The sequence below is a fragment of the Pinus tabuliformis genome, chromosome 5_2, assembly GCF_031772625.1.
Source record: "Pinus tabuliformis cultivar Carrire ecotype Pingquan chromosome 5_2, CPIR1, whole genome shotgun sequence".
Classification (NCBI taxonomy): Eukaryota; Viridiplantae; Streptophyta; class Pinopsida; order Pinales; family Pinaceae; genus Pinus; species Pinus tabuliformis.
In genome coordinates this window covers 649,322,916-649,383,863 of record NC_142306.1, presented here as the reverse complement: position 1 = coordinate 649,383,863, position 60,948 = coordinate 649,322,916, and the positions used below count along the sequence as shown (strand labels likewise).

The window sequence follows — 60,948 nt, the reverse complement described above, 5'->3', positions numbered from 1 at the left end:
GCTGTGTCTAACTTCAACTTCCTCTGCGGGACTCGTGCCTCGACTGGTATTCCCGGGGCGGCTGTCTGCACGAACCTCTGCCCATCATCGGCGGTGTTCCGGAGTTTTTCTTAGTGTATTAAGCAGCGCGGCGGCGGAGTCTTTTCTCTGGTTCATCGGCGGCTTTCTGCACCTCCAGACCCTCGGTCTTGCCGGCTTCAACTAGGTTTTTGGCCCTACACTGTGCTGTCCTGCTGAACGGGGACTGGGGTTTCGGACCTCCTGTTTTTTTCATGGGGGCGAGGTGGCTGGCCTAGCCGCCTCTGCCCCCGGAACCGGCCCGCCTCGGCTCTGATCGGGAGACTCCCTTGCTGATGCGTGGGTTTTTTTTGGTTTTTTGCACGCTACCAAAGCAGCCAAGGCGAGTGTTGAGGGATCTGAATCGATTCGTGCCGCTTTTCTATGGTTGCTGCTGGACAGCTTCTCTTCTGACTTCTATGGATTTTGGGTGGTTTACTTCCACTGGGTTCTGAGGATGTAGGTGGAGAGTCGAGGGGATGGAGGAGTTGTGGCTTCCTCGGCTGCTCTCAACCATTTCGTGCCTCTCTCCTCTGTTTTTGGCTGTCGTTTCGAACTATTTCTGCTCATTTCATAGGAGCTTCGTATATTTACTGTTTATACTTTCTGTTATTTAGCTTGTATGGGTAGGGTTTCACCCCTGTTGGGGTTTACATACCCTCTTTCTGACCCTGTTTTTGGAGGCCCTGTCTGAGGGCTGTATCAGCATACTTCCCAGAAGTATTGGTTATTGTAAGTGGTTTTTTACCACAGTACTGCATATGCTTTGGCATCTACAACATGTAATCTCTATTTTCTTTTTAATAGAAATTACGAACTCTATTTTCCCCGGAAAAAGGGTATAGCTTGGCATTTAAATCCCTTTCTAAAAGGTGTTTGAACCTTATAACTCCTTATGTATTTCAAAAAGACAATTTAAATATTGTTTCAGTTGACTTTATATATATATATATATATTATAATCCTTATTCCTCCAAAGCTGAGAAATGAATCTTTACTAATTGTTTTTCTTTAAATGGGCATGGGATACTTTTATTTGACTTTCTACACTTAGCCCTTTAATATTTCTATAATTCCAAAAACTATTTTTTATTTTATTTTATTTTGAGAATATGTTCACCATATAGCTCAATGACTTATTAATAAATTTGGATTTTGACCAATCGATATGTTGTATAGGGGCGACCATTCAGATTGGAGTTTTTTGTTTTTGTTTTTGTTTTTATTTTTGCTTCTTTTTTTTTTAAATAATATTTGCAGTGTATAGGTTGTACGAAGAAACTCATGCTGGCAACTAACGCAGAGGTTGTACAAATTGTTAGCTTATTGACGTGTTTTGTCAATTTGTTCACCCGACTTCAGAGTTGTGTCTGCGCTTGGCTGTGTATTGTTTGTGGATATTGTTGATTCTGTGCAGCAAATGTAGTAACTGGGAGGCAACGATGATAGTTAATGTATGTCGGCTCTCGACCAGGGATGGTCGGCAACATCTATATGCCGTCGAGTTGCTGCAACTATGTTGTGGCGGCATTCACTCTGGTGATGGCGGTCTGCAACAATGACAAGGGCAGGGTTTCACAAGTCAGCGACAACGTCAACCTATCGACAACATTGTGGGACTTGCAGTTGCGTGGGACTGTTTGATAGCTACAACGTTTTACGGTGGACAGAAGTGGACGATGACCGTAGAATAATGTTTAATGTTTATTTTTATTTGATATATGATTTGTTTTTCTATTTTTCTCATTATATTATTTTTTTATATAATTTATGTGTTTTTTTTGTATATATATATATATATATATATATATATATATAAAATTTATTTATTTATTTTTAACTTTAATTTATTTTTTTTTCAATTTATTTTTTTTAATGGCCAAGGGTCAATTGGCAAAAATGGAGAAACTCCAAAACTTGTAGCGACACGCTTCAACGACAACGAAGTTGACGAATTTCGATGGCCAAAGACCTGAATCGGAGAATGAGGCTCTTGTGCAGCGGTTGAGTGACCAGAGGATCGAATGACTTTGATACCAAATGGAATGAACAAAGTTCATACCTTAAGTCAAATACTTCAGAAAACTTGGAATATAAAGATCTCCAGTGAAGGACACAAGAATATATATTTAAATGTATGAATAAGAATGATGATGATACAATTGAGAGTGAGGGTCCTATATATAGAGCCAGGTAAGCACCCTTTCACAAGCGATCATGTCTCCTTAAACACGCCTCTTTGTTTAACTAATTATAATTAACTAATCATTATTATAATTATTTATATTTATATTAATTATATATATTTTATTCGTAACATTGAGTCAATGATCACTATTAAAGCATACTTGAAGGAAGACATCTTTTATTATCAACATCATCAAGAAAGGCATCAAGGAGTATCTTCACTTGACAAGTATGTATCTTTATACGTATGTCTGGATCCAGCAAAATGACTTCATTTTGCAAGGAGAGGAACAAATTGGTTGGGTCATCAAACTTTCTTGCATGGAAGAAGAGGACAAATTTGATCCTCATAGAAAATGAAGTCGTTGGACATGTTAAGGGTTCAATCACTTAACCTCCAAAGGAAGAAGCTCAAGCTTTAGCAGAGTATATGAAAGGGGAAGTAAAGGCTCAAAGGATCCTTATAGAATCCATCAAGGATCCCCTCATACCTTATGTATCAAAGTTGGAGACATCAAAAGAAATCTATGAGAAGTTAGTAGAATTTTTCTCCATAAGCATCGCTGGAGAAGTCATGTCTTTGAGAACCTAACTATATAAGATGAAGATATCCAAAGAAGAAGGGATAGCCTCATATCTTATGAGGGTGTCAGAAATAAGAGACCAGCTACAAGAATTGGGAGAAAAAATATTCGATAAAAAAATGACCATCGTGGTGCTCATTGCACTACCTGATGAATGGGGCAACTTTGTATCAAACATCTATCGAAAGAAGGAAGCCACCCCATTCAGTGAACTTTGGTCATTATGTAAGATTGAAAAAACCAGGTTAAAGGAAAAAAGTGAGGTAGAACCAAGCGAACAAGTTCAAGCGTTTGCTGCCATGGCTAAAAGAAAAGGAAAGTATGAGAAAAAGAAGAAGATCGATATGTCAAAGGTCCAATGTTATGGTTGTCAAGAATATGGGCACTACAAGAGAAATTGTCCTAAATTCAAGAAGGACAACAATAAAAGGAAAAAAAGAATTGAAGCCCATATCACCAAAGAAATAGAAGAACCTAATGAGAAGAAATCCAAGAAAGAAGGGATAGATTTTCACTATTAAGGTTTCTGTAACAAGAAGAAGGAGGTGAAAAGACCTCTACCACGGTCAAAGATTGCTATCAGGATAAGAAGCATTGCAAGTATGACAGGATGCATCATATTAGGAGATGGCATCATACGATTGAAGCAAGAGCTCATGACATCATTACGGAAGCTTGAAAGGATAATTGAATTAGAAGTCTACGCGAACAATAGAAAGGAAGTAGCTCTTGGTAACCTCACTGAAAGCATAAGTAGTAGTTATGGGTAGAAGAAAGTCATCTAGCATAGATTTCATCATACATCATCATCATTAGGAGCATTTGCAGGATGAGGATAATCAAGATCTTGCGTTGGAATCTTCATTAGAAGGGTCACCTCTCTTGGAAGAAGCAAGTGTTTCGCTAATCATTTCACCTTTTGTGGAATCCATTGTTTAGAAGGATGATGGTATGATCACAAAGGAGTGCAACATGTCAAGATGGTTGAAGCACTTTCAATTAAGGAAATGAAGTTGCCGAAGGAATTCTAGATGAACAAAAGAAGAAAAGAGGTATGTATATGTATATAGATTTAAGTCATGTCATCATATAGTTGCAGATAACAAGGGTGAATGTTCTACCTCTTGAGCATGATCAAAGAAAAAGGATCTCTTCCTTTGGAAAGATGCATGAAGGATGGTTTACATATTGGCAAGGTGAAATCAACATAATATGTCCTCATATGGAATATGATGTGTGATTCGTAAACTGTCGTGGATATTCCACTACACAGTTCGTCACAATAGATATGACAATATTATATTAAAAATATGAAGTTCTACAATTATTACATATTCATTAAACTTTAATATCTATAAGCTTAATTGAAATTAGTGCATGCATGCGAATAGAAATTATGCAGAAAAGTAGAGAACGACAAAATAAGCTCACACACACACATAAGACACACGATATGCTCTCTAGGAAACCCTTTCAGGAGAAAAACTCAGCTAGAAAGTGAGGTTGATTCGCTCTCTTTCTTTGTCTGTAAATATGGTTGTATGTACAAAGAAGTAATGCTTGTGGCCTGTGGGATGCTACAATGCACAAATCCTTTGTGTGTGTGTTCTACCCCCTATCTCTCCTGGCTATCTTTGCTCAACTATGGAACAAAATGCTCTCGAAAGAATGGAATGCCTCTTCCTTCTAGTGCCCCGCTTATAACACAACCCGATAACCTACTAGTGGTTAATTTTGACTACATCAACTCTAACTAGAGTTACAATATAAACTCTTCTAGAGTCTTTTACATCATAATCATGTGGCTAGCCCCTTTCAATGAATAAAGGGGACTGACGCGGCATCCTCCCAAACTATAGGTGTGAAAACATGAAGGTCAACTTTTGAGTGGCATAACTTTCGCATACAAACTCTGATTGACGCGCTTCTCGTGTCGTTGGAAAGATCTTTGTGTGTAGAATAACATGAAATGGTGTTGTGATAAAATAGAAAAATTTTACCCCCAAAAAACTTCGTTTGATGCCTTAAAACGCTCCCAGAAAGCTTTAGACCCTGTTTTGCCAAACTGGGTCCCGCCAGTAAAAACAGTCCCGTGAGCTTATTCCATCATTTTTTCTACTCCAAATGCACCGAGATGGATGAAAAACAATATAATGATCAAATCCAGATCAAGGTGGTTGACAAAGAGCAATATGTGACAAAAAGAAGAAGAGATCGTGAAAGATGCAACTATAAGAAAAGGAAATCAATATCTGATTACTTGGATAATTGGCTATGACATCTCCATAAGAGAAGGTATAAAGGTCCTAATAAGGTCTGTAAAGAAAGGAGACCCTTGACATTGAAAATCTTGGAGATGTGTTTATGAATGTGCAGGTTGTTGATGTTACAAGAGGCAGATATCATGATGAAAGACTATCACAAAAGGTTACTTTGATTTGATGTTCATTTTTTATTTTTGAACAACATTTGGATGGGTTGATACAGGGCTACTGAAAACGAGTTGTAGATTTCACCTGATGAAGAATGTAACTAGGTTTGGTCTTCATAATTGTAAAATGTAATTTATTTATCAAAAGAAATTTTATTATGACTTATTAAAGCATGGGTTTCATACTTGGGTCATCATGTTTATAGGTCAAAGCCTCCGTTGTAGGCTTCTAAGTTTTATATTGAGTCAATAAAGTCATTATCAATTTTATTAGACCCTTCTTGGGATTTTGTATCATGTAAAAAGTTTTTTTTTAGTCAAATAGGTCATTTGGCACCTCCACACCAAGTCAGCTCTATGATGATGAAATCAACTTACATTAGGAAAATTCGACCAACAAAAGAGGTTATATATAGATAGACAACTCGATCAATTTGCTCATTCACTCAACAAGTTCGATACACAAGAAAGAGAGGCAGTAGAAAGTGCGAAATTCCAAGAGAAGGAAGAAGATTGTAGAGGAAGAAAAAGTCGAAGTTTTTGGGATATCTTTCTCTCACACGTGCGAAGTTACTGGGCTATTGTTGGGGTCAAAGTTCTGTTGTTGGGGAGGCCGAAATTCTACTGCTACCAGATCAAAATTTTAGGTCAAAATTGTTTCTGGGAGAACTTCACTTGGAGAAGAAGGAAGGGTTGTCTTGGTGATTGGGAGAAGTTTGTATCTAGGTTAAAAGAGTCTTGGACTATCTCATCTTGTCTTTGAATCCACTAAAGGAAGAGTTCTGACTGGGTTTTCCCCTCATAGGGGTTTTTTTCCTAGTTGTCCACCTACATCTTGTGTCTCTTGTTCTTGTCATCTTCATATACACATATATTGGTAATTTCTTGATGAAACATAATATAATAAAGTAAAAGAAGCCAGCATAACTCACAAGTAATTATCAAAGAAGAGGAATCAAACCCTAATTACTACTAGCATTGATTTCTCAACATCACCTACAACTAGCACACATATGGTTGGATGGAAGATCCTGAAGGAAGCATGACTTGGAAGAGGTAGTTGTATGAAGAAAAGTCAGATGTGGATTAGAAGATCACTTTCCGATGAAAAGAAGGATGACATGACTATTGGTTCAATCCTATGGTTTGTTGAAGGAAAGTGATGGATGGTCGATGCCCTACGAAGAAGAAATAGAAGATGAAGGCTCCATAATAATGAAAATGAAATTCATGACATCAAAAGGAGGAGCTCTACAAGCAACTAAAGGTACCATGATCTCCACCAAAAAGCAGAGAGTTGCTGGAAACAAGTCCCTAGTTAAGAGGGAGCTTGGACAAGTCCTTGGATAAAAGGGAGCTTTGGTAAATTCCTTTATAGGAATGAGCATATCTTCCCTAGTTGAGAGGAAGAGATAGACACATCTTTCTTGTCTTCACTCCGTGAAGAAAGAATGGATGATTAGGTAAGTATCTGGAATCTGATACTCTTTAAGGATAAGGTAGGGCATCCAAGATAAGAGTAGTCTAAGAGGAAATTCCTTGAGGATGTATCATTCCAAGATAGGAATTGTCCTAAAAGGACATACCCCGTGAACACTCGGGTGGGGTATGTGCCTTGAGAAACAATGATGATGGTGTCTATCAGTCATTGGTCTCACCAGCATTGTGCTATGATCTTGTGGAGAGATATAGTTGTTAGTCAAGGCCTTGCTATGTGACAATGTTGGTTGGTATGATGCAAAGAGGTGGCTTACCAATTAGAGTCTTCTTACGAGCATTTTTCAGATTGAGAATATCCACGTACCTGATATGGATTATAAATACCTCCCTAGTTAAGAGGGAGTGTTGAAATATGTAACTAGGTTCGATCTTCATAATGACATGTAATCATGATTTTATGCATTTATTGTAAAGAGAAATAAACTTATTATTACCATTCTTGAGGCATTGATTTCATGCTCAAGGGAAATTTGTTTTTGGTCAAACACCCATTGTTGAAAAATGGCAACAAGAAATTCTAGTTTAATTCGTCCTCGAGTTAAACTGTGAATTAAAATCGAATTCTATTCTCATTGCAACTTGTAAATAGTTAATTAAGTTTATTAAACTTAATTAGCTTCGAAATTTCGAGTTGGAAGTCTTTTTGAAGTCATGTATATGTTATCCCTATATTATAGGGGTTCAGGATGAGTTAAGTATAAGTTGTAATTAGTTAACTCAGTTTACTGAGTTATCTCCAGTTAAATTAGTTCCAAATTGTTTGAGGAAGTTAACAGTGAATTGATGGATTAGTGCACTCAACTAGTACTACTCCAGTTCACTGTAGATTCCCTCATCAAAAACTCACGCATGTCAATTCTAAGAAAGACCCAGTTGAGACTAGAGTGCAAGGACAATGTACTATTTGTTTTAGATTTTTCTGAGTTGCACTGATAGTGCATGCAATCAGGAATTGATCCTTGAAGGGATTGTGCAGTTTTGAGTGCACTGATTTCCCTTTAAGATGGGTTAATCAGCCATAGGAATTGTGCAAGGAAATAGGGACTTGGAGAGCTGGTGAATTGGCTAAGTGTTGGCCTAGTGCTTGCTTGTGAGTTGGAGATTGATTTTACTGAGTGTTGGGATTGTTCTTGTGAGAACAAGCATTGTAATCTCATCTTGATTTTCCGATATATGCAATACAAATAGTGGGGTTTTGAGTTGTGGCTTTCCCTGGATATTTATTGTGTTATGTGTATTTGATTCTCTTCCTCTTGTCGATTATTACTTTTCTCGATCTTTATGTTCTTCCATTGTAAAGAGTAGAGGTAGATTCTTGTCTCTTGCTTTAGCACATTCCATGAGCTTGTGAATCTACAGGAAAATCTACACCCATTGAGTGCTTCTAGGTTTTGTCTTTGAGTCAATAAGTCACAAGATTTCTTGTCATGTATGAAAGACCCTTTCGGGCATGTTACATATTGTAAAGAAAAAATTATTTGAGTCAAATTAGAGTCAAAGATCCTCCAAGACCTTGTCATGGAGCCTCAAGCAAGTCGGCCTCAAGGAAACAATTTGTACCCCTAAAAAGCCTATAAATAAGAAGGAACTCGACCTCATTTGGACACAAACAAGCAAATTCGATCTCCTCAAGGAAGAAGCTAGAAAAGGATGAAAAAGAAGAAGAAAAGCAAGATCGAAGTTTTTGGGCTTCTCTCTCTCTTGTGTTAGGGTTTCTAAAGTTGTTGGGCAAGTCGAAATGTTGGAAAGTTGTTGGGCAAATCGAAGTGTTGGAAAGTTGTTGAGAAAGTCGAAGAGCTAGAAAGTTGTTGGGCAAGTCAAAGTGATGGAAAGTTGTTGGGCAAGTCAAAGTGCTAAATAGTTGTTGGGATCGAAGTTGCAAAAGAAACTGTTGGGTGGAAGTTGCAAAAACTGCTGGGTTGAAGTTGCAAAAGAAACAGTTGGGGTCGAAGTTGCTAGGATCGAAATTGCTGGAAAGAAAGTTCATCGAGAAGAAAGGTTGACTTGGTCTTGGAAGGGTCTTAGGTCTTGGAATTCGTCATTTGAAGATTCTATAAGAAGAGAAGAATTCTTGTGGGTTTTCCTCTCAAGTGGAGATGTTTTGGCCCTGATTGATCGCCTATATCTTGTGTCCTCTTGTTTCATTGTTTTGGTAGTTATTTGATGATAAGAACACTAAATATAATCAAGAGAAAGAAGAGGCTAGCTAAGTTAAATAAAAATACATCACAAGCATTTATCAAAGTAAGAGAAATCATCTAATCTAGTTGCCTCTAGATTTCTCAACAAAGGCTACAAGTTTTGCCAAATTATAATGATTAAATAATGGTTGATTCACTTTTAATTTTAAGGTAAGTCTTTAATCAAATCAAGAATACAAGTTTTGTCCAATCACTTTACTAAAATCATGTTAAAGAACTTATTCACATGAAATGATTGAATACTAAATTGATTTCATTTTATTCTAAACGTATTAAGAGAACTATTTTGAAAAAAATGGGCGGGAAAAAATCACATGGATGTCTTATAGAATGCAAATCTTCGCAAGAATCATCCATCTTAAATTCTAAAAGCATTAAAAGAACCATTAAAAAGAATTATATTGATATCTTATTAGTATGCAAGTCTGAGAAGAATTTTTGTTTTATTTTCCAAAAAAAAACATAATTTTTTATATTTTAGAGGAAATAAAAAAGTACCATATTTTTGGCTGCACAGCAGCACACTAGATAACTTAAAAATTGGGCTGAGAACAAAATTTCAGATATATCTTAGACCTTAAATATATATTGAAGTTTACCTAATTCCTATTTAAACTTTAAACCTGATCAGATAGATTAAAAACAAAAGAGACAACACATCATCAATAAACATAACATCTGTGAGATGGAAACTAACCCTTTAAACATGATCAAATAGTTTAAAAACAAAATAGACAACACATCATCAATAAACATATGTAAGATAGAAACTAACCCAACATCTAATAGCAAAACTTCCTTAGATAACATATCCGCACATCTATCCTTAGCAAAACTTCCTTAAATAACATATCCGCACAATTATCCTTAGAAAAATTATCCACACAATAATCATTCATTTTCATTTCTGGTTAATGTTGAAATCCATACCAACGTTCCCAATACTCAAGGACTTGAAAAAACAAGTCAATGATCATAAATAAATTATCTGTAAAAATACAGCGGCCCTATTAAGACTGTCCACAAGCAACACTAAAAATTGAAACCTTAAAACTTCATTGTTTACCCCTCCTTGAATTGTATTGCATTTCTTTGTGAATTTTCCTCCACTCCCAAGGTTCCTGAGGATTGGATGAAGCCCATAATCCAACACGGGCAGCACGGGCCTCTTTCTCCCACTGAGTCATCCAAAAATTCATGCATAACATTATTCAATTAGAAATGGGATGCTAATTAATGCTAACCAATCCTGATTCCCTACTATTGATATAGGCCAGGATCAAGATCACAGATTCTTACCATGGCAAACTCTGGACGCTGGTCATACTTTTTGTAGTGCCATGCACATCCTTTCTTTAAAAGAACTTCCTGACAAGATCGAATGCAAATGGTTCTGCATATATTAAATTTTAAGCCTTTTCCCGAAATCCAATTATTGGCCCATAGTAATGCCGAAATTCACCTGAATAAAAACGTCTTTGCTGTAAATATCTCCCACCAACCGATCATGTTGGTCGTTGCCATAGACAACGACTCGCAATTGTTCCCCCTGTACCAGGCTGCGCAATGCCTGTTTTGCCTCCTCCCCGTAAGGCATTTGGAGCTCTGGTGCATCAACTCCTCTGCAATTTTAAACAGTTTCTGTAGGACTTCAAAATTTCACCACCATATCTATTAATCTTTGAAAGCATTGCATCAGCAAAGTTATAAACAAAAAACCCAGAAATTCTACTTATATTTTCAACCTTAGCCGAATTCGATACATGTGCGCAAGTATATCTCCATCATCGAATATCCTGTAAATAAACAAAAACACAGATTTGAGCTCACTGTGGCATTGTTTTTTGTCGCTAAAAATCAATGTAATTCTCAGCTTGGACTTCTGTTCTTGGCGTTTTCAGAGAATTTTAAAAGATTTTAACAGTGATGTTCGTTGACACGTTTTAATCATGGTGTCCACATTTGCCATTAAGATTGCACCAAGATAAGCAAGGTTCTTTTTACTCTGGTTACAAGTACAGAAAGAAGTGACTTACATTCTACAGCCTGGATGGAGGTGAAGGTGATTTATAACTCTTCGAGTGTGCCCAGTGCATTGAGTGTATCGAATGTGGACAGACCTATCTAGATTAAATGTAAAATGCAGATTTAGATAACCAAGTTTGCAAATTATTTTACTCTGAATTTAAATAAGTTTAAATTATAATATAGATCCATCATATAATAATTACATTTTAATAAGAAAGATAAGTCCTGGAATAGTCTTTCTAGATTTATGCCTTGATAATGAAATGCTCGATAATAAAATGCTATGTTCCTTGAGTTTCTAAGTTCAAACCTCCTTATGAGTCAGCCAACAGAAAAAATAAACACTGAGAAGTATCAAAGAGAATTTGATTGAAAAGCTTTAAAGTTCGAAATGGATATACCTGGTGTGTGTTAGGCACCTGGCTTCTCTAAATGTAATTGGAGTTCCTAAAAATATACATTAATATCCGGAACAAAACAGGAAGTGGAATAATGGAAGCAACTCAAACTTCAAGTGTAAAATATGTGAGTTTCTAACAGAGGAAAAACAAACCAATATCCTTCATTGAAAATGGATTTCTTTAATGCGTCAGCTATCTCATAATCCCGTCTTGCACGAGCTTCGCGCCTTTGAATAGTTGCCTCGTGCACCGAGATAGGGACATCCGCTGACTCTCTAGGATTCCGTGTATCCACATATACAGTAAGGCCATCACCATCTCCAACATGTTTGACATTTACCTGTACAGATTCACTATAAGTGTACAAGGAAATAATAGGAAAGGGAAGAGCAACATTAATAAATTGACAATGACTGTATTAACATCTCACTGGAAGAGTATACAGCTCAAACTTCGGCACATCGTCTGGCCGTTTCTGTGCAACCCTTTCTGGCACCGCAGTAGGGTATGGAAGCCCATAAAATGATAACAGGCCCTACAAAATGTTAGGATCTGTGCTTAATTTACACTGGAGAAAGAGAACATAAAGAAAATGAGGACTAATGGCTTGAAACTGTAGGATATATACCTCTACATCGACCTTAGGATGTCCTTGCAATGTTATTGCAATAAGTATTGCTGCTTCTTCAGCATTACTAGGGGTTGGTTTGGCTTCTTTCCATGCTGCTAAGATTTCCTCATACCTCCAGAAATAAATAAGAAATAGTATAAGTCAAAATCCCATGAAGCAACTTATATTTTGGCAAACTTTAAAGTGCAAAAACCTCAAAAGGACATGATTCAGATTCCGCATGGTGGGTATAGTAATTTGGTTAGATACCATGAGCAATATTGTTTCTGGTGGCTTCAATGTTGGGAGCATGCTAGGCAATTAAATATAATCAGTGTTTACCTTTCATAAACACAATCAACGTTATTAATGGAGATATTTATTTATGGCTTGACACCAGTGGGTAGCTTCCTACATCTAGTAGCTAGAATAGCTTAGCAGATCTAGGCACTAGTTGATAACAGTTCATGGACTTCTAATATATATTGAGTGCTTCCAACTGCTTCGCCATTAGATCACATGATGTTGCCCTGTATAGTAATTTTCGTCATTCAAAATTTTATTTGAGCTCTACATGACACCCTTAATTTTCCCAGTCTAGGTTTTATCCTGCCAAACTTAATCTGTAAGGAGAAAACAAGTATTCTAATGCCAATAACAGGAATCTGACCCGGCAATCTAGCCATAGCTTAAATTTTTCCATGACAGATGTGTCTACTGAAGTATACTTGGTTGTGGTATTCTGAAATGGATTTCTACTTATAGATAAATATTAGAGAATTTAGACAACTTGGAGCACTGATAAGAGCATGCATGATGTTTCCTTATGAGATTAACGAACTGAAGTTTTAAAATACCGCTTTAACTAGTAAACTCTTGGATGGTGAATCTTACTATTGGCATGTGAGACCAAGGATATGGAACTGCTTGCTGGAAGTTTCTGCAGTTAGATTTCTTTTGGCTATTCAAATTTCAGTCACAAATGTCAGTTTTACGAAAGATATACATACTCTTCACATTGGAGCCACACTGAACATGATAGGCATCTTTGTTTATGTAGGAAGGGGTGTTGGCTTAGTGGGGCCTGACCCAAGTTCAGAAGTGATTTAGCCAAGCAAATCCTGGTACTACTGGCCCTTTCGGCAACAATCCGTGGAGCGCGGACTGAGGTCTCACCCGAAGTAGTATGGGAGGGTGCTAGAACCAGGTTTCCACACCCTGGGGATGTCTGATATGAGGTGATTGGTACGTGGTCCAGCCTTCGCGCTTCCTGTGCTATGCGCACCGGCGGGCACCCCGCGCCTTGCGATACTGTCTTCGCGCAGTTCTAGCCGCAGCACAAACCATGTTATTTACCCAAGTCCTCCTTAATTAGGCTATGTTAGCTGATTACTTAGATTATTTTCATATAAAAGCATTCATACAAGTATTTATCTAGTGCACGCGGTAATTAAACAGAGTAAAAGTAATGCATGACATCAAAATACAGATTCAAGAACAGATGCACAGAGTAAACTTCTCTTTATTAACTTTCAATCCCAAGTACAGACCCGACTCCGCCCTACGCACTCAGCTGCAGGGGTCCGCGCACTCAGCTGCGGACTCTACTAGGCCTCTGCGCACTCAGCTGCAGAGCCTCTTCCTACTACTATGACCCAGTACACTTCAGATCTCACTCTTAACCTTGAACCATGCCTTCACTATTCTATCTATCTTCGACTCCCTTTACACTTAGAGCCTTGCTCTATTTATACAATCCCATGGTCCGTGGACCATGGGTAGGCCGACACAACTTTACCTTAATTTACAATATTTTAGGCGGACAACCCTATGACTCATCCTAGACCTCGCGTTCCGCGCCCGCAATTCACGGAGTCATACAATTGACCAAAACTTGGGCTTTGAGCCCCTAAACATGCTGTGGGGGATCCCATGCCCAACAGGCCCCCAACACAATGATCGTGACTCGTCCCGAGTCACTGTGTTGGTGCAGCGATCTTGGCACGGAGCCTCTCCAACTGTGCCTGTGCTGTGCGAAGGTTCGCAGCGCACTGTTCTGCTGTCCGTTGGATCTGCTCTGTTCTTTCTTCTGAATCCTTCACATCTGACTCGTATCTCTTCATTGGTGCCGGCTTCTAGTGCTTGTGTTTATAGTCCTGCGCCCTTGTCCGGCTCCATGGGTCGCGAAGACTGTACTTTGGCCGATTAGTCAGAGTGTTGCAGGAATCGCCCCCCCCCCCCGGAGGATCCAAACCCGGAACCGCGGTTCGGAGCGAACCGTCCCGGAATCCATTTGGGAATCGCGATTCTGAGGAGGAGGGGGCGCGGTTCCGTCTTTTATACGCGGTTCCTGCCATATAGGTTGCGGCCACCCCGGAACCGCGGATCCGAGGGCGGTTCGGGCACGGGGTGGCGCCAAGCTTCCGGCCCGGAACCGCACGCCACCCGCACGGTTCCCAGGCGATTCCGGAAGCAACCCGCGGCATCATTTTTTTAACTTGATTTTTTTTTAATTTGTTTTAACTTGAGTCTTAACTAGCATGAGGGGGTGGGTTAGGTTGGTTTAGGGTGAGTCTAGGGTGACTTTAGAAAAGAATAAAGCCCCCATTCTCTTCTCATTTTCTCACTTTGAGTTTATGAGAGTTGGAGAAGAGAAGAGAGGAGAGGAGAAGAGAAGAGAGGAAAGGAGAGGAGAAGAGAGGAGAGCTTGGAGGAGTGAAGAAGGAGGAGCTAGGAGAAGGAGGAGGAGCTTGGAGCAAGAGCTTGGAGGACTTCATCTACAAGAGCTAAAGAGGTAAGTTCAAACCCCAAACTCCCTTGTTTTTTTGAAAAAAAAATTGTATTTTTCTCCTCCCTCTCCTACTCTTTCCCATTGTTTCTACTTGCTCCTTTATTTACAGGTTGTCCACCACCTATATCCATATTCCAAGATGGTGTTCTTTTGGCTTCTATGTATCATTCCACTCTTGGTTTTAATGATGGCAAGGGTGAGGAATAGAGGGGAAGAGGAAGGGGATGAACTTGGTCCTAATAGTAGTGACCCAATGTATGATGAGGAGGAAGGGTTTGAAGAGGAAGGGGATGAACTTGAAGAGGACACTGAAGCACAAGATGGGAAAGGTACATCAAATCCCTTGTGGACCTTTGTGACCAAACTTGAAGGGGGAAAGGGTGGTGGATCTTACAAATGGATGTGCCCTCATGGTTGTCATGGAGGAAAACCATATACGGGTTCATATACCCGTCTGAGGAGGCATCTTTGTGGGGTGCTAGACAGTGATGAAAGAAAGGGTTCCGTGGGGGTAACCATTTGCCCAAACATTTCAAGTGAACAAAGACAAAAATACATCAAATTAGAGATGGCTGCACAAGGAAAAAACAAGAAACAAAAAACTCATTCTGAATCAAGTGCAACCTCTAAATTTGGTAGTTGCCCATCTCCTCATGGTACTTTTGCAACCTCTGGAGGTAGAAAAACAATAGGGGATTTCCTTAATGTTACTGGGAGGGATGATGTGGATGGAAAGATAGTCCGTTTTCTTTGTGCTTGCGGTGTACCATTCAATGTGCTTCGCTCTCCCTATTGGCATGACATGGTAAAGGCCATCAATGAAGCCCCAAAAGGATACAAGGCCCCCAACTATGAGAAAGCTAGAACAGTGTTATTAGAAAGAGAAAAAGCTAAGGTTCAAAGAGCTTTGACACGTTTTACACATGAGTGGGTGGATTATGGGGTATCCATTGTATCAGATGGGTGGACAAATATTAGAAACCAACATTTGATAAATGTTCTTGGTGTTTCTTCTAGTGGTGCAGTATTTATTGCATCTCATGACTCCTCCTCCATCAGTGCAACTGCACAAAACATTGCAGATCTCCTATTGAAATCAATCAAAGATGTTGGTCCGAATAATGTGATTCAAGTGATCACAGATAATGCAGCAAATTGTAAGTTAGCAGGAAAAATTATTGAGCGTACTCATCCACACATCTTTTGGTCTGGGTGCCTGGTTCACACATTGAACCTTTTGATGCATGATATTGTGAAACACAAAGATTGTGGGTGGATTGCTGAGGTTTACAGGAAAGGGAAGCAGCTCATTAAATTCATCACAGGGCATACAAGGGTAAACTACTTCTATGGCACTTACTCCAAGTTGCAATTGCTTAAAATTGCAAAGACAAGATTTGCTAGTTATTACCTCACCTTTAGGCGGCTAGTGAGGGTGAGACAAGCTTTAACTAATCTGGTGTGTGCTGAAACATGGGATGAAATTAACAATGACACAGATGGTGCTAATGAAGTCAAGGACATTGTTCTTGACAGTTACTTTTGGTCACAGGTTAAATATGTTTTGCAATTCACCAAACCAATTTATTACATGATCAAGTTTGCAGATTCAGATCGACCAGTAATTGGGGAGGTGTATGAGCAAATGGATAGCATGTTGGGGCAGATTAAAGACATTGTTGAGCCTAGAGATACCACCTTGTACAATTATATTCGTGAAGAGGTGGTAAAACGATGGGATAGCCTAAATGTTCCATTGCATGCATTAGCATATGTTTTGACACCTAAATACTATCATCCATCATGGCTTTCAAAACCAGCACCTGGGGGGGGAGTCAGGAGAAGACCACACCAAGATAAAGAGGTTCACGAAAAATATATGGCTGCATTGAGTAGATTAATCCCTGATGAGGAGGAGGCTGCATTGGTACGGAGACACGTGAGCAACTATACGAGCAGCACTGGTCCATTTTCGAGCATGCATGCAATTCAAGATCGAGAGAATTTTTCTGCTCTTGAGTGGTGGAACATGCATGGAGGGCCTACTCCACTTCTACAGAGTTTGGCATTGCGGGTGCTATCACAGGTGGTAAACACTTCTTCTGCAGAGAGGTGTTGGAGCTCTTATTCTTTCATCCACAGTGTTAAAAGGAACAGGTTGAATTTAGACCGGGCAGAGAGCTTGGTTTATGTTCATTACAACTTGCGATTGTTGTCCCATTACTGTGAAGATGCAAAGTCTAATAAAGACTTGTTGACTTGGGACAAGAATCCAGAGGAGCCCAATTTGGAGGATGGAGTGTTGCGACTAGAGCAATTAGAGGATTCTCTTATCCAGGTATGTCCATTGTGGTATGAATTTTCCAATTTTCCCTTATAAAGAATTCATGTTTTTAATTTTTTTGTTAACTAGTGTTTTTTTTTTGCATGAATTTTTTGAGCGATTCTAGGATGATGACACGGGTGTTGATATGCCACCACCCCCACCCCCATCTGGTCCCTTGGTTTCTACTAGAGGAGGTTCTTCTTCATCAGTTCCAGTGCCACGACTTACACAGGGACCATCTTCTTCATTGCCACCACGTGGAGGCCCGCCATCACGTTCTATTCGTGGTGGAAGGAGGAGAGATTAGTAGATATATTCACAATCTACTTCTTTTTGTCATAGATTACTCATTAGACTTGTAGACTTGTGAATTTGAATTTTGAACCTTTTTGGCTTGGCGGTGACCAAGTGACATATTTTGTAAACATTATTATTTGAATTTTGGACATGACAAATGTTGACAGTTGCTCACTTGCTAGATAAATCATAATATGCTCTATGTTTTATGTTTTATAATATGCTTAAATGTTTTATGTTTTATAATATGCTTCAAAATTTGATGTATGTTTGTAATAGCTAGAATATAGATGATTGTTGTACATACTAGTAACTACAATGGAATCATGGATGCCATATCTATCTTGATTTATGCAAAAATATGCATGTTTTCATGTCTTCTACAATTAATTTGGTATTTGGGATGTTTGTTTTGAGTATAAATGCAAAAAAATATAAAAATATATATATATATAGCAGACGCTTCCGCGGACGCTTCGCTCCCTAGATTTTTGGAAAATGACGCTTCCGCGCTCCGCGCTTCCGCTTCGCGCTTCCGCTTCGCTCCCGCTTCGTGCAACATTGAGTTGGCCCATCCATGTAGGGTTTCAAGCGGCTGTCGTTGACCTTGCCGAGGAAGGGTTCGCCATTAAGTTTGACTAGCTAGACTGCACCTCCATCGGTGACCTCTTTTACCACATATGGTCCCAGCCAGTGCATTCTGAATTTTCCTGCTATTTTTGTCCCTGCTGATGAAATCCTACCAGAAATCGTTCTTCCTCTAGTTCTTCTAATTGCGCAAGACTTTCTTCCAGAGCTTCGCGGTCCGTCATGCCTGTGAGTGCTGCTATTCGCAGACTGGGGACGATGTATTCCATCGGTATGACTGCTTCTATACCATAGACCAATCGGAATGGTGTCTGTCCTGTCAATTTCTTGCATGTTGTCCTGTATGCCCATAACACAGCAAGTACACGCAGGTCCCAGTCATCCCGCTGCGTGTTACATACTTTGGTCAGTGCAGTCTCTAGTATTTTATTGAATGCTTCTACTGTTCCATTGGCCTGTGGGTGGTATGGTGTACTTTTCTGGTGATAGACTTGGAACTCTTCTGTGAGCGCGCTGATGGTTTCATTCAAGAAATGTGTCCCACGGTCGCTCATTAAGATTTTTGGACAGCCAAATCGTGTCAACACATTTTCGAACAAAAACTTTGCAGTCATAGTGGCCGTGCAGTCTTTGACCGGTTGTGCTTCCACCCATCGTGTCAGGTACTCCGTCGCAGTGATGATGTAGCGTGCACCCATTTTTCCCTGAGGTTTGATTGGGCCCACAAAATCGATTGCCCACTTCTCGAAGGGCTGCAGTGTCATTTGGGGATTTAGTGGCATCTCGTCCCTTCATGATGATTTTCACGTCCGCTAACATATGTTACAGGCTTTACAGTGTGCTTTCGAATCCTGGTGCAGGGTCGGCCACCATAGCCCTGCGCGAAGAATCTTTTGTGCTGTCGCGCGTCTTGCATAGTGTCCTCCTGCAGGCCCCCATGTGCTTCTGCAAGGATCTGGCCTCGCTCAAATTCAGGTACGTATCTTCGCAATATGTCATCATTGCCCATCTTGTAGAGGTGCCCGCAATGACAAAAAAATCCACCGCGTGCACCACCAATTCCTTCTTCTATTAGATTGAGTACTCCTTCGGCGCAGTTCTTGTTGTTAGAAAATGGATTATATCTTCGAAGTGTCCATCCGCGACGCGTACTGCAAAGCGCTGTGCATCAAGTAGTCCCTCCTCCAGATTTGTCGGTTCCTCGCCCGTCTCAATTAGTGACAAGTGGTCTGGTCCTGCATTCAAGCGTCCCGGCTTGAATATGACCTCAAAATCATATTCCTGAAATAGACAAAGCCATCTGCATATGCGGCCCCCCAACACAGGCTTGTTCACCAAGTATTTCAACACGGAATGGTCAGTGTACATCTTGAAATGTCTGCCAAGCAAATAGTGTCAGTATTTCTGAAGCGCGTACACCATTGCCAACCCTTCGCGCTCAATAGTCAAGTAATTCTTTTCTACTTTGGACAATCTTCGACTCGTAAACGCGATCGGGTGATCCACACCCTTCGCGCCTTCCTGTGTGACTACAACTCCCAACGCGATACACAACGCATCAACATGCACATGAAATTCCACGTCCCATTTCAGGAAGACCAAGATTGGCGCGGAGGCCAGTTTCCCCTTTAGGACATCCAAACTCTTCATGCAATCGTCATTCCAGCAGTATGTAACATCTTTTTTCAATAGATTTTCCATCAGCGCTATTATTTGGGCATAACTTTTGATGAAGTTCCTATAGTATCCAGTGTGTCCCAAGGTAGCGCGCAATTGTTTAACACTTCGCGGTGCTTCCAAATTGAGGATAACAACAATCTTCGCAGGGTCCACCATCAGCCCTTGTTTGCAGACCACATGTCCCAGCAGGTTTCCAAAGGGAACGAGGAATGCACTTCTTCAAGTTCGACGCAATTTGGTGTCGCCGGCAAGTATCCAACATCAAACGTAAGCTTGCTACATGGTGCTTAACTAATCCAAAGATAGTCCAATCATCCAGATAGACCTCCAAGAACTTGTGGATGTATTCTTTGAACGCCGCCACCACTATGTGCGAAAATATTGCTGGCGTGTTCTTCAATCCAAAGGGCATAACGGTGTACTGAAAGCAGCCCCATTCTGTTGCGAAGGTTGTCTTGGTCCGATCTTCTGGCACGATCTTGATCTGATGGTATCCCGAGAACCCATCTGTGAACGAGTATGCTTCCTGGCCACCAACATTCTCGAGTACTTCATATGTGAATGGTGTTGGGAATGGATCGTGTACACAGGCATCGTTCAACTTCCTTAGGTCTATGAATATTCTTATTTCACCCTTCTATTTTTTCTCCTGCACTACCATAGGACTCACCCAATCGGATTCTTCCACTGGTTCAATAATTCTGGCTACGAGCATTTTGTCTAATTCGTCGTGGACCTTTTCTTTATATTTTGGGTTCAAGCGGTAAGGCCGCTGCTTGACTGGCTTCGCATCTGGTTTCAGAGTGATCTTCATCATCCCTAGGTCGCCAATGATCCCTTTTAAGTCCGTGATTTTGGTCGGGAACAAGTCTTGGTATTCGTAGAGTAACTCAGCGACCTTATCTACTATAGCATCGTCCCAATAGTCCCCAAGCGTTGCATACTTTGGCTCCACTTCTGTGCCAATGTTTACCTGCTTTGTTTTTAGCGGCGCAGTGATGTCGGGGTCTTCAAGTGGTGGTCCACGAACTTCGCGCGAGCCTTCTGTTTCTGAAATGTTAATGTTCTGTGGGTCCTCATCATCTTCCTCAACATTCACGTTATAACACTCCAGTGCGCTACTTAACTGCATCGCCCATTCTGGCTGAAGCACTTCCATTGGCTCCTGTGGTATTTTAAAGATAACGGCTTTCACCGCTTGTAGCGCATCATCCACAGTATTTGACCAACGATCTTCAAATGTGAATGTTAACAAGAAACCCTCGCGCAACACATCCCATTCGCTCATACCATGGCGGAGCTCTGTCTCCGTATACCAATTCATGGGTATGACGTCCAGGGTATGGTAGAATAGGTGCACCCACTCAGGCTGTGGTTCTTCCCCGTAGACCTTGGTCCATTTCGCGAGGTGCGTGCGTGGGTCATCTCGTCCATCGTATTTGTCTTCTAATCTTAGTTGTGGTTTCCCAAATCGTAGGCGCATCATCCTTCTGCATCCGCGCTAGTCCTCAAAATTTCCTTGATGTGTACCCCACCATCGTGTGGGTGTTGCGCGTAGTGCCCACTTCAATGCATCGAACCGCTGCTGTTCCGGTACTGCGCTTTCAAACTTGTTTAGGAATTCATCCACCGCTGTCAATCCATCATATGTCGGCAATTCTCTTGCCTCTGTTGTTACGCAACGCAGTGATCTAACCATCATGTTGCAATTCAGCGTCGTTACTTCATGCAACCGATTCTGCCATCGCTCTACTTCTTCGTCTGAGTCCGAGGTGCAGGAGCTTTCGCACACCCACGAGATCCTCCCATCTGCAATCGGATTTACCCAATCCTGATCTTGTGCAGTTATCTTGTAAATCCAATCAAGATCATCTTTGCGCACTGGTTCAGTGTAGCGCGCTCCTTCGGCTGGGTCCAGTGGGACTACTACGCGTAGTGCCTTTTTCTCAAAGATCATTTTGCGCTTCTTCAGGTTGATGACTCCGTTCATATCGGTGGCCTAGTCTATTCCTAACAGCGCAGGATAGGGATTGTTGTCATCGACAATCTCTATTACTTCAAAATCCGCCTGCGCGCTCGCACCTTCAATATCGACTGTTACCCCTTGCAACCTTCCCATGGGCAAAATCTTTTGTTGGTTTGCCATTCGTAATTGAATAGGAGACCATTGTAACACGGGCTTGCCCATGCGTTCCCATGTCTGCTTTGGTAATACATTTGCGTCCAAACCCAGATCTAGAATTACCTGATCCATTTCATACTCACCAATCTGTGCAGTCAACCTCATTTCCCTTCTAGTGTGCAATGCATGCTTCCCCAATTTTCAGACTACACGCGGTTCTCCTGACCCCGTGCACCTGGTGATCAGTTCCTGTAGTCCTTTAACTGCCTTGTTGTCGCGCAACAGTTTCATGCATGTCTCTAGAAAGGTAGTGAGCATTGAAGGATCCATTCCTGGCTCTGGTTGATCCTTACTACCTGAAGTGGAGGCCTCCACGAAGCTCTTCTTAGCTTCCATAAATGTCTCCTTTGCGCGTTCTAAGTCAAACTCGGGTTCCTTTGCAGGAGCCTTGCGAACCCACGTACTTTCCTCTGGCTACTTCCCCGTATCCTCTCCCGTGGCCGTACCACTTCTGAGCATCATGTTTACATTCGGGTCTTCTTCGCGCGGTTCAGACCTCATCATTTGTATATTCTAAGTTAGGGGAGGTTGGAATACGCCCTTTTCGCGCATCCGCATGATCAACGTAGGACAATCTATTGTTTCATGATCAAACTGAGCACAATATGTACAGGATATCCTTGTCAGGTTGGTACAATCGCGGGCATAGTGCCCTGGTCCTCCGCAATTGTAACAAATTAATTGTCCGCAGCCCCTTCTTGGTCCCATTCCACCACGTCCTCGACCTCGCCCTTAAATCCAGCGTGCACCATCCCCGTATCTGGGTCGAGGGCTCGTGTTTCGGTCTGCATCCTATAGGTAGGGGTCTGATCCATCATTAGCTCGTAACTGCGGCAAGTGCACTCATCGTGGCCTATCGACCTGCAGAAATTACAAAACAATTGTTGGGGTGTCTGTGTATACTTCTGCAACAAATGACAATTATTCGTTGTGTGTTTCCCTCCTATCTGACAGATCGCGCACCATAAAGCGAGTGTCGCACTCGGCCCTGCTTGTGCCTCCGGTCTCAATGGCATTGGCCCTCCTCCTGCCAAGTAGTTCGCAAATACTGGACAATGATCCTTGTCATGGCCCTGGCCCTTGCATTTTATGCACCATACTTCCTCGCGCACCTCTAGTCGCAGGGCCCTATCCTGCTTCAAACTTTGCATTTCCAAACATAGATTCTGTAGTTGCACGTGGATTTGTTGAACTCCCAACCCAGGGTCTTGTATCGAGGTCTCATGTAATCTCATTGCCATTTCCAACACTTTGGCATGGGTAGAAAGTTTCTGCTGTGACAGCGCCGTCCTCAAGTGCGGTGTCAGAGATGCTACAAACCATGCGCGATGTTGTCCATCTGTCAACGTCATATTGGCTTCGCGGATCATACTCTTCAACCGTTGATCCAAATCCCAGGGGGTCTCGCCGAGAGCATCGCGATCTCTTTAAACCCGATGATCAATTGTGTTTCTGACTTTGGCCTGCTAAATTCCCTGTTCAGCGCATTTTGGATCTCTGCTATCCCTGTGTTTGGGTGGTCGTTGGAGTGCTTGATATACCATGTTAATGTGCGATCCTACAACGCGCTCACCAATGTAGCCTTCTTAATATTGTCATCCGTAACACCTTGGGCTTCCCATACTGCTCTTACCACGAACCAGAATTGGTTCGGATCTTCATTCCCTACCCCTCTAAATACTGGTAGTTTGATCGCGCTCACCATACTGAACTGTGGAGGTGGCAGAGGTGGAGTGGGTGGAGATGGAGGTGAGGGCAGTGAAGCGGGTGGCGGTGTGGGTGGAAGTGGTAACTGCGGAATGTGCTACCTTATCAAACTGACTGCGCTTCTCGGAGAGACCTTCGCGAGCTCTTCCTCGCTCTCTCGCGAGGGTGAAATTAAGGGACTGTTTTCTAATTCTTTGCTACTTTTGTAGATTTTTCCACTCCGCGTAGTCCCAAACATTAATGTATTCGCATGACCCTTTTTTCACACAATAGCATCTTAATCCAAGTATTCAAAGATTTAATATACTTACCTCGCGGTCCTTTGAGAAAGCGTCGTTCTGCCTCGTTGTAGCTCACTGTTGTATCTACCGCAAATTCAGTAATAAATCCCCCTATTATCTAGTCAAGCCAATGGTCCACAGCTCACGTGATCCTATCTTCTGATGCTTCTAGTCTGCACATTAATTTTGGCATTCACACTATCAGTTTGTCAAGCCTACACCTTCCCTCGCTGTCGGCTAACTTCACGATCCACTCATACATCTCAGAAGGAAAGGATGCAAAAAAAATCTCGTGGATTTCCGTATACACATAGCGCTCAAACCACTTTTCCTTGGATACTTGCGGAGTTCTGTTTTCTTGTGTCGCGAACTCGTTAATCTTCCTATCCAACCACTCTTCAATTTCCTTCTTTGTTAGGTTCCAGTGGCACGACATCAGACATCCCTTATGCAGATTCCGGTCCCGGCAATGGAACCATTTGTTGGCTTAGTGGGGCTTGACCCAGATTCAAAAGTGATTTAACCAAGCAAATCCCAGTCCTACTGGCCCTTTCGGCAACAGTCCGCGAAGTGCAGACTGAGGTCTCACCGGAAGTAGTATGGGAGGGTGCTAGAACCAGGTTTCCGCACCCTGAGGATGTCTGATATGAAGTGATTGGTACACGGTCCAGCCTTCGTGCTTCATGTGCTATGCGCACCGACAGGCACCCCGCGCCTCGCGATATGTCTTCGCGCAGTTTTAGCCGCAGTGCAAACCATGTTATTTACCCAAGTCCTCCTTAATTAGGCTCTGTTAGCTAATTACTTGGATTATTTTCATATAAAAGCATTCATACAGGTATTTATCTAGTGCACGCGGTAATTAAACAAAGTAAAAGTAATGCATGACATCAAAATACAGATTCAAGAACAGATGCACAGGGTAAACTTCTCTTTATTTACTTTCAATCCCAAGTACAAACCCGACTCCGCCTTGCGCACTCAGCTGCAGGGGTCCGCACACTCAGCTGTGGAATCTACTAGGCCTCTGCACACTCAGCTGCAGAGCCTCTTCCTACTACTATGACCCAATACGCTTCAGATCTCACTCTTCACCTTGAACCATGTCTTCGCTATTCTGTCTATCTTCGACTCCCTTTACAATTAGAGCCTCGCTCTATTTATACAATCCCATGGTCCACGGACCATGGGTAGGCCGACACAACTTTACCTTAATTTACAATATTTTAGGGCGGACAACCCTATGACTCATCCTAGACCTCACGCTCCGCGCTCGCAATTCGCGGAGTCTTACAATACAATTGACCAAAACTTGGGCTTTGGGCCTCAAAACATGCTGCAGGGGATCCCATGCCCAACAAGGGGTTTTTTTGTGACCGCTTCTCTCATCCCCGGATGTGTGCTGACTCCAGATTGATGATGCATGTGTTGAAAAGGTAACTAGTGTCGGTCTTCATAATGCAATGCATATCATATTCATTATTATTATTTTTGGTCAACGCATGTTCTTCATGTTTATAGAGCTAAAAGAGTCAAAAAAAAATTATTATGAGTGAAAAAAAAGTATTTGAGTCAAGTCCGATTTGGACTTTTGAAAGAAAAGAAAGATAGTTTTTATTTTGAGTCAAAGAGTCAAACAAAGACCAAGTTGGCCCTCCTTGGACAAGTCGGCCTATGTGGCAGGGATTCGACCCTCCTGGACAGCTATATATAAGAGTCAACTCGACCTCTTGGATTCATTCACTCACACATCACATCAATCATCGATTTCTGTGCCTAATCAAGAAGAAAGAGAGCCAAAGTAAGAGGAAAAAGAATGAAGTCAAAGGAGAGAGAAAATCAAGTTTTCTACCTTGTTTCTGCTCACACATGCGAAGATTGTGGCATTTCTGAGGCAATTACAGGGCTGAAATTCAGCCTACACTGCAGGTCTGAAAATTCTGCGATTTTGACCAGATTTCAGAGAATTTGACTAGTGTTGACTTTCATTGACTTTGACTTGTTGGAGGAGACTTGGAGGGTTGACTTGGAATCTTTGTGGCTGTTTTGGTCTTGGTCTTGGGTCTTGGATATCTCATTTTGATCTGATTCTATAAGAGAAGGATTGTTGGGTTTTCCCACTTGTGGGGTTTTGCCTTGGCTTGGAGCCTAATTTCTAGTGTTCTTTGTCTCTTTGTGATTTTTATGATTTTAACATTCATATAATTGCTTGATGAAGAGAACATAAAAGTAATAAGAAGATAGCTAATATTCACAAGTAATTATCAAGAAAGAGGAATCAAGCATTAAACTATCTCGCACTTGGTTTCTCAACAACATGCACCTTTGGCCAAGGCCCCTGTATGTCGATTGCAAGACTGTATTTTGGTTCACTCATATATTAGAATTAAATGTTACAATTTAATTATAAAGTGCATGCCTGGGATGACGTGAGGACCCAAGTGGTGCCTTTTCAGGTGATAATAGGTAACTGATTTTTAACTTGTATATCCGTTTATACTTGGATATGCCATTGCTTTTGGCAATTCAGTTGAGAGCCCTATCACACTACAACAGTTATCGATCTTCATCAGCTTTCTTTACAACCAACATATATGTATATTCATTGGTGATATTCTAGTTTGTTGTTTATTTGATGCTTATGCACATCAGAATCGAGTAATGGATGTGCAGTTTGGGGCCGTTTATCTTTATCATTGTATTCAAATCCAGCATAGTTCTATCAATTAAATCTGTCAATGTTTTGATTTATTTTAGTGTTCTATGAGTTGTGTTGCCCCCTTGATATGTATGGTTCATTTTTCATTTTCATGGACCTTTATTCTCTCACCAAGCACAACAAAAGGCCCTTGGAGTTCCATAGCAGTGACATAGTGATGGAGGCTTTTCCAGGTCAACATTAATGGATGATATGAGCAGGAAGGGAACCCTAGAACAGGAATTCCCTACCTTATTGGGCTCCAAACATGGCACCTGGCAAGACAATTTCCAGAGGAGCAAAACACTCTACCTAGAGGGAGACCTGAGCATGACAGGTGGCAAGGAAAGAACCAATGGAGGAACAACCTAGCTTGTACCACTGTTTTGGTCGAAGGAGATCACTTGATGATGAGCATTCGACTTCTAAGTGAGCATCGGGCCTGCTTGATCAGTATCTACCCCTTGCAAACTGGACATTTTGTGCGAAAGGGCTTTACAAACATAATCAATCAATTGACTTTATGGGGCATTATAAATTATTTGAGGCATATTCCACAGATTTGCAAGCATCTTTCCTCTTTGAGGAGAACTTTGGAGGCAAGAACAAATTATTTAAATTTTAATCCTCTTTCAAATATTTGAAGGCATGCTTCAGCTTTTGGGATATTTGCGGGTAAGGACACATTGTTCAAGGCCTTTTCCACATATTTGGAGACATGTTTCACCTTTGAGAGGGGCTTTACAGTGAGAACACTTTGTTCAAGGCATTTCAATTTTCTACATATTTGAAGGAAAGATATTTGCATGAAGAGATGCCATGTGGCATTATTGACCCTCAAATGAATAATAAAAACATGTTTTAAAAGGATCTCAGGAAATAGAAAGATGACGAGTGACAATATGGACCCATTTTATTCTTCATACTGCAAAAAGGAATGCTACACTCAAGGAGGATTATAGGGCCTTTTAAAAAGAAATATCATTTTATGAATTAGGTTTTGATTTGAAAAATATAAATAAAGGATAATCGTTGTCTACAGGCATGGTTGGAATTGTGGGAGCTCCCCTCTTTAGTTGAAGATATTTTTGGAGGAAGAAGTTAAGGGACATTTCAATGGGAAATTACTAGTACAAATCTATTGGAATAATATTTGTAGAAGGGCTATTTTGTGCCAATAAGAGAACATTAAGATTGAGGTGACGCCCTCCCTACATCTTGTTATAATCATTGTATTCATTGAAGGATAGCTGCTGCTGTAAAATCTCAATTAGGGCTGTTTAATCTATTTTGAGGGCTTCCCTAGCTAGGGTTTAAAGATTAAGAGTGGCATGTTGTTAATTTTAGGTAACAATGGTATGCTTTGCTTAAGTGCAATTTACTTCAATTTCTTTATTAGCCCAATATCAATATTCAGTTTAGCAATCACATCAGCATGATAGTAAAATGCAGATAGAACATAAACATAAACAGTAGAAGACAAGAGGACACAAAATGTGGCACCAGCCAAGGACAAACCCCAATGTGGGGAAACCTATCAATTCTTCTTATATTCTTCAATAGTTCAGCAGAAAGATATAGTACAAATTTACAAATCTGATAATTTATGATAGCAGCAAAAAAGCCTTAACCAAAAAAGTCAACACTGGTCAAACAGGGCAGAATTCTTCCTCTAATGATCCAAGTGGATGTTGGTGGCCACCCACCTATCCCATTTGGACCCCCACAACTGTCTCTTTCAGTTTTTCTGTTTCCTTAATTATAGCACAGTTTACTATTTTTAGCAGTTTTTCGGGTCCTAAACTTCCGGAGTCGTTTTGAGGCCCTAAACGACGTTTTTTTGGGAAATCCACTGCCAGCGATTTTTGTATCTAAAATCATATTTTCAGTCGTAGTCCTCGGAGAGATCTTTCCAACGGGCTATCATGCGCGTCAAACGCAGATAATACGACCAATTCGCGACCCCGGGAAGTTGATGTACCAACTTACCCAAAAACGGGGCCCACAATTTGGCGTTTCGTCTTCTAGGGTTAGATTTTGGAATGTGAAGGGTTTTCCATTGTTTCTCAACAATAAATAGGCCCTCGAGCCTCATTGTAACACAGTTTTTGGAGAACAGTTCATAGGCATGTAGCCGATACATCTCTTCACAGAGATAAGCTACCATCGCCCTAGCTGGGTTATTTCCATTTCTATTTGTAAGCATATTTCAGTATTTTACAGTAATGAAATGTAGTATTATTTCCGCTCATAATTGTCTTTATGGTTATCTCTGTATTTTATTGCGTTCCTGTTTAAATCCGGATCAGTGGTATCAGAGCGGTCTGCTTTTTCTCTGTTTTTCTTTGCATGTCCCCAACGAGGTCGGGATATAAGGAGTTAGGTCTAGAACTGGTCGAACCTTTGCAAGACTAGCCTCGCAAATCTCGACGACCTCCCATGGCGGATGAGAAGAAAAACGAGGGGGCAGGAGATCCTATTAAAATCTTGCTCGAAGAAGCCCTCGAGCGACAAAGGAACGCGATGATGGACAGCTTCGCCCAAATCCTTCAGCGGCTACCTAGAGGCGACGCATCAGCTTCCAACAGCTACTCTGGAAATGCCACACCGTTTAAGGTACAAGTTAATTTTGAAATCCCCATCTTCGAGGGTCAAATAGACGCAGATGCCGTAGATAAATGGTTAAATCTGCTCGATGGGTATTTTTCTGTTCATGAATTTTCAAGTCGGGAAAAGATTGTTTTCGCTCTTCTCAAAGCAGCCCCCCACGTCAAGGACTGGTGGGAAACCTACTGCGAACAGAAGGATGAAAGTACAGGCTCACTGTTTTCAGCCGCACCCACTTGGAATGACTTTCGGGATGCCATCAAGGAGCAATACTACCCTGTCAAAAGCTATGAGGACAAATACATCAAATGGACCACACTGCGACAGGGACAAGACCAAGATGTGCCAGAGTTCACAAACATTTTTCATACCCTTCGCACACAATTGGGTATCAAAGATTTTGAGCTGCATCTGGTACTCAAATACCGCGGCTGCCTACACAGATACATCCAGGAAGAGATGGAGTTCTTGAACATCTCCTCACTCGGCACAGCATACCGATATTCTGTCAAAATCGAGCAAAAGTTCAAACAAAAGAAGCGAGACTTTGGATCTACAAATCCAAAGCCCAAAGGACAAAGCCAAGGCGGGGTGACCCAAGACAACCCGTCGAAGCCGCGAGAAAAGAACAACACCACGAAGCCGAAGAAGGACACAGGAAAGTGGTGTGAGTTCCACAAGAGTCCCACTCATAACACAAGTGAGTGTCGGACCAAGCAGTCGCTGGTGGCCGAGTTGAAGGCTTCCGAATCAGATCCATGTTCCGACTCTAAGTCAGAACCCGACAAGGGCAATGACAAAGGGAAGCAGATCATTGATGCAGATCCCAGCGCCACTGTTGCTACTGCCAAGATCCAGAAAAATGAGCCCGATGATCCAGAGGAGGGGGAACGTCTTTTCCACTCGCAGATGTGGGTGAAGGGTTCGCCGCTGCAATTCATTGTCGACAGTGGCAGCCAAAAGAACCTCATTTCAGCAGAGGTCGTGAAGCGGTTTGGCCTACCAACTACACCACACCCACAGCCGTACAGTATCAGTTGGCTTCACGAAGGACGAGATCTCAAAGTTCGCCAGCAGTGCCGCCTTCCCTACAGCATCAAGCCCTTCACAGACGAGGTATTGTGTGATGTTACACCTCTGGATGTTTGTGATGTACTATTAGGCCAGCCATACTTGTGGAGGCGACATGCTGTGTATGAGTCAAGGCCTCGCGCTGTCATCATTTCTTTGGATAATTCATTATACAGGATACCGGAGGTAGCCCCACCTACCGCCACCTCTTTGATCACTGTTAAGAAAGGCAGCAAGCTCATCTCACAAACTAGGAAATTTGTTTTCTGTCTGGTTCGCTCCCAAAGTAAGGGGAAGATCGTTGCTACATCCATGACCCCCACGAAGGGTTCCTCCACACAGCAGCAGCAACAGAGGGATACAGTCGTGACAGAACATAAGAACAACTTCTCCTTACCCGGAGGGGTACCAGACAAGTTTCAGGTGGGCGACAAAGTTTGGTTACTTTTGCAGAGGGAGCGCCTTACCAGAACCCATCAGAAGCTCAGACCACTTCGACATGGTCTTTACACCAATAACAAGGCTACGAGAAACAATGCTTTGAAGCACAGCATTCCTCCATTCCTTCGCTTACACCGAGTGTTCAATGTGGACCATCGCCGACCATGCTCCCCACCATTTCTGGACACATCAGAGATTGCAGAACAGCTCACCAGAGACACAGCTCAGCAGAAGCTTCCTCATCTCAGGGAGGAACTCAACGCAATGGGGACCATTGCTTCCTAAGAGGGGAGGAATGATCCAGGTGGATGTTGGTGGCCACCCACCTATCCCATTTGGACCCCCACAACTCTCTTTTAGTTTTTCTGTTTCCTTAATTATAGCACAGTTTACTATTTTTAGCAGTTTTTCGGGTCCTAAACTTCCGGAGCCGTTTTAAGGCTCTAAACGACGTTTTTTTGGGAAATCCACCGCCAGCGATATTTCTATCTAAAAATCGTCTTTTCCGTCGTAATCCTCGGAGAGATCTTTCCAACGGGCTATCATGCGAGTCAAACGAAGATAGTACAACCAATTCGCGACCCCGGGAAGTTGATGTTACCAACTTACCCAAAAAAGGGGCCCACAATTTGGCGTTTCATCTTTTAGGGTTAGGTTTTGGAATGTGAAGGGTTTTCCATTGTTTTTCAACAATAAATAGGCCCTCGAGCCTCATTGTAACACAGTTTTTGGAGAACAGTTCAGAGACATGTAGCCGACACATCTCTTCTCAGAGATAAGCTACCATCGCCCTAGCTGGGTCATTTCCATTTCTATTTGTAAGCATATTTCAGTATTTTACAGTAATGAAATGTAGTATTATTTCCGTTGCATAATTGTCTTTATGGTTATCTCTGTATTTTATTGTGTTCCTGTTTAAATCCGAATCATCTAATCAACTCGGTCAAACCCAGTCAACTTCGGCGTCCAACAGCAAACCCAAACAGTACGAAACAGTCTGAAAAAGTCCAGTCAAATGCTGGTCAACGAAAGTCAAACTGCGGCCAGATCTAGGGCAGTCAACGCTGGTCAAATGGGAGGTCAAATCACCTAGATTTCAGTGCTAGATGTGTGGCCTGCCACGGAGAAGGTCCTCACCCAAATCCACAATCAAGAGGAGGTCAACGCTGGCAACGCAGTCAAACAGAAAACGTCCTCCTTTCCTTTGCATGTGTGAGAGACAGCTGCCAGATTTGTGTACCCAATCAAGTGAGGAGAAAGAGATGAGTGAAGATGAGATGATAATAAAATGACTTGAGATCTCCTTTTATATGCAATGTTGAGGATGAGCTTGGGGTTTGAACACCTGTTTTGCTCGCTCGCTGACCTTGACAATTTGTCAACAATAAAAATAAATTCATATCTTCAGTTTTATATGTCGGAATCGGATGATCTTTAAATCAATACTACACCTCTCAAAGAGATGAATCTAAGAAAAGTTTCAGTTGTCATAAATAAGATGAGCCATGTGGAGTTTGGCCCTAGTTGCCAATTTTAACACTCCCTCTCAACTAGGGAGAACTCCATCTGCTAATCCATCTGCCAGTCGGTACTATCTCTGCCATCAATGCACTGCTCTGCTCTGCTGAACTATGAAGAAGAAGAAGTGATCGAGAATGTATCATACCATTCTCTACTGACCCAAAGTCAGTCCCAGATAAAAGAGAGTGTCTCATACCACTCTTACTGACCCGAAGTCAGTTCCAATCAAAAGAGAGTGTGTCATACCACTCTTACTGACTCGAAGTTAGTTCCAATTGATCTCAGATCAATATCGGTCATCCTCACATAGGGAGTACGGCAGTACACGATGCGTCCATCGGTAGTACTATGGTCCCTATCCTCATTTCCCTACTCATTGCCCAGATGAGAGGTACTTCCCATGAGTCCCAGACTGCATGGGTAGGATGTCTTAGCAGGATAAGGATGAACCACTCATCCTGCCTACATGTCGCCACAAGGTATCATAGGGGAAGTCTGAACCACTCACCTTGTACACAACAAACCACTAGGGCAAGGTTGAACCACTTACCCTATGGTTGCTCATCGCTCCAAGAAGTACCCCAAGCCCCCCCGGAGCTCCTAGAGCTCAATGTCCATATCATACAGGACCCTCAGAAGAGGGTCTCTCCACGACTCCAAGTTGTTCTCGGAAGGCCAAGAACTTGACCTTCCCTAGGGGCTTTGTCAGAATATCGACGACCTGCTCATCAGTCCCAATGTGATGGAGCCTTATTGCTCCTCGTTGTACCATATCTCGGATAAAGTGGTACCTGATATATATATGCTTGGAGCGATCATGAAATACAGGATTCTCTGATAATTGGATCCCACTCTGGTTGTAGCAGAGGATCACGATGGTATCTAGCACATGTCCAAAAAACTTGTTGAAGAGCTTTCTCAAGCAGACAACTTCACATGAGGCCATACTAGCAGTTATGTATTCGATCTCGGCGGTGCTCAAGGCAACAGATTTCTACTTCCTGCTCATCCAGGATATCGAAGCAGAACCCAAAGAAAAACAACACCCAGGAGTGCTCTTGCGATCCACCACATTGCTCGCCCAATTAGCATCAGAATAACCATGCAGCCTCACATCTCCGACAATGTATCTTTGTCCATGAGTGATTGTGCCCCGAAGATATCCCAAAAGATTCTTGGCACCAATCCAATGTATATGATGAGGCTCAACCATATATTGGCTCAATGTATTAACTGCAAAACATATGTCCAGAGGGGAGTTCACCAAGAACATCAGTGCTCCTATGAGTTGCCAATACTCAAAGGCATTTCCCAATTCAGGTCTGGCCACACTACAACATAACTTCTTGAAGTTAAGTTCCATCGGGTTAGTCACATGCTTGCGTCCACCATCCCAAATCTTTCCAATATCTTCACAAAATATTTTCCTTGAGATAGGAAAATTTCTCCTGGCTTTTGCCAAACCTCCAACCTTAGGAAGTCGTGCATCAGTCCTAGGTCCTTCATCTCAAATTTAGAAGCCAACTCCCTCTTACATTTGTGAATGAAAGGGCACGCACCTATTAGAAAGAGGTCATCCACATAAAGTACTAGTATGAGAGATTTATCATCTTCAACCTTAAAGTAAAGGTTCGGATCAGATTCATTTCTAGTGAATGTCAGCTTCATCAGATAGTTATCAATCCTCTCATACCAAGCCCGGGGTGCTTGATCAAGCCATAGAGAGCTTTCGTCAACCCGCATACATGAGATTCCTGGTCATGAACCTCAAACCCCTCGGATTGTTCCACATAAACTTCCTTTTGGATCGAACCATGCAAGAAAGCAGTCTTGACATCCATCTAATGTAGGTTCCATCCTTGCAAGGCAGCAAGGGCTATGATTGAGTGGATGGTGGTGTATCGAGCAACAGGTGCAAATATCTCATCGTAATCTACACCTTCCTTTTGAGAGAAGCCTCAGGCAACAAAACGAGCCTTGAACTTTTTTGCACTTCCATCAGCTCCATGCTTGATTTTATAGAGCCACTTAGAGGTGACAACTGATTTTTCCTGGGGTCTAGGGACCACATCCCAAACATCATTCTTCATAATAGACTCATATTCTTTATTCGTAGCATCCTTCCATACTTGTTGCTTCACAACTTCTTCAAATGATGAAGGCTCATTTAAATGATAGTGTTAATGACAGTCAAGTATCCTTGATACTTGTTCCCCTTCTTGCTCTCACGGAAAGTCCCCCTTGGTGCAATATGTCTCTCGGCATCTTCGAGAGTCTCCCTAAGCCATGAGGGTCTCCTCTTGGAGGAGGAGTTCTTGGGGAGGAGGATCAATAGGATCCATAGGTTCATCAACATCAAGCATCGTCTCGTCCTCTTTTTCACCTTGTTTTCCGGTGTCAGCTTCTTTGTCCTTCCTTGGGATATGAAGGCTATTGGTCTTGCTGAGGACCATATCTTCGTCAAAGGTGACATCATGACTTATCTCAATTTCCCTTTGACCAGCCACATAAATTCTATAACCCTTAGAATTTTCACTATAGCCCACAAAGATTCCTTTCTTCCCTGATGCACCCAATTTGCTTCTTTTCTCTTTCGGCACATGAAAATATACAGGACTTCCAAAAATTCTAAAATGAGAGACATCAAGTTTCTTACTAGTGAATATTTCTTCAAGAGTCTTGGAGTCCAATGCTTGATGAGGGCATCGGTTTCGAACATACACAGCGGTACTTACAGCTTTGGCCCGTAGAAACTTCGGAAGCCCTTGATCATGAAGCATGGCACGAACAACTTCTACAATAGTACGATTCTTCCTTTCAGCCACACCATTCTGCTCAGAAGTGTATGGGGTTGTAGTCTCCCTCTTAATCCCAGCTTCTCTGCAATAATCATGGAATTCATTTGATTCGTTCTCAGTCCCCAATATCTTGATTCTCTTCTCAGGTTGATTTTCGAACATGGCTTTGAAGTGATGGAACCAGGTGAACACTTCATCCTTCTTTTTCAAGAAGTAGATTCAGGTCTTGCGATAATAATCATCCATAAAGGTGAGATAATATAAGTATCCTCCCAAAGAGTTTACAGGCATCATACCAGATATGTCGGAGTGGATCAACTGCAATATGTCTGTGGTCTTGCTATTACTTGAGGGGAATGGTCCCTTGTAATTTTTCCTTCAGCACATCCTGTACATACACCTTCATGCTCTACTTTGAACTCGGGCATACCTGTCACCATCTGTCTCACATCAGGTAGGGCCTTATAATGAAGATGGGCAAACCTCCGGTGCCATAGTTCAGATTGTAGAGATGAGTCGCAAGACATGGCTCCCAATGGACTTCCTCCAATTTGATATAAGGTGTCAACCCTGAATCCAAGAGTAAAAGCATCTTTAAAATTCCTTTTCTAAACACGTACCTTTCCATCAATGAATGCCACCTTGTATCCTTTGTCTTCCATTGCCGAAATGGACACCAGGTTCTTCTTGAGATCAAGTACATATAGAACTTCTTGTAAATGAATAGTGTTACCTTGATTCAATTGAAGGGTAACATTCACTACTCCCTTTACGGGATAGGTGGCATCGTCTCCAAGGATAATCTCCAAGTTTGTCTCCTTCTCTATCAAATTAGAGAGAGCTTCCTTGTATCCAGTGAAGTGCCTTGAGGCACCACTATCAATTAGCCAATTCCCCAAAGTGTCCGTGGAGAGGTAGTGGAGAGGGCCGATATAAGATAGTATTCCTTGTGTTTATTGTTAACAACATTTGATTCTTCATACCTGGAGTTCCTTGCTTTCTTTGAGGGTTGACCATTTCTTTGATATCCCGCATTCCTTTTTCCTTTGCAATTGAACCTACCATTCCTTTGATTGTTGTTGAAGTTTCCCCTGAAATGATTGTGATCATCATCATGTGATGTGTCCCTTCTATTTGGACACTCCCTTGCATAGTGGCCAAACTTATTGCAAACAAGCATATGCCCTTCCTTCCACCCTTAGATCCAATCTTTCCATTGAAATGACCTTTAGACCCTGCATTGTTTCTCCTTTTGGCATGAGCAGAGAAAACAATGGGGTTGCTTCTATTAGAAGGCATTTCTTGCTCCACCATTCTTGTTTCTTATTGAATGCATCTTGACGTCAATTCTTCAAACCCTGGAATTTGATCATTATTAAGAATAGTGGTTCTAAATATATACCACTCGGATGGGACTCCTCCAAGGGTAGTGATAGTAAGTTCCCTGTCAGGAATGACATCTCCAATCGAGAGTAGATCATTCTTGATCTCAGTGATCCTTAAGAAGTAGGATTGAATATCCTCGTCCTTGCCCTTCTTAATATCCTTCAACTTATTTTTGAGAAATAAAATTTGATTTGCATCACTAACCTTGAACATGCTGACCAACCTGTCGTAGATCTCCTTGGAGGTGTTCAAATCGGAGATGTAGGCCACCAGACGCTTGTCAATGGAATCTCTGATAATCTTCTTCGCTTTGACTTCAGCTTTATTGTACTTGGTCTTCGTAGCAGCCGGTGCATTTGAAGGAGGCTCAAGGATTTTACCCTTCACATAATCCAACACTTCTTGTTCTTCCAAGGTCAGATCAAGAGACATCTTCCATCCATGATAGTCAGACTTTTCACAGAGCTTGTCTTCAGCCAGGAAGTGGGATGAGGAACCCATTGAGCCTTTTGTCCTTGTCCAACTGTCTTCAGTGATTGCTCTTTCACTCTTGCTTGGGCTTTGTCTTCACCTCAGCTCTGATACCATGTTAATTTTAGGTAACAATGGTATGTTCTATGCTTAAGAGCAATTTACTTCAATTTCTTTATTAGCCCAATATCAATATCCAATTTAGCAATCACATCAGCATGATAGTAAAATGCAGATAGAACATAAACATAAATAGTAGAAGACAAGCCAAGACAAGAGGACACAAGATGTGGCACCAGCCAGGGACAAACCCCAATGTGGGGAAACCCTTGATCAATTCTTCTTATATTCTTCAATAGTTCAACAGAGAGAGATAGTACAAATTTACAAATATGATAATTTATGACAATAGCAGAAAAGCCCTAACCAGAAAAGTCAACGTTGGTCAAACAGGGCAAAATTCTTCCTCTAAGCAGCTCGGTCAAACCCAGTCAACTTCGGCCTCCAATAGCAAACCCAAACAATCCAAAACAGTCTGAAAAAGTCCAGTCAAATGTTGGTCAACAAAAGTCAAACTGCGGCCAGATCTAGGGCAGTCAACGCTAGTCAAATGGGAGGTCAAATCACCTCGATTTCAGTGCCCAGATCTGCGGCCTGCCAAGGAGAAGGTCCTCACCCAAATCCGCAGTCAAGAGGAGGTCAACACTGGTCAACGCAGTCAAACAGAAAACGTCCTCCTTTCCTTTGCACGTGTGAGAGACAACTGCCAGATTTGCGTACCCAATCAAGTGAGGAGAGAGAGATGAGTGAAGATGAGATGATGATAAAATGACTTGAGGTCTCCTCCTTTTATATGCAACGTTGAGGATGAGCTGGGGGTTTGAATGTTTGTTTTGCTTGCTGGCCGACCTTGACAATTTGTCAATAATACAAATAAATTCATATCTTCATTTTTACATGTTGGAATCAGATGATTTTTAGATCAATTCTACACCTCTCGGAGAGAGGAATGCAAGAAAAATATCAGTTGTCATAAATAAGATGACCCGTGTGGATTTTGGCCCTAGTTGCCAATTTTAACACATGTCATGGCTCTCTAAATCTTTTGGTGAAAATTGAAATCATACTTGAAGACTAATGCATTGTTGGTTGTCCATTCTATAAAGAAGGCTTCCTACTCTTATCTACTTCATCTATGGTTTCATATGTGGCTATCTTTTAATTATTCATGGTTACACATTATTTTTTGGATGACTTTGTACTTGATGTGAGGAGCATCTTTGGAAGGGCCCTCCTCCAGTTTTCTACATATTGAATATATGTGGTTAGTTTGAGCATGTTTCTAACAACCCTACTACAACTTCTTCCACATTGTTCAAGCCCTCTTGATTGTTGGTCCAAACACAATCACCATAGGTATTGATCATGGCAATCCGCTATCCCATTAATTCTAAAGTATATCATAAATGTTATTACCAGAGAATCGACCCTTGTACCAAAGGAGAGATTTTCTAAAGTGAAAGGAAGAGTTGTCGTGGTGACATTGAACCACCTTCATAAGTGCCTCTATGGTTGCACTTAGTTTTGGAACTTTGAATATCTTTGGTTGTAGGTCTTGGAGGTAACACATTGCTTACCATATTGTTTTATCAATCTAATCAATAAATATATTGCACCTAACACCAGTTTCATTGCCAAAGGAAAATGTATCTTTATGACTCATCATAGAGGTAAATGTATGGGGCACCATCATTCAATGGCCGATCCCAGCTACACATGTCTTTTCCCACAATCCCTAAGTGATGAATTGAGTGCTTCCGACACTAGACAAAAAAGAGGAAGATCTACAAGAAGCACTTTCCATGTTCCTAGAACCCTCATCCAAAGTCTAATGAAGCTACTCACAAGGGTGCATAGTTTGTGGATTATCTCCTAGCTCACAATTTAGATTGTTTACTCTAATCCAACCGAGAAGTTTCTTGTTGAGGAGGATATAGTCGTGGTATCTGAGAAGTTGGTGATAGGGGAGCACACCTTTGAACAAAGTATATCCAATTTTTTCACGTCTTTGTGCACCTTTGTGACTCCTTTTATGCTTATTGATCTAGAGTTGTACTCTAGTTTGGATCTTTCCCAATTCTTCAACCAACCCACAGTGACTTATTCCCACATAGTTGCCACAATAGTCATGGCTTAAGTATCTCCAATGGTGATTAGAATCCTCCTTCCTCAAGCCCCATTATACCATGACTCGATAGATGGGAGGCTACACATGCTCATAGTGGAAATCTCCCTCAGTGTCCTACAACCACTACAATGGACTAATGCCTTCAAAACTACCTATTCTATTAGCACATTACACAAAAATGCCCTTTAGTGATGGGAAAAGTAAATTCCCCACCCTATAGTGTTTCAAAATGTTAAAGACAAGTTTTAAAAAGAATGGAGTGAGATGGTCCAAACTTATATGGTCAGTTTTCCTTAATCAACATTTGTTTGAAATTAGGTAAATTCTTAAATGATTGTTACCCACCAAAAAAAGAGCAACCCATAGGAGAAAACTTTTCTCCTCCTTAGACAACTAGCCAACCAGCAGCCCTATAATCAACACATGACATGACGCTAGGATCCTCCACTTTTTATTTTCCAGTCAGATTTCTCTCTCCCATTTGGCATTCCTTCTTGAAGGAAGATGGGTCATCCATGGGTAGGTAGTTTAACCATTTTGTAATCATGTGCTTTCACTTAATGTTTGAGGCATACTAATATGGGTCAAGGGGTGAACTAGATGACTGAATGATCTTGATTGTATTCTTGTTCCCTCACTTCCCCTGGGAGGTTAGTCTTTGACTCTAGTCCAATGAGACCTCCTCTGAGACCTTAGGGTTTCAATAAGAACACTACTGGGGAGTTTTTTATTGAAGTAGCATGTCCATGATATTCCATACTTGCCACTTTCCATCTTTCCCATTATTCCATCTCCATTCCTCAAGTTGGCAGTCATTGGTCATGGGGATTGGCAAACTTTCATCCTCATCCTTGAGTCTAGGCCGAAAAACTTTTCCCTAGAGGTTGATGCAACTAAAAGAAAGTTAAAAGCATAAGAAAGCCACAATAAAAGAAAAAGATAAAATGAAAAAGATGGTTGGGACATTTGATTAGCGCATGGGAAAAAGCCTAGCATGAGCTCTACCCCCTCATTAGCCATCACCCAATTCCTCAATGCATGATGCTCCATCTATAAAAGGAACTCTTGTATTGTCCTTGATGAGCGATAAACTAACTCATCATTAAGGGGTATTAAATGTTAAATCTCAAAAAGAAAGCTTAGGCTCTTGAGCTATGCACCCAAATCAAAGCAAATCATAAAAAAGTAAAAGGCACACCAAAGGGGTGGAAAATGCCCACTGAGGAAAGGGGTAACTCATGCCTCCACGATTGCTCCCTCCTTACATCTACAGACTCAAGATGTTTGACCACCATTAGTTGGTCAATTGGCTATGGCACCATGCTTTGAAGTCATTCACACTCTTCTGCCACCATTTCACACACACCTACAGATTGATGGGCTAACTTGGGACATGTCACTTCCCCTTAGGGGTTGGAAACACCTAATAGGGTTATACATCTAACCATTCCTAACATATGGAGGTAACTTGTTTATGGGACTTGGTCTAGTTAGATATTTGAAGGTGAGCTTTTTATGAAGTATTATTGTGATCCCAACATTAAGTATGGCCCACTATGAACTTTGAAGCATTTATGGCTATTCTAATTAATGAATGTTGAATTTCACTTGATCTTAAGAGGGTTTTGTCAAGTGTTTTCATCACAATAGTAGAGGCCTCTTGAGATGATTCTCGTTCTTTCTCAACAACCTTGCAAAGGTTGTTTTTAACATTCTAGAGAGAGAACATGACTTGTTGATGCAATGTTGCTCGTCCAGAGCAGAGCATTGGGTTACTTGATGACCCCACATGATGCCTAACACTTTGAGGTACCTACAGATGCTAAAACGTCAAACCCATGAAGCTTGGTTTTGGAGATATTATTGATGTGTCTAGTGGACCCAGGATGCCCTCGGGCTGGTCTTGAGTCTTGACACTCTTTGATGGTCATCCTTGTGATGACAGGGGATGACTTGCACATCACTTTTGAGCCCTAACGTTTGAGTAAGAGAGAGCCACATAACCCCTCTTGCCCTTTGGAGGGTGATGTTGGGCACCATGGAGATGATATCTTGGTATGGAGGCACCTTGAAAGCATGCCCATGATCTAGGAGCTACATCTTGGAGTATGGAGCACTCATTAGCCCACATGACGCTTCTCTATGGCATTTAGAGCTCATTTGGAGGATGACATCATGCTTGAGGAGGTTTTTCTCCCACACGTCTAGGCATTTATGGCATCTTTGTTATGTTTTTGAGCTATAAAGCTGGCTTTAACCTCTATCTTGTGGAACACTTAAAGTAAACCTGTAATAAGGACCTCATTACTTGTATTGTTGTAGAAATGAGTGGGATGAGTCTCATATAAAAAGAGATTCACCTCATTTCATTTTGTCATCATGACAAATTTAATTATTTTCCTCTAACAGAGTGTGAGCTAGCTTTTTTCGCAACTATGGGCAAGATGTAGTCTTCATTGGTGTGACATTCTTGTGGATGTGATTTTTGCATGGAGACGTTACTCTGGGATTGAAATAAGTGCCTTTTGTGGAGAATTTTGCAAGTTTATTATCTTATCACTGATATGTTTGCATGTTAAATGTTTAAAGTAGGGTTTCTATTGTGCCATGACTAAATGCTCAAATATTTTATTCCATATAAAATTGTTCTCTCTAAGGCCTATAGGGAAACTCTTAATGAGCAGACCCTATATTTAATTTCTTCCCTCACAAGAATAATAGTTAGGGTTTTAAAAATGGATGCCCTAGGCATCCCCCCTACTCAATCAAGATATCTCCCTTGAATTTTAACCCTAAAGACTCCATTAAACTCTAGTAGGATAGGCACACTTGCTTCTTCCAAGAGATGAACCTTCTAATGAATATTCCAATGGAGGACCTTGATTATCCTCATCCTGCAAATGCTCCTTTCCAATGATGTATGATGAGCTCGATACTAGATGACTTCCTTCTACCCATAAGTACTACTTATGCTTCTAATGAGGTTACCGAGAGCTACTTCCTTCTAATGATAACTGCCATAGACTTCTGCTTCAACTATCTTTCAAGTTTCTTTTGATTTCATGAGCTCTTGCTTCCATCGTATGCCATCTCCTAAAATGATGCATCCTATCATGTTTCTAATGCTTCCTACCATGATAGCTATGTTTTACAAAAATTGAAAAGAACTTGGTGAAGAAGATTATCTCAATCATAGTAGAGATCTTTCACTTCTTCCTTCTTTGACTTTTTCTCCTCAGCATCTTCTACTTCTTCGATGATATGGGGAAGAAGCTTCTTCGCTTCCTCTTTTGTTGTTGTCCTTCTTGAGTTTGGGGCAATCTCTCTTGTAGTGCCCATATTCTTGACATCCATAGCATTGAACCTTCGCCATATTCTTTTTCCTTTTTTGAGGATCAAATTTTCCAAACTCTCCTTTTCTCTTTGCCATGGCAGCAAATGCTTGTGTTTGCTCATTTGATCCTACATCACTTTTTGCCTTCAGTGTTGTTTCTTCAATTTTGCACAATGACCATAGTTCATTGAACGGGGTAACCTCCTTTCCATAGATGCTTGATGTGAAGCTGCCCCATTCCTCTGGTAGTGCATTGAGCACTATAGTTGTCATTTCCTTATCAGATATTATTTCTCACAACTTTTGTAGTTGGTCTCTAAGTCTGACACCCTCATGAAGCATGAGGTTATCCCTTCTTCTTTTGATATCTTCATCATGTAGAGTTCTTGTCTTAACGAGATCACTTCGCCTGCAGTGTTTACAGAGATCAATTCTACAAGTTTGTTAGATATTTCTTTTGATGTTTCTAATTTTGATGCATAGGGAATGAGGGGATCCTTGATAGATTCTATGAGAATCCTTTGAGCCCTTAGTTCCCCTTTCATGAATTTCGCAAGAGCTTCAGCGTCTTCCTTTAAAGGTTTAGCGATTGAGGCCTTAACATGTTCCATGACTTCATTTTCTATGAGGTTCAGATCTGTCCTTTTCTTCCATGCAAGAAAGTTTGAAGCCCCAACCAACCTATTGCTTTCCTTGCAAAAAGACATTTTGATAGATTCAAATGTGGACATAAAGATACTTACTAGAGAAGATACTCCTTGATGGCAATATCTTCAAAGTGTTGCCTTCTTGATTTTGATGATGATATTGATAGTGGAAGATCTCTTCTTGATGAAGATGTCTTCTTTCAGAAGTGATCATTGACTCAAGGAGAGGGAGATCACCTTGGTTTGATGATGACAACGCCTTCTTCTGCTTCCCTTGGATGTGTAAACTTCAAGATGCTTCAAAGTCCTTCTTTGATCGAACTAGGGTTTGTAGGTCTTCTTCTAGTGACTTGCTTCAAGATGATGGTGTAATCATTGTCCTTGTAGTGCCTTTGAAAGGAGAGGTCCCTTTGATGACCTTGATGATCTTTTGGCCCTTGAGTGTCTTTCTTTGACCTGCCCTTTCTTGACTTGTCACCTTAGTTCTGATACCATGTTGAGAAATCTAGGGGCAACAAGTGTAGGTGATTTCTCTTACTTTGATAACAGCTTGTGATGTATTTTTACTTTTTTAGCTTCATCTTTTACTTGATGATATTTAGTGTTATTTTCATCAAACAACTACCAAACCATAAAGAATAGAAAAACAAGAGGACACAAGATATAAGAGATTAGTGAGGGCTGAAACCTCTCCAACTGAGAGGAAAACCCACAAGAATTCTTCTCTTCTTATACAACTTCAATTGACGAATTCCAAGACCTATGACCCTCAACCTAGACCCTCCAAGACCAAGTCAAACCTTTCTTGCTTTCCAGCCACTTCTGCAATTTTGATCCCCAGTAGATTCTTCTACCCAACAAATTCTTCTACAACTTCGACTTGCCAACAAATTCTTCTGCAGCTTCGACCTACCCAACAAATTCTTCTGCAACTTTGACTTACCCAACAAATTCTTTTGGAACTTCGACTTGCCCAGCAAATTCTTTTAGAACTTCGACCCAGCAATTTTCCAACACTTCGATTTGCCCAGTCAAATTCTTCAACACTTTGATTTGCCTAGCAAATTCTTCAGCACTTCAACTTGCCCAGCAAATGTAGAAACCCTAACACGAGAGAAAGAGAAAGAGACCCAAAAACTTCGATCTAGCTCTTCTTCTTTCTTTTCGTCCTTTCCCAACTTCGGTCTTGAGGATATCGAACTTGAGTGAGTGAGTGTCCAAATGAGGCTGAGTTCCTTCTTATTTATAGGCTTGTGAGGGGTACGAATTGCTATCTTTAGGCCAACTTGTTCCTTCATGTAGGTCAACTTTATCTTTGCACCATGACGAGGTCTTGGAGGGTATTTTGACTCAAATAAATTTTCATTTTACAATATGTAACATGCCCAAATAGGTCTTTTATACATGACTATGACTCATAAGCCCTAGAAGCTCTCAATGGAAGCTTGACCTAAAAATTAATTTTCTTGAGCATGATGTCTCAAGATCAACAATAATAAATTTATTTTCTTCATTACATCAGATACATAAAATCATGATTACATAAGTCATTATGAAGACCGAACCTAGTTACATATTTCAACACAAAGGAGGATCTTACGATTGACCGAGGAAGACAGTATAGGGTGTTGGTTCCTATATCCTATTTACTCTGTAATGAGGATGTATGGTTTTGAAAAGGAACCCTACTGATTACCTAAATTCATCACACCCATAATATTAGCTTACGAAGCTTTAAGGCAGAGAATCATTTTGAATGGGCTTCATTTCACCTCAAAAAATAAAAGTACACCTTTTAGTAATCCATGTTCAATTCTTTCTCTTATTGCTAAAAACAAGGGTGCTATTGATATTATTGAGAAAGAGATGATTATGTTTGGTTTGGTACATGATGATAATTGGAGCTATGATCCTCATGGCATAATTTCTAGTCTGAGAAAACAAGCAGGTCTTTTGGCTTACATCCACGAGACTAGGAAAGAGATTGAAAAAATGGCTAATGCTCTTTCCCCACCTCCAAGAGGTCAAATTCAAGTGGTTGTGCAGACAACTATGGAGCAGAGACAGGCAGAAGCAAACAACAAGGAAAAAAGAAAATCAGGCTCTGATATAGGTAGCAACCCATGCTTCCAATACAGAACCTGCTCAGCCTTCGACAATGATACTGCCCCTTGTTATGAAAAGAAAATCAGATTCTCTGGAACTAGAAGAAGTTGGGCATAGCATTAAAGCCAAAGAGGGCCAGGATGTAGACATCGAAGCCTTTGAGGAAGCAATTAAACAAAGAAATGCAGCAGACTATTCATGAAGTTCAACCCAGAGATTCTGGGGGACAAGCTTTAGATGTGAGGCATAGTTTCATTAAAGAGAAGTCACTTGACACTATGGGGAAAGAATTAATGTTATTGCCTCAACAAGCCCATATGGTTGAGAAAGTGGTACTAGACGAGATGGTCCCCACTGCTGGGCCAAGGTTTATTTCATATGTCAATTTGAAACTAGTACTTTCAATCTTATGGTGGTACAACCCAAAGTTGACGAGAAACAACAATTGTTTGGTTCCAGGGCTTCATCCATGGCCATTAATTTGGGCAAGCTATGCAATTTCGATATGTTGAACTGGCACAAAAAAACTAGTGAAATTGTGGCCATACAGTTATTGGACTCTACCGCCAATAACAGGAAGATGCAGGCCATGCTTGAAAAGGTCTCAGAACAACTCTATATTGCACAAGTGGCCTTGAAAACCAAAGCTAACAGGATAAAGGAGCTCAAAGACAGGATAGTAAAACAATCCTGGCAACCCAAAGATGTCAAATATTTTAAAAGATTATTAGAGAAGAAAGAAAAGGAAATAAGAAGTCTAAAAGCAATCACCAAAATCCTGGATTACGATGCTAATGTCCTAATACAAGCATTTGAAAGGCGAGAAGTTGAAAGCCAATTGCAGAAAATGCCAATCTCCCTTTGAAGCAAAAGATAAAGAGCACAGGGAACAACAAAACCAGATGAAAAATCTAAGGGAGGAATTTGGAGCCAAAGAGAAGCAATATCTTAAAACAGTCACAGAATATAAAGCGACTATTGACAAAGCCCTCACCGCCCCCCAAACCTCAAATGTCTAAGGCTTAAGCCTCCTCCAGCTGAAAACCTCACAGTTGGAACAGGGACCAAATGATCTGAAACTTGAGAAGGAACAAGCTGAAAAAAGGGGGGCAGTACAGGTGCAACATAAAAATGAAATGATTGAACAAATACAAAACACCCTGAAAGAGAAGCAAAATTAAATCATGTCCTTGAAGGAGGTCATTAAGGTAACTTCTATTGGAAGACAGGTCCTCATTCAAGCCAAGGAAAAAATATGGAGGGAAATCAATCAAAAAATTTCCACAATTCATTCTTATGTTATGATCTTGACATATTGTGAAAAGGTGGTAATAAAAATTGCTAATCTAGAGGCTAGAAAAAATTCTTCCAAGCTCAACAAGAGATTTAAATATGTTGACCAACTCATAGATTTTATCAATTCTCTTGAGGACGAAACACTTGCGGACATGAATTTACCTGAAAGGGACAATCGTATCTTCTCTTTGTGCTTGACAAAGGAAAACACGGGTGTATGCTACTCATGAAAGAGGAATTCGAGAAGGCCAAGAAGGAAATTCAGAAATTCAGAAATGAATGGAACTATTTGGGTAGATTTGGGGTCCCTTCCTTTTGGGGGAAAACAACTGGCTGATCTCATATGTAGAGCTTCACAAGAAGCTGAAAGCCACTCAACAAGATCTTGGTTGCCTGTCCATTATTAGCGAAGAGGCTATTTTGCCTCAATTAGCAATCAATGCTTTATGCAGAGAATTCAACATACTAGCCAGGATAGATCAACTAATACAGAGCCTCCCCACAACTCAAGTTGCAGTTAATGGTGGCGGTAACCAAATTCAGAAATGTACCATGGTTATCACCAGCAGAGTGGGATAAGATTGCTAAAGGCAGGAGGCACCTAAATCGGAACGTCATCTTAGAGAAAATTGTATCTAGCACACAAGCAGTTCAGCCTATGCAATCAGCCACTGATCAACTTGAAGAACAGGCCGAAGAGGGACTTAATATTCCCCAACTGCCTAAATCTAAGATGCACGGAGCTTAGAGCTCATCACCAGCCGCCATGTCTAAGAAGTCAAACGCAGCCAAAGTATCCATTAAAATGAGGAGGCCCTCGTAGAGACTTTTTATCATTCAAGTTATTTAAATTTTAATGTTGTTAATTTAAAAACAATTACCATTGAACCGTTATTTGTTGGAAGGCTCTTATAAATGACCCTGTTTCTCGTTTAGAGGGGGTGGATGATAGAAGGATTTATTTTTTGATACTATAAGATCTGCATGTACTCGCTGCACAGATCCATTATTGACTAAATGACTCATTTCATGCACCTTTAATGAATGAATCGTTTCCTTTTTCATGTGTGTGTTTGAAGCAGTGTATGATGCTATGGATTTCTGAATTTGATTCATAATTCCATAACATCTCTTTTATTTAATCGTCTTGCTTTCCCAATATTATATTATTGAAAATTAGGTGTTTAAAGTGTTTAGTCTTTGGCTTGCAGGCTGAAGCTTCATGAGTGTGCCTCTAGAACTTCGCATCGGTCATTTATAGATAAATTTTAACTGCTGAATTTTTGTTGTTATTTTATGGTTATGTTAGTTTTCTGTGCTTATGAAACAAGTCTCGCACCAAACTAATATCACTCATCCAGTTTTAACTCAAAGTAGATTATCGGTGATATTCCTGATTCGATATTTATACTATTGTCTCTGATCTTATTACTAGATTGATCTAGAAATCGGCAAAGTGACTACACTTGCTGTATCGTTACCTGTAATTATGTTTGTTAGAATATTAACTTGATTCTTGAGCACGTGTTTTGTATTTTGATCTTCTTTTTATGTCTGTTTGTTTTCCTTTTTCCTTTAATCATTACATTTCCTCTAATATTCATTTCAGATGTATGAACTGTGTCTTTGGGTCAATGATGTTTTATCGTAACGAACTATAATCCTTGTCTATGGCATTTAATTACTATGACTTTCTTCTTTATTAATAACTGGTCCAATTCAATTTGCTTATTGAAAATCCGTATAATTACAATCAGGGAATACCCCCTGTGGTGTGTGGGAGAACAGCCCCAAGACACCTAAAGTGGGAGGACAAGGTCCTCATTGAATGTGTTCTTGAACGGTTTCTGCAAGGGAACAATTTGAGAACCAACAGCGTCTAAGCATTAAATATATTGCAATGTACTTGTATATTGAATTATTATCAAATATATGATGCATTTTTAAAAGAACAGAGGATAGGGAGCTGCTGAATACCGGTGAAGTTAAACAACTACTAGTGGAGGCCCAATTTAAGGCTTAAAAAATCCAAAATTCACTTGCTTGAGCTTAACATTATGTTATGCAACAGACTTGAAACAAAATCCTCATATGTAAAGGGCTTGCACTCGGTCTGATCTACTCCATCGGGGGTCCACATCTTTTGTTAAAATAAAAGGATACAACTCAGAGTAACCAAAGGGTAATATGATCTAATCTAGGACTTGGAACATCTCTTTTGATTAGAAACCGCACTTTTGTCTTACAAAAGTTTTTTTTTAATTTTTTTTTTGCTTATGGCAATGTTTATTGATCAGCTCGGTTACATACATAGGTGGTACAGTCTAGATTTGTTTTACAAGAAGAAGCAGAAGTTCCAACCTTGAGGTGCATAAAGGATGAAAAGAGCTAATGTGCCCCTTGGAAGAAACTAGTAGTAATATATATTTCTGGAATCTGAACCCTAAAGCCTTGGATATTGTTGGTCATAATGACCCACAATACAAAAAAACTCTCTTGGATGTGCAAGAATTAAGCCAGGTCTATTTTCTCAAAGTGTGCTCCATGAAAATATAAAAGCAGAGTTCAAATTATTTTGCAAGTCTGAAAAAAAAATCATTTGTAAAATTAATCTGTCATTTGTAAAAAGATGATATGCATACCAGCTAGCCTGTGCTTTCCTTGATGGCTTTACATGTTGACTTAGTCCTTCAGGTACCTTGAACAATATAATGGCCAAATATCAATGGCATGCATATTTTATATTGCAAAACTCGCTAATAAAATAAGCCAAAAAGAAAAAAGAGCCATGTTTACCATTATACTCTGTTTTTAGGCTTTTATGCAATAAACCGTGAACAAATATGGAGTGAATTTGAAAACAAAAACCAACCAAATCAGAAAGCTCAAAAAGGGAAAAATACCGAATTTTAAAACTCAATTAATTTTTGAAGAAAATTCCCAACTAACCAAATCACAAATGTAGAATGCAAAATACCTCAAAAACAAAACAAAAAAAATATAGCGAGGGACAAAAATTTACTACCTCAATCACAGAATCCAAGGAAAAGATGCCATGTACTCTCTTACCAGGGACTAAAATTATCAATGAAACCAGCCAAACAGATTCACAAAGTTAAAATGCAAATGTTATCTATGTAGTCCTTTATTGGGGAATAAGATTATGAACAAATCATAGACAAGCATAAAAGAAAATGCCAAGAATAGCATATCCTTGCCTCTGTTTTTACTACAATAAAATTATGAATAGAAACTGACTACCCAAAGCACAAAATAAAAAAAAGGGTGTAAATGTCAGCTGTGGCTTCTTGGTTGGTGAAAGTGGAGCGTTGTTATTGCACTCACCGGGGTTCAAGTCCTTTCAATGATTTGTCTGTGCTTGTGCTCCAGCTTACAGCAGCACTACAGACCAAACGGTAGTGTAGGGGAATAGATACCCCTACTGGTGACCTCTTAGCAAATGGCATGTCTATTAGGGAATGAATTGTGACATAATATCTACTAATTCAAATAAATAAATAAAGTCAAAACTAAAATGCCATCTGTGAAAATTTGTTTTTGGGCAATAAAATTATGATGATAGATCACCCACCCAAATCCCAAAATTTTAAGCAAACATTTTATACCCGCTTTGCAACAAAACTGTGATATTAGACATTTAACAATAATTGACCAGTGGTTCCGAACTGAAAGGAGATCATGGCCCAGGGCAGAGAATCCAACTGTGGCCAGAGCCACTCCATGGGGTTCACTTGACCCTTCTTCTGAAGCTCGGGGACTACAGAAAGTAAGGTGCAAGTCCTGTGCGACTTTTGGGCAATAGATACCCCTACTGGTGACCTCTTAGGAAATGGCATGTCTATTAGGGAATAAAGTTGTGACATAAAGTCTACTTATTCAAATTAATAAATAAAATCAAAACTAAAATGGCATCTGTGAAAATTTTGTTTTTGGGCAATAAAATTATGATGATAGATCACCCACCCAATTCCCAAAATTTTAAGCCAAGATCCCATACCCACACTGCAACAAAACTGTGACATTAGAAGTTTAACAATACCTGACCAGTTATTTCAAACTGAAAGAGATCACGTGCCAAGGCAGAGAACCCAACTGTGGCATGATCCACTCCATGGGCTCCAGTCGACCCTTCTTCTGCAGCTTGGGGACTACAGCAATCCCCACATAGAAATCTGAGGGCATTTCCCATGGGAAATCGATGTATGTTCTCTGTTTGTGATTTTAAACAGAAACCTCCAATCGCAGATCTTGCAAGTATCTTTTATGCAACATATATCATGGGGATTGAAAGAAATGCAGTCATGGTTGACAGAAATCGGGCAGTCTGGTTTGCGAGACTGCTCTTCCTCAGTTGATGTTCACCTCAGACACTGTCCGCGCTAAAATTCTTCATCCTGTTCTTTGAGGGCGTAGACTCACTACAGAGTTCGAGGAGTAGTGCCAGGCCATTGGATCATTGATACTGTGGACTGATCGTGATAATCTCTGTCACATCATGGTGAAAGATTCCAGGTAGGCAACATCGTCATGATATTTTGACACAAACCTGTGCATTATGAAAATAGCTGTGTCCGGATTTCCATGAAATTATTGCTTCGGAGTGGAGGGTTCTACTTTCCATGAAATTACTGTTTCAGAGTGGAGGGTTCTACCTTCCATGAAATTACTGTTTCAGAGTGGAGGGCTCCACTATCAGTTCGAGAATCAAAACACTTTGACTTACGATTGTTTTATCGAGAGGGACTGCTAACAACTATACAGCTTTGACTTGCGACAGGTTTTATCCAGAGCCCGACCGCCAACAAGTATACAACTTTGAGTGCTATTGGTTTTATTGAGGCCGACTGCTAACAACATACAGAGCTTCACTTGCAATTGGTTTTCTCCAGAGGACCACTGATAACGATTATAAATAATGTGTAGCATAAATATTTTTCATGGGAGTTGTTTTAAGCCTGGCTCTGTTTCTCACACTATGGTGGGTGGAGGAGGGTTACCCAAGGGTTAAGATCCGGGAGTGTGAGCAGTACGAGCCCAGAGGCTCCCATACTGTTTGGAGGGCAGGGGGCAGAGATGCCAAACCTGACCCCTATCTATCGCCGTAGACGCTGTTTCTTTGAAAGATTATGTTTCTTGGGTATCCAATAAATTCATCCAAAGGCCCCCCTGGCCCAAACGCCCCCACTTCTCTATTTCCTACCATAAAAGCCTGAGCTAGATTGACGTACGCCCCCTTACAAATCTTCCTGGATCTGGTCATCATTACAAGATAAGACATTCCCTTTTTTATGACGAACTCTATCTCCATATAGTAGATTGCTGAAATTTGATTTGTATTATTTAAATTGTTTTTTAAATTGTATATTTGGATTTTGAAAAAAATTTAGGACATTTTGATTGTGTGGGTATTACCCATCAAATTTGTGATTTCAATAAATTGCTTCCAGATTTTAGAGAAATTTAATAGGGAGCTTCCAAAAAGTCTAGCATTTGGCATTGTCTCCTGACGTCACAATTTCGGTGGGATGACAAATTTATGGTTAGTTTTTTTTTTATTTAATTCAAAAAGATTGATGGTTAAAGTGTTTGAATTTTTTTAGGGTGGAAATGGGTTCAATATCAAGACATTCAAAATCTTGAAATTTGAGATTTGTAATTTGGAAATTTCAGTCACAATTTTGGTGGGATGACAAATTTCTGGTTAGTTTTTTTTTTTTTTTTTTAATTCAAAAAGATTGATGGTTAAAGTGTTAGAATTTTTTTAAGGGTGGAAATGGGTTCAATATCAAGACATTCAAAATCTTGAAATTTGAGATTTATAATTTGGAAATTTCAGTCACAATTTCGGTAGGATGACAAATTTCTGGTTAGTTTTTTTTTTTCAAAAAGATTGATGGTTAAAGTGTTCGAATTTTTTTAGGGTCGAAATTGGTTCAATATCAAGACATTCAAAATCTTAAAATTTGACATTTGTAATTTGGAAATAGCTAGATTTTATCAAAATATTGCCAAAATTTTCATTAGAGGCGAAATTGTAACCTTCATTATTAGACTACTCTTTTGCACTTTAGCGTTCAAGTACCTTTATCAACATTACCCATCAAAGCACAATTTCTTTTTAATTTCTTTTTGGTCTTTGGTTATGGAGCTTTTATCCAATAAGGTTATCATTGCAATACAACTTTTATTATTATATTTTTTTTATTAGATTATTTATTTTATTTTCTTTTCATTCTTGATTGCTGAATTGATTTAATTTGAATCTTAAAGTACTCATTTGGAGTATTTCTTAATTTTGTGGGTTTTATTTGTGGCACAAAATTTTAACTAGATTTAGAGTTTCAGAACGCTGGCTTTTGTGATTCATTATTAATATTGAGTGTTTTTCTGACTAAATCACATAGAAATTTTTAATCCTAACCGTCAAAATAATTTATTAATTAATTTAATCAATTATCTATTATTTAATTATGAAGAACGGGTAGCCCCAACAAAGACAATATTTTATTAAAATGTTTCTTTATTTATCTCTTATTTAATTAAGAAAATCTTAGACCCAAAAAATAAATAAAAGGAAATGGAAATTTAAAAGTATTAAAAGAAATTAAATATAAGTCAAAATATATAAGAGAGTGATATTTATTTAATAAATTAAATATTAAATCAAAAGAAAATTTAGATAGAAATATTAAAGTTATAATTAATTAATTAAAAAAATCCAAATAAAATGGAGTAAAATTATTATAAAAAAATGAATTTTACTAAAGGTAGAACACTACAACAAAATTAAAACTGGGTAAAGTTTATATTTGTGTCTGACTTGGCCGTGACCTTAAAATTAGATAATAATAATATAAATAAAAAGAGAGAAAGAAACATAATAAAAACAATAAAAAAAGGAAATTTACTTTTTTTATTATTTTTTTACAAAGACAATTTTCTTTTTTTATTATATATATATAAACTTTATAGTTTTTATTCAATTTCTTTCTCTTCTTATGTAGTAGTATTTTACTTTTGGTAAAATTCCTTTTTTATAATAATTTTACTCCATTTTATTTGGATTTTTTTTAATTAGTTAAGTATGATTTTAATATTTCTATTTAAATTTCCTTTTGATTAAATATTTAATTTATCAAATAAATATCACTTTTCTTATATATTTTTTTGGCTTATGTGTAATTTTTTTTAATAATTTTTAATTTCCATTTCCTTTCATTTATTTTTTGGTTGTAATGTTTCTTCAATTAAATTATAGATAAAGAAATATTTTATTTCATGATTAAATAATAGATAATTGATTAAATTAATTAATAAAATATGTTCAAATATTGATTAAATATTCTCTAGTTCAATTACCCATTTATGTCTTTCTAGTATATATTTATTATCTAGTTCAACTACCCATCTATGTCTTGATGATGAATCACAGTAAGTGGCTCTAAATGCATTGACTTAAAAAATTCTACGTAATTTAGTTCGGAAAAATACTCTATATAAATTTAGAGTTATTTGAATGCCTCATTACAAGCCTATGATAGGCTAAAATATGTTCACTGTTGGGATTAGCCATTGCATTTGTAGTATATATTTATTCTCTAGTTCAACTACCCATCTATGTTTTGATGATAAATCACAGTAAGCCGCTCTAAATGCTTTGACTTAAAAATTTCTATGTGATTTAGTCCGGAAAATACTCTATATAAATTTAGAGTTATCTGAATGCCTCATTACAAATTTAGAGTTATCTGAATGCCTCATTACGAGTCTATGATAGGCTCAATCCATTTGGATTAATCAATTACGAGATTAAATGAGTCAAAATCTTACTTACTCTCCTTAATCTCAGAGCACCAAGTAAATCATGGATTTATTGATTAAACTACGAATGTGTTTTGCTACTCATAGAACGACTATCTTCAAAAGGACGAACACAACAGATCGCAAAGCTAAGACACCAATGTCCCAAGAACCAAAAGAGATGAAGGAGATGCAAGATAAAGGAAGTTGGAAGACCGTAGAGAAAAAAAAGAAAGCTCAGCACCAATCTCGCCAAGAAAGACGAGAAGCCAGACAATTAAGAACTAAGAAAATTATAGGTCCGATAGACCAATTTGGTCTCAATGGACGTTAACCACCACCACCATTATCATCACAAAACCTATTTTAGGGAAAAACCTCTAAGACATTACTGGAGGGATTCATGGTACTTAGTCAAACCATTTGGTTTTGACTTTTCCATAAAAAATTCTTTCTCTAATAATTATTTATTTCTTCCTTTATGCCTTAGGGTCGTTTATTTCCCTATTTATATCATTCGATTCCTCTCTGCTACCTTCTATTCTTAAACACTTTATCTCAAAAACTCTATCTAAATGGGACATGCCTAGCATCAAGTTGTCTTATGAAGCCCTTACCTTGCTTGCATTTGTGTTCTCTAGCATTTCAAGAGGGATCTCGTGTTGTTAGTTTGACTTCAACCTATGAGGTTTGTCTCATCGTGGGGCATCTCAAATGCTCTAGTTCTCTTGTACCTTCGATTATTTAACCTTACAACCACAATGGAGGTTTTAACATAACTAGGGCAAGGGAGTTATCAAACCCTTCCAAGAGCACATGAGTCTCCATTCATCTCATATCATTATACTATTATTTGTGCTATTGGAGATTAGTGCAACTTTATTTTGCATGACAACCAAGTTGCGTTTAAAACATGTCACAATTTTCATAATTGGCACAAGAAATTTAGTGCCTACAACAACAGTGATGGATTGAGTGCTTTCATTTCTAACATGGTTTAATTAGTTCACCAAAAAGAAATTGGGAACCATCTCTAGATTATTTGTGTTTCCTTTCTTAATTTATCATTAATTGTTCTTTAACTTTAATCTATTAAATTAATTATTACTTATTTAATTAAATTAATTGTAATTAATTAATATAATAGTAGATATATAAAATATTAAAATAAAACAAATAATATATATATAGAGTGAAAAAAAATAAAAATAGAAAACCACCGGATTCAAGGCTAATATCACCTCGGAAAAAATACCCAAAATTTTCATTTAGAGCCCCATGAATCATGCGAGAGTATTTCCCTCAAGATGACGTGGAGCACCTCGTGGTCCCCTCCCCTTTTCTCCTCCAACCTGCACTTCATTATTTATACCCATTGAACGACATACGTACATGAACTCCCTCTTTCTTTTTCTTTTTTTAAATTATATCATTTTTGTTTTTATTTCTTTTATTTTTAATATTTTTAATATATTAAAACAAAAACATTAATAAAACCGGTATTTCATTTCTTTTCTTTTATTTTATTTTTAATATATTAAAATTAAAACATTACTAAAACCTGCGTACATGAGGGAGAGCTTATTAAATTTTGTGAATCCTCTTCCATTTGACTTTTTAACCTGGGACCTTTTCTCGGCCATTTCACAACGCGCCTTATTCAAAAACCTCTAGGAAAGCAAACTTTCGGGGTGACATGACATGACATGGAGTAATAAATATGTGACATGGGCACTAAACAACATAGAGCTTTATATATATAATTTACCCGAAAGCAATTATTCCATCCCTTGGACTGGAATCTTTGTGCGGACGTCGTCTCAGTCTTATGCGAAAGTATTGATTCCTTCCACTTTTAGGACAAGTCACGAATGTCCTATAGTGAGGTTTGTCCCCCCTCATTTCCTATATAAGGAGGGTATGGCTCATTACTAAGGCATCGACATTTAGAGTTTCATAGAGAGTCAGTCTGAGTTTTGTGTCTGAGTCGAGTATCTTTACTGCTCTGCATCTGCGGACATCATGTCTGATCTGCTTGCACCACGAGAAGAACTCAAGTCCTTAGGTGATTTGGAAGCCTACGCATCAGTGTGCTCGGCACTGGTGAGAACCTAAAGTGGTTGAATCATTTAGAGAGTCTATCAGTGTGTAAATGCGTATGTTCTGAAACTGAGGCAAAGTCTATCTATCGCCAAGAAGCCTTCGGTATTGCTTGTTCCTTGAGAACGGCATAAGTTCGATAAATGCGAAGATAGTCGATCTCTGTAAAGATCTATTCTCTCTGTAATCTCTGCATACATTCTGCAATAAAATGAGTATACATTTCATCTGAATACATTGTCTGTGCATCAAAAAATTGTCTGCTAAGGTAGTAGTTGCCTCTGTATCTTCGTCCGAAGTTCACAGGAAGTTCGCCAAAGGAATGAAGGGACGCCAAGGCTGTGTTAGGCGAGGAAGCCGTTGAAAAAGCCACAGAAGCGTGAAAGTTCTGAGTAGGTTCACCACTGGTTCACCAGGAGTTGGTTTCAGAGTCAGAACGAAGAGACTTAGCAAGTAGCAAGCTCGTGACAAGAGCCCCTGCTCAAAATTGGTATCAGAGCTAGTAACGTCTAGTTCATAAGGTCGGTATTCAAAAACTCTTACTCATATTTAGAATGGAACCTTTCCGAAGGTTTGTTTCTTTCCGAGAGATTCAAGAGAGAAGAAAACCCTTTACGGGATATGTTTGCATCAAGTTCAAGTCGAGTACTAAATTCCGCTGAACTTGAATATGAAGAACCCCAACCTTCTGCCAGGTGGGCACTGCCTGCCATAGACCCTTCACAAGTCTATAGTGATTTGTCTATGTTTCATTTAAGAGCCTCAACTAGAATAAGTATTAAAGAGTCTGTTAGTCAGATACAGGAAAATGCCGACTGTATCCAGACTATTTCTCTGTTGAATCCTAAAGAATTACAGGCCGAAGCAAAGAGGTTGAAAACAAACTATTTGCACTTAGGATGCATTAGGGTAGGAATCAATCCTTTGATCCATAAAGGATTACAAACTTTTGTGCTAGCCACTGTAAGAGATCTCACGCACAATAAGTACACAGATTCCTTAATCGGCGGAATTGTTGCACCTTTGTCTGACGGACCAGTCTACTTTGACTGTTTTCCAAATTTCTCTGTATATACTTTTGATGAAACCATAAGTGAGATCCTCCAGCTCCAAATACAGACTAATGGTTTCGATATGAAGAAAAAGAGAAATAACTTAGGTATCCAGGTCAAAGCTTGTTTCAGACATACTAATACCCTTTGGCCAGCCATCCGCCATGCACCCAGCCGTGAATGAAATATATAGTGTTGAATCTATATATACAATCAAAAAACCAGTTTAAATAACATAAATCGAGATTTCATCTAAATTTTTTTCGCCAGAATCTAGTACTAGAAAGTCTAAAAAGTCACACTAAAAACAACTCCTAAAATAAATGATTAAAATCTGTGAACCCTCTCCCTTTTGACTTTTCAACCTAAAGCCTCTTCCTTGACCATTTCATAACACGTCTCATTCAAGAACCTCCGGGGAAGCAAACTCCTGGGGTTACATGGCATCGAGTACACAGTGTGACGACTCCTGAGTTTACATGGCATCGAGTACACAGTGTGTAATGTGGGCATTGAATTGCATTAACATAGAGTGTTGAGTTATATATAATGGGGAATGTGTGTGTAGTGAAGTGGAGGGTACACTCTCCACTTATGTAGGTCCTCCCTCTACTCATTAAACTCTCATTAAACCCCCATTAATGTTATGGGGAACCACGTTGACCAACCCCCTTTAAATATTAATTTATATTTTATTTTATTAAAATTTTTATTTTATTTTAAAATATTTTTTTAATATACTTAAAAGAAAAATTGCTTAGAATTTCTACAACTCAATAAATTGTAGTTAGTTTGGATCACTAAACTTTTGAAGGTGATATCTCGAATTCTACTCCACCAAATCAGACAAATGAAAGCTCGTTGAAAGGCTAACTCGCTCGAGAAGAATCTGAAAGTGGTTATTTGACCAAATATGGTCATTTAATGCACCAAAAGTTTAGTATAAGTCAAGGCTGGCAATATTCAACCAAAACTGATTTTCTGAGTTTGTTTTGGAAAAACTTTCTTTGGCTAGGAAGATTTTCTATCACTAATTCATTCTTAGTTTGTTTTATTGCTAATCGTATCTTCATAGGAAAGCAAGGGAAAACATTATTTTGTTTTTATTAATTTATTCAATTGTATTTTAATCCATTTGTTTGTTGTTGACAGATTTGGAAATTTGAGTTTTGTTTTCATTTTTAATTGGTTTTTAATTTGAATTTTTGTTATTTTTGCAGAGTTGGTTCCAATAAATCATAATCTAAAGCTTCAAAGCAATAAGATTGGAGCAATATATCAACATAATATATTTATAGCTCTAAAAATCAAGGATCAAAACTGCCTTACAACAAACTTCCATTTTAGGAGATTTTATTTGTAAATTATAAATGAGAGCTCTGGGGAAGATGAAGGGGTTCATTTTTTCTGCAAGTAGGGTATTCTCTGCAAGTAGATTTAGTAGGAATACTCATATTTGAGTTTTAGGGGTTTTCCTCTGAGATCAAATCTTTGTTGTAGAAGTAGATCCTGCATTATTGTGACTCTGTTCTCTATTGCCAGAGTTGGTTGTCTTGGGCAGATTGTTAGAGAAATTCATCGTAAAGATAGAGCACGAGATACATAGGTTTATGATTGTAATTTAAATACCTATTGTTTGTGAATATCATCTTATCCTTTCATGGCATAATTGTGCTAGTTATTTCATGTTTTAGCACTATTGTTAAATATACAAAATTATGTTTTCTTTTATTAGCTATATGATTCAATAATTACATAGATCAGCCATTAATCTTCTCATTTTCTCTTACATTTAATGAATTTCTCAGTAACTATTTACTCATAAATTTGTTATCATAAATCAATTTAATTGTCATTAAAAGTGTGTGAATTAACTATTTTTTTAATGGCTCGTCTTTTATCATTTTAATCTCTAAACATAACATGTCTTGCATTAATATTATCAGTTGTTAGAACTACTTCAACAACTTGATATTATCATAAAACATGTGATAAATGTAGAAATTTTGAATAATTTAACACATATTCAACAGAGATTATCCTGATCATGTACTATTGCGGAATACATACACAATACATAAGCTCCTCTACGTTGATCATCAATATAGCAACATCAATAACAATAAAACATCAAGAGCATTCACACATTAACATAGTATGTAACCTGGGGAAAGCATCTCGCTAAAAACCCCACACTATCTGTATATTAATGATTGATAACATGTAACATTACAAAGTACAATGCTTATCACAAGCAATCCAGTACCAGCTCCACCTGTTACACACAATACAGCTCAGATCTGATCTCCAAATCTATTCCACTGCTTGCCTGCCTCTCCAGCTCAATACCTACTCAAGAACTGATGAGAATGGTTTGCCAAACTCGTATTTCACCTGCAAAGAATCACTCACATTGTGTTGGACGTGAGCACAGGCTACAATTCTTGATATTGGCCAATTCATTGGCATACTCAATCCCTCTGATTGTGCAAATCATCATGCACAACTATAGTCACAACTGATAGCAATCTGATCCTCTAACACCTGTCCCTGTTGAACTGAACATGCACTGACATGCAACTGAGTTAACTGATGTATTCTATAGTTGCATTATGAGTTAATAACTTGTGAATTAATTAATAACTAATTCACCCAACTCATCTCTAGTCTATTGATCAGTTAGACTAAATACAACCAGTTTAACAAAGCTAAACTGAACACAACTCCATCAACTGCACCTCCAGTCCACTAAACTCAACTCACTTGAGTTCTAACTGAAGTCCTGCATGCAAATATTAGTCATCCCATAGGTAACCACGTATTTCCCTCTGGGATCTGCATGTACCACATTCGTAGCTCATCCTGAAGTGCTCCAAGAGAATAAGATCAAGTTTATAGTCCAAATATTATTATGAGACAATAATATTTGACTTTTCTATTTTTGACAGCCAGTCTAAAAATAGACTTTGATCACTCATATTGTGATCACTCACACTGTGGTCACCCACACTGTGATCACTCATACTGTGGTCACCCACACTGTGATCACCCACACTGTGATCACTCATATTGTGGTCACCCACACTGTGATCATCCACACTGTGATCACTCATACTGTGGTCACCCACACTGTGATCATCAACACTATGATCAAAAATAGAACTTGCGCCATAATTTGCCTGCGGGCCCACTTAGTGAAGGCGACTCTTTTCACTAAGCTCCATCATCTTGTTGCAATCTCAACAATAAATCCCCATTATTGTTAAATCTTTGCACTTGGTATATACAAACTATTTCCTAAAGTTGGAGAATGCGGTAGGTAGCTATTAATTCAAATTCTCCTTAACCTTAATAATTGCCTGTGAACTTTAGTTTTCTTCTTATGTTTCTTTATTAGATATTTTCATCAAACAATTATCAAGAGCAAAAGAAATAAAGAAAATGGACACAAGTATTAGGCTCCAAGCTAGCACAAAACCCCTCCAAGGGGAAAACCTAGAAACAATTTCTTCTCTTCTTATCAAATTTGCTTCAAATGAGAAAACCAAGACCCAAAACTC

General features: G+C 39.5%; 1 protein-coding gene across 2 annotated transcripts; it reads right to left on the bottom strand.

Annotated features, from left to right (window-relative positions):
- Positions 1 to 9,786: 9,786 nt before the first annotated feature.
- LOC149160716 (staphylococcal-like nuclease CAN2) lies at positions 9,787 to 51,576 on the bottom strand. Of its 2 annotated transcripts, XM_089436779.1 has the most exons (10): positions 50,476 to 51,576; positions 49,058 to 49,113; positions 12,018 to 12,132; positions 11,820 to 11,924; positions 11,542 to 11,729; positions 10,997 to 11,080; positions 10,706 to 10,756; positions 10,423 to 10,582; positions 10,260 to 10,328; positions 9,787 to 10,138 (listed from the first exon to the last, which is right to left on the bottom strand). In XM_089436779.1, the coding sequence occupies exons 1-10, from the start codon at positions 50,623 to 50,625 to the stop codon at positions 10,016 to 10,018; spliced, it is 1,101 nt and encodes a 366-aa protein (XP_089292905.1). In that variant the 5' UTR covers positions 50,626 to 51,576; the 3' UTR covers positions 9,787 to 10,015. The 2 variants fall into 2 exon arrangements, with proteins under 2 accessions (XP_089292905.1, XP_089292906.1); XM_089436780.1 differs by lacking the exon at positions 10,997 to 11,080 and having other exon boundaries at positions 50,476 to 51,567.
- Between the last annotated feature and the right edge of the window lie 9,372 nt (positions 51,577 to 60,948).

Bases quoted from the DNA above. Each gene is read 5' to 3' on its own strand.
- LOC149160716 (XM_089436779.1), bottom strand. From the start codon at position 50,625: ATGGGAAATGCCCTCAGATTTCTATGTGGGGATTGCTGTAGTCCCCAA. The intron at 12,133-49,057 runs GTATGCATATCA...TTATTTCTGGAG, and splicing joins AGGAAAGCACAGGCTAGCTG to GTATGAGGAAATCTTAGCAG. The intron at 10,139-10,259 runs GTAAGAATCTGT...TGGATGACTCAG, and splicing joins AGCGTCCAGAGTTTGCCATG to TGGGAGAAAGAGGCCCGTGC.